The 72,089-nt window shown below is 38.5% G+C and overlaps 1 protein-coding gene across 1 annotated transcript; it reads right to left on the reverse strand.

The window, feature by feature from the left end:
• Window positions 1–23,105: 23,105 nt before the first annotated feature.
• Window positions 23,106–32,982, reverse strand: FAM9B (family with sequence similarity 9 member B). The gene is made up of 9 exons (XM_012500901.2): window positions 32,707–32,982; window positions 31,845–31,961; window positions 31,232–31,352; window positions 31,021–31,052; window positions 29,167–29,266; window positions 28,216–28,324; window positions 26,739–26,837; window positions 24,366–24,465; window positions 23,106–24,260 (listed from the first exon to the last, which is right to left on the reverse strand). The coding sequence occupies exons 2-8, from the start codon at window positions 31,870–31,872 to the stop codon at window positions 24,397–24,399; spliced, it is 558 nt and encodes a 185-aa protein (XP_012356355.2). The 5' UTR covers window positions 31,873–31,961; window positions 32,707–32,982; the 3' UTR covers window positions 23,106–24,260; window positions 24,366–24,396.
• Between the last annotated feature and the right edge of the window lie 39,107 nt (window positions 32,983–72,089).

The following is a 72,089-nucleotide window of genomic DNA, read 5'->3' on the forward strand; positions in this document are numbered from 1 at the left end:
GAAGCATACAGACAGAAAACTAAGGAAATTTTTAAAAGAGTAACATACGAACAAAATGAGAACATCAACGAAGACATAGAAATAATAATAATGCATAAATAAAAATTCCAGAGAAGAAAAATATAACTCTCTATACATTCACTAGAGAAGATTAACAGCAGACTTGACCAGGCAGCAGAAAGAATCAGCAAACCTGAAGATATTGTTTGTAATTATCTGTTCAGAGGAACAAAGACAAAAAAAAAAAAAAAAAAAAGAAGAAGAGTAGACAAAGCCCAGTGTACTTATAGAACCCCATCAAGTTGAGCAAAATACAAATTACAAGAGTCCTTTATAGAAACAATTTAATTTTTTACAGATTTTCTATTAAAAATGAGAGAAAAGAGAGTAGAGGGAAGAAAGAAGAGAGAAAGCAGCAGTTTATTTGAAAAATTTATGGGTGAAAACCTCTCAAATTGAAGAAAAGAACTGGAGATACAAATCTAATAAGTTCAGCAAATAAAGTAGGATAAACTCGAAAAGGAGCCACACTGAGATATATTAAAATCAAACAGTCGAAAGTCAAAGACAAAGAGAGCATTTATATTTGTCAATGTATTAAGTTTTAGCAGGAAACTATATTTTACATAAGTTTAATTTTCTGACTAGCATCTCAGTCTCAACTTGAAGAAATTCTTCGGCATTTCTTGTATGGTGGGTCTAGTATATGAACTCTGTTAACTTTTAATTATAAGAAATGTATTAATTTCTCACTCATTTTAACAATAGTTTTGATAGATATAGAATTCTCAGTTGACAGGTATTTTTGCTTTGTTTTGTTTTCAGCACAATAAATATATCATCCTCAGGCTTCTGGCCTGCAAGGTTTTTTGCCACTAATCTGCTGATAATTTTATTGAGGATCATTGTATGTGATGACTTGCTTTTCTCTTCTTGTTTCAAGATGCTCTCTTTGTCTTTGACTTTCAACTGTTTGATTTTAATATATCTCAGTGTGGCTCTTTTTCAAGTTTATCCTACTTTATTTGCTGAACTTATTAGATTTGTATCTTCAGTTCTTTTCTTAAATTTGGGAGGTTTTCACCCATGAATTTTTCAAATAAACTGCTTGCTGTTTTTTCTCTTCTTTCTTCCCTCTACTCTCTTTTCTCTCATTTTTAATAGAAAATCTATAAAAAAGTTAAATTGTTTCTATAAAGGACTCTTGTAATTTGTATTTTGCTCAACTTGATGGGGTTTTATAAGTACACTGGGCTCTGTTTACTCTTCTCTTTTTTTTTTTTTGTCTTTGTTCCTCTCAACAGATAATTGCAAATAATGTCTTCAGGTTTGCTGATTCTTTCTGCTGCCTGGTCAAGTCTGCTGTTAATCTCCTCTAGTGAATGTATAGAGCGTTATATTTTTCTTCTCTGGAATTTTTACTTGTGCATTATTATTATTTCCATGTCTTTGTTGATATTCTCATTTTGTTCATGTTATTCTAGTAAAATTTTCCTTAGTTTTCTGTCTGTATGCCTCTTTAGGTATGTGAGCATATTTAAGATTGCGTTTTAGAGGTCTTGTCTAGTAAGGCTAAGCTTTTTTTTAGGAGCACAGTCAGTTCCTGGGAATTTATTAATTTTTTTGAATATACCACGTTTATCTGTTTCTTTGTATTTCTTGTAATCTTTTGTTGAAAATTGGGCATTTTAAAAGCAGCTCCCTCTCCTAGGGTTTGCAAACTGATTGTTTGCAGAAAAATCAGCATTATTGTAATTTTGGTAATTCCACTTTTTACTCTATTAGAAAATTTGAAAGACAAAAGCATAAAAATACCTAGAAGTTAAGTTAATGGGTACACAATAAGTAAAGATATAATTCATGACATTAATAATACAAAGGAGAAGGAGTAAAAGTAGTAATGAAGTAGAGTTTTTCTATGCAAGTGAAGCTAATTTGGTTTCATTTTCAAATAAATTGGATTATTTTTGTATGTAATTTGTAATACTGATGCTAACAAAAAAGAAAAATATATAGAATATACATAAAAGGAAATGAGAAAGGAATCAAAGTATGTTTCTACAAATAATCAACTTAACACAATAAGAGGCAGCGGGGAGAAAATGAGAAACAAAAAGTTACATAAGACATAAGAAAAAAAAGTCAACAGAAAGCCTTTCTTTTGAAGTAATTATTTTAAATATAAATGGACTAAACTCCTCAATGAAAAGGCATAAATTAGCAAAATAGATTAAAAACAGGATCAGCTATATGCTGTTTACAAAAGACACACTTTTGAGCTAAGGACATGCATGTATTGACAGTGAAAGGATAACAGAGTTGGAGGTCTCAAACTGCCTGATTCAAAACACATTATACAGCTACAGTAATCAAAAAATGTAGTACTGGCAAAAAGGCAGATGTGTAGGCCAATTAAATACTAGAGAGCTGAGAAATAAGCCTTCTTGCAGCTGGTCAAACAATCTTTAAGAAGGATGCCAAGACAACACAATGGAAATAAACATTCTCTTCAACAAATGGTGGTGTAAAAATTGGATATTCACATGCAAAAGAATAAAGTTAGACCCTTATTCTACTCCATATGCAAAATTAACTCACTCAAAACAAACAAATTAAAGGCATAAATGTAATATCTAAAACCATAAATCTGCTAGAAGGAAAAATAGGACTTATGCTAAGTCAAATAAATTCATCACAAAATGATACATACTGTATGATTTCACTTTTATGAGACATAAATAGAAATAGAAAGTACAATTGTAGTTGCCAGGGGCTAGGAGGGAGGAGGAAATGGTGAATTGTCCAGTGGATGTAAAGTTACATATATGAAGAAAAAAGTTCTAGAGATCTATAGCACAACAATTAAATATAATTAACAATAGTGAACTCTTCATATAAAATGGCAAAGATAATAAATTAAGATGTATTTTTATCAAAAACGTATAAAAGAGGATAAATTTAGATGCCTTAGTCAATCTATCTAAAAAAAAAAAATTCACCCCAAATGGATTGTAGTCCTAACTATAAGAGCACATGATCATCTGAAGATGCAGAGCTTATTACATTTAGGTTTAATGGCACACTTCTTCATAGTCTGGGCATTCCTTTGCCTGTATTATTCTTTCTGCCCGGGATTATAAATCCTTATCCCACAATAACCCTTTACCTAATTAATTCTTATTTGTTTTTCTGGTCTCACGTTTATTAAGCTTTTTTCCTCAGTCCTCAGACTACATCACATGGCCTCATGATATGCTCTCATATCAACCTGAACTACTTAATTTTACCACTTTTTAAGGCTTCTCATTGATTGTATACTTTTAATGATGTATTTTATGTCTATGGCCAGATAGCCGTTTCCCTACCCAATATTTATTGCCACTTTTACTCTATCAAAAATGGTTCTATTTTATAATAAGTGAAAAATTTCTGGCTAAAACCTAAATATAATAAGCTCCTTTGCACTTTCAGATGACCATGTGGCATAATTCCGACCATTAAGATATACATAAAAAGTATACAGTGATGCTTCTGGGAATAATCTTTAAAATGGCAGCAGACTAAGCTGAGTTGGGTAGCTCTAGCTTATCATCAACTTTTCTCCATTCTTGCCTGGGGTTGTCACCATACTAGAAAAGAAGCAGCCACTTTGCAATCATGAGATGACATCCACACACTCTGCTGAGGCTAAGTAGAAAAATAGATGCAAAATGAACTCCCCAATGGCATCAAAGAGCCACCATACTCCTTGGGACTTCATTTTAACACAAGAAAGATGGCCACTTTCTTATTGTCATTACTATTTTTTTTTTAGAGTTTATCTTACAGCTTCACAAAAAGATAAGCAAAGAAGGAACGATATTAAAACTCTTTACCTAGAGAAGAGGGTTGCATTCCATTAGACTGTATAATGTGGCTTCAGACAGTGATGCAGGGGGAAGTTATATGCCTCCCTGGGAACTCATGATTAGATAAGTCAGTAGAAGAAAACAAAGTTGAGAGTGAGGCCAAGACACCACCAGAGAAAAATGAGAAAGTTGCTCGTTGAATGAGTTAAGTCAAAGGAAATGGAAGGAAAATTATGAGGTCTGTGGGCTATCTAATGCTCCTATTATGAAGTGTGGTTGAGTTGGAGGAGAGAGCTCAGTGCGGTTAGCATACTCATTATGTGCATTAAGCAGACTTGAATGCATTAAATGTGGTGAATTGATTTTATACAATTATCCTCAGCTGTCTTTTTAGAAAAATAATGACTAATGCATCTCTACAAATGTGTTTCTCTAAGATCTACGGGTTGAAGTACAGTGCAGGTTAGGGAGTATCTCTCTCTCTCTCTTCTCTCCCACCCCATTCCTTCCTCTGGAGAGATTTTCCCAAATGACTCCAGCTATGAGCCTCAGCATGTCCACACTGGGGAAAAGCCCACTTTTCCCATGAAGCAAGCCAAAGCCTCTATCGGAAGCAAACCCTGGCCTTCCTTCTCCAGAGCTTGCATCTGACCTGAGCTTTACACTGTTCCTCTCTTTCCCCATTGACTAGGCTGCTGTGTGCCTTAGAATAGACTTGCCCCATATACCGCTAATATTTATATCCTCTTGCTTCGTGCTGATTGACCTAGCTTTGGGCTCTTTGCTTGCCCTGATCTTGGATAGTTTGTGTACGCCTCCTTACTGGCTTGTCTTGTGGATTCTGACCCACTTCCTGCTCTCACTTCTAGTACCTACTGAAGCAATAATTACTAACACTCTGCCTCTGCTTCCTTGGTATTTTGGCTGAGCCCTCGCAACTCATTGAATTATTGTGCAGGGCTGAATGCAGAGAAGCAGAAGGAGACAGGACTGTTAAGCAGGAAATTTATGTGAGCACATAACATGTCCATATCCCAGCCACAAAAAAGAAGCTAGACTTTCTGCCCATAGCTGTGTTTATAGCATCCTCTCTGAGCAAGTCAGGAACTGGTTATTCCCTGGGATCTGATTTTGTGAGCAAGCTCATTTTCAGTTGTCCACATTTCAAATCCTCAACTATCAATTCCTTTTTCTTACCTTTTTTTCTCTTCTTTTTTCAAAATTTAACATTTAAATCACTTGGGCACATCAAGGTTCAGATTTTCATAGAAGAGTTTGTTCAACCCAAATAAATGGTAAAATAAAAAATAAGGAAGAGGTTTATGGTGTGAAACTATTACTTTTTTTGTATGTATTTGTTTGCAATTTGCTCGTAGTGAAAGACAACTAAGCATTATGTGACTATCTGTTGCTAGTTCAAATTCAAATCTTGGGGTCTTTAGTTCATTCAGGCTACTATAACAAAAATGCCATAAACTGGATAGCTTATAAACAACAGCTATTTCTTACAGTTCTGGAGGTCCAAGATCCAGGAGCCAGCAGATTTTATGTCTGTCGAAGGATCACTTGCTGCTTCATAGATGGTGGCTTTTTGCTGTAGCCTCTTATGATGGAAGGGAAGAACTCCAGTCTTTTTAGTTCCTTATACAGGCACTAATCTCATTCAAAAGGGCACTGCTTTTATGATCTAATGATCATAGAAAGTTTTTGTCTTTTAATACTACCATATTGAGGATTAGGTTAAAGTATATGCATTTTGGGGGGATAAAAATATTCAAACTATAGCAGGGTCCCAATCATCTCTCGAAACGTTGGCCAACTGAGACCTCACATGTAGAAGTGTTTGCAGGGGGTGATGGGAGACAGCAACAGATCATCAGGCATTAGATTGTCAAACTGAGCGTGCAATCTAGATCCCATGCATGCTCAGTTCACAATAAGACACATGCTCCTATAAGAATCTAACGTTACCTCTGATCTGACAGGAGGCAGAGCTCAGGCGGTAATGCAAGCTATGGGAAGAGGCTGTAAATACAGATGAAGCTTTGCTTGCTCACCCACGGATCATCTCCTGTTGCACAGCCCAATTTCTAACAGGCTGTGGACCAGTAATGGGGACTGGGGACCCCGGCTCTACACCATTTATTAAGTAACTTTTCCAGGAGGGTGAGGAGCAGCACCACGTATTCAAGCACCAATGTTTTTTGTGACAAATTACGTTCACATTCACACCAAGTGAGACAAAGAACAATAATATGATTTCATTGGCACTGGTTGTGTTTGTTGCCAAGTGAGATATTAATTTTCAGCTTACAGATTTTTTTGAATGCAGTAATTGCAGATAATGAGTATGGATCTGCATCATACTGACTTAGGTACCAATATAGTTTGAATTCTATCCCCTTCCCCTCTCCTCCAAAAAAAAAAAAAGAAAAAAATATGTATATAAATCCTAACCTCCAGTATCTCATAACGTGGCCTTATTTTATTTTTAAAATTATTTTTATTTATTTTTGTACTTTTAGTAGAAATGGGGTTTCACCATGTTGGCCAGGCTGGTCTCAAACTCCTGACCTCGGGTGATTCGCCTGCCTTGGCCTCCCAAAGTGCCGGGATGACAGGCATGAGCCACCGAGGGAGGTGGGAGGCAGATCACCCGAAGTCAGGAGTTCAAGACCAGCCTGGCCATGATGGTGAAACCCTGTCTCTACTAAAAATACAAAAATCAGTCAGGCGTGGTGGTGCATGCCTGTAATCCCAGCTACTCGGGAGGCTGAGGTAGGAGAATTGCTTGAACCCAGGAGGCAGAGGTTTCAGTGAGCCGAGATCCCGCCACTGCACTCCAGCCTGGGTGACAGAGGGAGAATCCGTCTCAAAAATAAAATAAAATAAAATAAAAGGTCTTTACAGAGGTAATCAAATTAAATGACACATTGGGGTGAGCCCTTATCCAAAATGACTGGTGTCATCTGACATAAGACAGATCTGCATAGAAGGAGAAGATCTGAAGACTTTACCAAATGAAGAGAGAGTTTTGGAATGACTCTGCTACAATTCAAAGGATGTCAAAGATAATTTTTCTTTCAAATCTTCATCTCATTTTTTTCTTTCTTCCTCATTCACATTGTTATTACCTTAGTTCTGGCCCTCACTAATTCATGACTGGACTACCATACTAGCTTTGCAATAGTCTCCTGATTTTATATATTCATAACATCCTGTGCAGTCTCTTTGATATCTCTCTTTCTCTCTCTCGCTCTCCCTCCTCTTCAATCCAGCTTGCGCTCTGCAACAGTATTAATCTTCCTGTTACAAAGCACTGACTAAGCTATTCTGATCAAATACCTTCTATCACTCACCATTGTCTAATGAACACATTCCAAACTCCATAAAGCATTTACTGCCTCTATAATTTAATCTCCCTTCTTTACTGCGGGATCCTTGGGTGAGAGCCCAACTGGATGGCTCACTTTTTCTATCACTTTCCCCAAATGTATGTGTGCTTTTTCTTTGTTTAAAAGACAAAGCCTCTAGGTCATGACTAAATATTCTAAGTATACACATCCTTCAGAACCAAGTTCCAGCAGTATTTCTAGAATTTTTGTTTGTTTTTTCAGTAGAATAAAATCTCATTTCTTCTCTTGTAGCATAAATAAAAGATTCTTAGCACTGATTATGAGCCAGACACTATTCAGAATTATTTGCATTTATCAGGTAAATTAACTTCACAATAATCTGTGAGATAAATTCTATTTGCACCCCAGTTTTACATATTTAGTAACTATGGCTCAGAAAAACTGAGTATCAAAGCCACATGGTTTCTTTAAATTTTATTTTATATTTATTCATTTTAATGTTTGTGGGTACATAGTAGGTGTATATATTTATGAAGTATGTGAGATAGTTTGATAGAGGCATGCAAAGGGTAACAGTAGTCACATCAGAGTAAATGGGGCATCCATCATCTCACATGTTTATTCTTTGGGTCACAACCTATCCAATTATACTTTTAAATACTTTAAAATGTACAATTATTTTTTACTATAGCACCCATGTTGTGCTATCAAACACTAGGTCTTACACATTCTTTCTAGCTATTGTTTTGCACCCATTAACCATCCCCACTTCCCTCCATCCCACCTCTACCCTTCCAAGCCTCTGGTAATCATCCTTCTACTCTTTGTCTCTGTGAGTTTAATTATTTTAATTTTTAGCTCCCCAAAATAAGTGAGAATGTGTGAAGCTTGTCCTTCTGTGTCTGGCTTATTTCATTTAACATAATGACCTCCAGTTCCATCCATGTTATTGCAAATGACAGGATCTCATTCATTTTTATAGCTGAATAGTACTCCATCGTGGATGTGTACCACATTTTCCTTATCCGTTCATCTGCTGATGGACACTTAGGTTGCTTCTAAATCTTGGCTATTGTGAATGCTGCTGCAACAAACATAGGAGTGCAGATATCTCTTCAATACATTGATCTCCATTCTTTGGAGTATATACTCAGCAGTGGGATTGCTGGATCATATGGTAGCTCAATTTTTAATTTTTTGAGGAACCTCCAAACTGTTCTCCATAGTGGTTATAGTACTTTACATTCCCACTAGCAGTGTCTGAGGGTTCCCTTTTCTCCACATCCTCACCAGCATTTGTTGTTGCCTGTCTTTTGGATGTAAGGTATTTTAACTGGGGTGAGATGATGTCTCATTGTAGTTTTAATCGGCATTTCTCTGATGATCAGTGATGTTGAGCACATTTTCATATGTGTGTTTGCCACTTGTATGTCTTCTTTTGAGAAATGTCTAGACAAATCTTTTGCCCATTTCTCATCACATTATTAGATTTTGTCCTATAGAGTTGTTTGAGCTCCTTATATATTCTGGTTATTAATCCTTTGTCTGATGGGTAGTTTTCAAATATTTTCTCCCACTGTGTAGGTTAGCTCTTCACTTTGTTGATTGTAGCCTTTGCTGTGCAGAAGCTTTTTAACTTGATGTGATCTCATTTGCCCATTTTTATTCTGGTTGCTTGTGATTGTGGGGTACTGCTTAAGAAAATTTTGCCCAGACCAATGCCCTGGAGATTTGCCTCAGTGTTTTACTGTAGTAGTTTCATAGTTTGAGATCTTAGATTTAAGTCTTTAATCCATTTTGATTTGATTTTTGTATATGGCAAGAGATGGAAGTCTAATTTCATTATACTGCATAGGGATATCCAGTTTTTAAGATTATGCAATCTTCCTAGCACATACACCAAGTACCAAGAACTGGATTCTACCTACTTAGGTTTCATTGTTAAAATACCTTTTCATTTATAGAAACCGATGGAAGAACCGTTTCCATCCTCTTTCCTTTCATCGTCCCCTCCCTACAACCTAATATAATTAAGAAGAAAAATTCAAAGTAGAGCAAAATCTATCTACTTGAAAAAAGCCTTTTTATTTTTGCAACTGAGGAGACAAAAAGTACATTTCATATTTCCATACATTAGAAATACACAGGTCCTTTCTAGATATACTAGAACCTACTATATATTTATATATTAACATGTCTATTTTTATATTTTTATATAGAAATATTTATATTCTATATATATTATATAGAATATATAAACATATATTTATCTTTATATATTATATAGAATATATAAACATATATTTATCTTTATATATTATATATAATCATTTATTTTAGAAAGTAAGGTTTTATGCTTGTTGAAGCATGGTTCACAGGCAAACAGAAAGGAAATTATCACTTTCAGAAGAATAAAGTACAAAATTATCACGATTCAATACCCACCTCTCAATAATTGCAGTGAGAGAATAATATAGCAGAACTTGCTATGTGTAGAAAATACCTGTGTATTTCTCATGTGTATATATGTAATCTACATTTATATATAATTATATAAATGCACAGGTCTTTTCTATATATAGTAGAATTTACTACTGTATTCCTAATGTGTATATATATAAAATCTATATTTACAAATATTTATATAAATATGCAGATTTTTATATGAACACACAGGTCTTTACTATATACAGAAAAGATCAGTGTATTTCTAATGTGTATACATATAAAATTTATATTTATCTCTAGATATTTATATACATATAATCTCTATATATTTGTATATTTATGTATTTATATATCTATTTTATATATTTATATAAATAGATTTCATATATAGATTTTATATATAAATATTTAAAGACATCTATAAAATATATAAACATATTTATATTTATATATAATACATAAATATATAACATATAAGTATAAATATATATTATATATAAAATATCTATTCTATATGTGATCATTTATATTAGAAGGTAAGCTGTTGGTATTGTTGAAGCATGCTTCTCAGGCAAAAGGAGAAAGGAAATTATCATTTTAAGAAGAATAAAGTACAAAATTATCACGATTTAATTTCCAGTTGTTAACAATTACACAGACAGAATAACTCATGCCATTTAATATTATAGTGAATAGCACGTTAAACTTTTATGTGATTCTGAAAATATGAATTTCCATATAATAAGGGTTTGAGATGTAAAGCACTGATTTTATAGGCAGTTTTCACTTGTTACATAGATTGTTCTTATAGCTTTAAAGATGCTAAAATTAATGGTGGCTTTGAAGAGATGGTAGCATCATTTGAGAAACAACAGATGAGTTCTGTTTCATCCTTTCCTTGGTGTGGTCAGGGCTTCACTTCATTAGCTTAGGAAGGGATTTCAGAGCTTTGCATGTTGAACTTGTAGCTGCCTCCTATGGAATCTGACGAAACCTAGGATGCTATACCACAGAAACAGGGCGTTGCCCATGTCCTGAACACCATCATTTTGTGGTATATTTCTTTTGTATTTCTTATATGGAAATACCATATAAGGATGAGCATGCTTGGTATAACTCAAAACCTGTTTATTTGCAAGGCTCTATTGACCCTGGACAATAAATATTTGTATGTTATGGATGGGAAACAAGTCAGAACGAAAAGCTCCTGCTGTCTTTTAGGAAAGCCTATTGGCTGTGGTTGTATATCTCTTTCTAAAGGGAAATTGGTGAATTTTCTGCTACAGTTTTTTCCATAATGACAGCATAAAACTGAAATAAACTGAATCTTGTCAGTGGCCACTTTTGGGGTTGGTGTATATTAGGGAGCACTTTTGCAACGTGTTTCAAAATTACATTCAAGAATTAATTTCGTGCATCTTATTTTAATGCCTTATTTCCCTCAAGCTCTGCAAGCCAAAAGAGTCTGTGATGATTCTTTTGGCATTGAAAAAATTATCCATGGCTCTTACATCGTGTTTCTTTCATGATTTCATGGCAGTTGGAGCTTCAATTGTTATTTGTTGGGAGCTATTTCACTGGGGCTTCATGTTTTATTGTGATGATTGGCAGACTTGTGTTTCAGGAATTTTTGGCTTTGGAAAGTTACTATGATTTTGAAATTATAGATGCAAAAATGTCAGTGAATTTATTCTTGCAAACTTTTAATTCATTATAGACAGTAAGTGGTTTAATCAGAAATCAATAATTTAAATAATCTTTAAATTTGTTGGAGCATTCACAAATACATCTTCCTTTAAGTCTTTCTTTATTCTACATGTTATATACACAGTTAAATTAATAAATAAGAGTTTTAAATATTTTCCCTCCTTTTCCAACTACCCACAAGCTCAGGCTTAAAATAAACAGTGGAATGAGTAAAGACCCGAAGTAATACAGCAGCAAAGCTTTAGTTGGCTTTTATAATAAAATAATAGATATCAAAGCTTCCTGACGTTTTTAGGCAAATCTTCCTGTGTCCCTAAAGGGAAGATCCCCTTGACAGCAGTCACGAACAACAGGTGATCTTGAGATTCTCAGCTGTCAAAGACAGTTGGTGGGAGAATTTGAAAACACCTTGTACACATTAAAGAGCTAAGCATGAGATGATGTATACATACATATGTCTCTGTCTCATTAGACTACAGGAAATAGGACACATGGCAGGAAGGCTCATGTGGATTCCCCTTGACCATGCAGCTTCCTCTGCTCCTGACTCCTAAGAACTTTCTGACCTATTGGTCATTTCCAGCTTCAGATCCCCACGCGTACGGATTGTTTTTGGCCCCATGTCAGTGATACACAGGACACAGAATTGCTCTCAAAAAACACTCTGGAATTGAAAAATGACAGGAGAAGCTCAACGCCATGGCTGGGTACCAGAGGGAAGGCCTTCCGCTGTTTCGAACACTGATGCTAAGCTCTAGAATAACTGCAGCTGCAGCCTATTGGACCAGAGCATGTGTCAGGCAGGGTGTGAAATGCTCCCCATGCACGACCTCCTTTCTCCCTCACATTACCCCTGTGGATTAATCGGGGCTCCCGAGAGACACCACCAACAGCCTATCAGCAAAGATAGATGAGAGGGGATTTATTAGCGGAATTAGAGGCTGAAAAGTCTCAGGGCAAGCTGTTTGCAAGCTGGAGCCCCTGGAGGGCCAGGAGTGTGACTCGGGTCACAACCAAAAACCTCAGAACCAGGGAAGTGGATAGTATAACTCTTAGTATAAAAAGAGCCTGAAGTTGGCCGGGCGCGGTGGCTCACGCTTGTAATCCCAGCACTTTGGGAGGCCGAGGCGGGCGGATCACGAGGTCAGGGGATCGAGACCACGGTGAAACCCCGTCTCTACTAAAAAAAAATACAAAAAATTAGCTGGGCGCGGTGGCGGGCGCCTGTAGTCCCAGCTACTCGGAGAGGCTGAGGCAGGAGAATGGCGTGAACCCGGGAGGCGGAGCTTGCAGTGAGCCGAGATTGCGCCACTGCACTCCAGCCTGGGCGACAGAGCGAGACTCCGTCTCAAAAAAAAAAAAAAAAAAAAAAAAAGAGCCTGAAGTTCTGATGTCCATGGGCAGGAAAAGAAGAGTCTGAGCTCCAGGAGAGAAAGGGAGGAAAGTGCCTTTCCTCTGCCCTGTTTCTTCTATCTGGGCCCTCAGAGAATTGGATGGGGCCTGTCTCTATTGAAGGCATCTTCCCCACTGTCCAGCACCCCACGCCAATCTTCATGGGAGTATCTGCACAGGCTCACCTAGAAACAATGCTTTACCAATTCCTGACGTATTCCTTAAGGCAGTCACGTTGACACCTGAAATTAACCATCACACCCTGTAGAATGAGTAGTGTCCCCACTGGACAAATGAAACAGACAGTTTGGGTACGTTTCTTGTACTGCTTATAGGTTATAGGGTCAGGATTAAAACTCAGGTCTGCAAAGATCAAATTCTAAACTCCACCCTCCTAAGGACTGCTGCTCAACGCTGTGGAAGCAGCACCGTATTAGACACTGTAAGAGGATTGAAGAGGCATTCGAGACACATCCCCTGCTTTAGGGACCACATCCTAGCCTGCATTCATGACAGGAGTCATGTTTCTGTGACTGTTCTATAGACCCCGGAACCAAGTGTGAATTGGCACGCTTTAGGTGTGCATAAGCTCTGCAGAAATCCTAAGGAAGAGCAAGATAATTACAGGCTCAATTCATATAGGGAAGTTTTTATGAAAACAGCTTTTAGCCAATTCCTGAAAGAAAACATTTTTACTGGCAGAAAAATGTTCTGCTGGAGAATAACTAGTTGAAGGGCTTTGGGGGAAGGGGCCCTGGACACATGTCCACGGAAGTGGGGAAAAAGGACGCACAGAATAGAAACAGAATTGAGGACCCTTCAGGGAGAGAAGTAAGGAAAAGCGCTAGCCCAGCAAGCTGATAAAAATATATCTGCCATGTATTTAAAGTTAATTCCATCTCTTGATTTTTTTCATATTATTCATTTTAATATATTTGTTAGTATAGTATTATCCATCTTATTGTCCCATATATTATGGCATTTCCCCCTATATGTGAATATATTACCACATAGAAGGAAATGACCTCATTTTCCTAATACATAATTAGACACATGAATTTATTCCTTTACAAGCAAAAATGTGTCTCCTCCATTAAATATTAAAATGAATGAAACCATATAATATTCCAGAGTTGAATCCCGTAGCTCAATACTTGGACAGAAATGTTGCTAATTTGCACATTTTATGTGGTACTGAAGACTCCCACATTAAGGAGTGTTTTTATTGTCTGCTTGGTCAGAGACCTCAGTGTTTTGATGAAAGTTCATTCTTAGGAGGCCACTGTCATCAAATCAACTTTGCATAAGAAAACTTATGAAAACACAAACCATTCTGTCCTCACAACTTCAGTTCACAACATTGGCGAATGGAGTCACACCTGCATGCTCATAGTTTATCACCAGAAACTATGAAACTACTAAAAGAAAACTGTGGGGAAATGCTTGAGGACACTAGTCGGGGCAAAGATTTTTTTGAGTAAGATGTCCAAAGCACAGGCAGTAAAAGCAAAGTCAACAAATGGAATAACATGAAGCTCAACATGGTAAACAAACAAACAAAAAAATCAAGGAAGAGACAACCTAAAGAATGGAAGAAAATATTTGCAAACTATACATCTGACAAGAGATTAAGAACCAGAATATATATATATATGTATCTCATATATATATATAATGAGCTCAAACAACTCAGTAGCATCAGCATCATCATCATCATCATCATCATCATCATCATCATCATCATCTGTGTGTAGACAACTGAATCAGGCTCCGTGGCTCCTGGAAACTGGAAATCTTCACATAAAGGCAGAGAAAACCCTTCCAGAATATTTCTACACTATTTCCTACACAAATCACTCGAGAACCATTTCCAAAAGCAATGAAGTATATCTGGCCAACCCATGCTCAGCACCAAACTCTTGCAGAATTTTGACTTTGCCTTTTTGATACTGACCTTTGATTTTTTAAAATAATTGTTTTGTCCTTTTGCTTCAGAAATTTACAAAGCAAACAGAAAACATTTAGGAATGACTGACTCTGTATTACTGAATCAATTATTAAATTTTGCTGAATGATTGATCTTGGAAAATAGAGATGTAACTACTTCTTGATGTCAACTGTAACTCAAATCTCTTCTCACTAAAGAATTAATGAAATGCTTAGCCGGGCATGGCCAATGGAATTAGAACTAGCCCAGTCTTGCCATAACTTTCTGCTTCCTTACCGTCCTGAGTTTCAGTGGGCAACAGATTCATTTTTGGAGATTAGTACGGAAATCTCTGCAACAGTTTTTCCATTCATAACTTAAGGTGTTCATAATTATTGCAGAAGTTTCTCAGTCTCTCCATGTGAAATTTCTCTTAGCTATTGGATTTTAGGTATTTCACAGTTCCTTTTGTGCTTTTAAACACACAAGCCCAATTCTGCTTCTTTAAGTGGTTTTGTGTTCCAGTCGCCTGCTCAGAATATGCCTGTTTAATCCCCCTACTATGATGATTGATCTGTTTACACTATACTATACTAGACTGGGGAAGTTTTAAAGTTGAATCCAGCTTTTTAGAATGCAGACAGCTGCTAAATTGGTGACAAAAATGAGATGCTACCTTAAAAAGTCTATCCAAATGTACCAAAGATATTTGCTGTATGAGTCATGTTCTTTGCATCATAACTTCCTGTGAAAATGAAAGCTATGCACTTTTTGAATTAAAAACAATGGTGCACATAGATACGCATATACTCCTGAGCATGCATCAGGTGTGCACGTGCACTTTCACACACACGCCCCCTCCCTCCCACACACACATTATCTTAGAGTGTGCCTTGGCATCCTTCTTCACACAGACATACGTCATTGTTGAAGAGACCCAGCTCTGTGTGGTCAGTCTGTGTGCCACAGCATCACCTTTGTCCCTCCACAGCTATGTGCCCACTTTGTGTGGTCTTTATATTTTTCTGAAGAAGAGTCAGGTTACTCATTCACTTTATTTGTGTACACACTTCAAAAAATATATGTTTTAACATTTCTGTAATATCCAATAAAAGGATAAAATTAGAGGATGTAACTTCTGACCAAATAAAGGAGAAAATAAAATGGTAATAATCAAGCTAAAATAAAACAAACACAAACAACATAGAATAAAAGTGATATGAACAGCAAGTATACTAACAGAAAGTACAATATGATAGAAATGAGTCCATAAACACAATGGATACAAACAGATTAAACTCTATAATGAAAAGATGAAGACACAAAAGGTTTGAAAAGAAAAAGATGGAAAACAAAATACCAAATATGTATTAATCCAAGGAAAAAGCCTTAATTGTATCAACGTCAGATAAATTAACTATTAATGCAAAAGTCATTCTTATGGGTAAAACCGTTATCCCTATGGGAAAATCTGTTAAGTTCTCAGATAGCTATAACAATTTAAATCTATATGCATCTAATTAAATGGCATTTATATATAATATGCATAAAAGAAAAATTAACAGAATGAAAATAGAAATGAACAAATCCACCATTATACTAGGATAATTCAGCATATTCTCACCAGCTGTGAGAATGGTCTATGATTGGCATAGAGACCAAACTAATATAAATATAAAAGATTTAATAGTTTAATAAGCTCCTTGTAATGGACATATATAGAAAACTACATGAAATAATTGGAGAACACGTTCTTTTCAAGCGTTCCAGAAAATTTTCTAAAACTTGGTTACCCACTTGACATAAGGTATGTCTTCTCAAATTTCAAAGAATCTGAAATTTTCTAACTATAATACAAAAATTAAAAAGTTAATGCCAAAAGAAAGCCTTCAAAGGCCCTGTATATTTAAAAATGTAAAAAAACACACAAAGATCACTATGCGTTAAAAGAAAAATCATAATAAAAATAAAATTGTATCTAGGAGAGTTTGATAATAATGACAAACTTCCTTTACTCCACACATAATCTGCCACGTCATCCATGTGCAAGTGTCTCCGCAGGAAACATTCTCAAAAATGGAACAGCTGGGAGAGCTGGGTCGCATATCTGATCATTAATACATTTTATTACTGGTAGATATTACCAAATATTTCTCCTCAGGGATTGTACCAATTTATACTTGTACCAAAAGTGTGCAGCAGTTATTTGCAATACTTTAATAACCCAGTGCCTTTGCCTCCTTTGCCTGGAATATGCGTCCTACCTCATCAGATGCCATCCTCTGGGAGATGATTTAAGAGGAATGCCTTCCATGACAATACCTCTTGGGCTGCACTAGGAGACAGACACGTGCCCCTAGGGGTCCCACAAATGCATGTCTCATAACACTTCTCACACTACATTGTGATTGCCAGGGTTCTTCATTTTCTCAAGCTCCAGAATACCAGTTCTGTCTTATTTGTCTTCTTTCACCTGTACTTCCTACCATGCTGAACTCACAGGAAGCTATTGGAGTGTTTGCAACATGAATCTTTAAAAACGGGCTGAAGTCTCTATGGATTATATATACTTTTTAAATCAATTTCAAAATACAAAAAAAAAAAATTCAAGCAAGAAATAAAAAGCACATTATTTTAAAAGAGCATTACAGTTGTGGAGATTCCTTGAAGAACTAAAAGTAGAACTACCATTTGATCGAGCAATCCCACTACTGGGTATCTACCCAGAGGAAAAGAAATCATTGTGCGAAAAAGATACTTGAACACCCATGTTTATAGCAGCACAATTCGCAATTGCAAAAACATGGAACCAACCCTAATGCCCATCAATCAACTAGTGGATAAAGAAACTGTGGTATATATACACAATGGAATACTACTCAGCCATAAAAAGGAATGAATTAATGGCATTTGCAGTGACCTGGATGAGACTGCAGACTATTATTCTAAGTGAAGTAACTCAGGAATTGAAAACCAAACATCACATGTTCTCACTTGTAAGTGGGAGCTAAGCTATGAGGATACAAAGGCATAAGAGTGATACAGTGGACTTTGGGGACTTAGGGGGAAAGGGTGAAAAGAGGGTGAGGGATAAAAGACTACAAATAGGGTTCAGTGTATACTGCTCGGGTGATGGGTGCACCAAAATCTCACAAATCACCAGTAAAGAACTTTCTTGTGCTACCAAATACCATGTGACCAAACACTACCTGCTCCCCAATAACCTATAGAAATAAAAAAATTAAAATAAATTTAACAAAAAAGCATTACAAAGTCAAATTCAGAAAAAGAGATATGAACATAAAAATGACCCCAAAATAGCAACTTGCAAATTTTGAACACAAATAAGGATGGAGCTATTTTGTTTGTTTAAGTGCCTATAGAAATTGTATTATAACCAAACAGGCTTTTGTAGTCATTTGTAGAAAAAAAAAGTACAACATAAAGTGAATACAGTAATAAAGAAAGTTGTGTATCTGTTATAAATAAACATATACATTTTTCATATATGTCTACAGGGCAATGTCCATCATTCTGGAGAAGTCGCATGGAGCTGTTTAGTACATTTTAACTACTGTTCCTCAAAAAAGAAAAAAAAAAAAGAGGCCGGGTGCGGTGGCTCACGCCTGTAATCCCAGCACTTTGGGAGGCCGAGGTGGGTGGATCACGAGGTCAGGAGATCGAGACCATCCTGGCTAACACGGTGAAACTCCGTCTCTACTAAAAATACAAAAAATTAGCCGGGCGTGGTGTTGGGAGCCTGTAATCCCAGCTACTCGGGAGGCTGAGGCAGGAGAATGGCGTGAACCCGGGAGGCAGAGCTTGCAGTGAGTCGAGATTGCACCACTGCACTCCAGCCTGGGCGACAGAGGGAGACCCCGCCTCAAAAAAAAAAAAAAAAAAAAAAATCTCTTAAATTCAGACACTGCTTCATTGATTAATTCATTTGTTAATCCATCTACTCAGTATCTCCGCAAATATTTATAGTGGCCTTTTTTTTGTTTTGTTTTGTTTCGTTTTTTGTTTTTGTTTTTTTTTTGTAAAGGACTATGCTGGGCCAACACGGTGGCTCATTCCTTGTAGTCCCAGCAATTTGGGAGGCCGAAGTGGGAGAATCACTGGAGCCAGGAGTTGGAAACTAGCCTGGGCAACATAGTGAGATCCTGTCTCTACTAAAAATAATAGCTAAATTTCAAAAACATATTTTAAAAAAGGACTATGTTAGTGCTATAAGGTATCCAAAATTTATTTGATAAAAATCCCAGGCTCTGTAAATTTATAGAAGAGGAGAAGATAATTTTCTTTTATCAGTAAATTATATCATTGTACTGAAAATGTTTTTCATTGGCTTTGATTTTAAGAAATGTAAGGAAAATAAAATGGTTTACATTAATCATATATCGTATATATTCATATGCAAATATTTACAATATGTATTTAAACGTATATGTGACACATTATTCAATCTTGTTTGTGGATTTAGAAAAAAAAGAGATTTATACATTTTAAGAAAACTTCCCTGTATGAAAAAAATTTCTGGAAACTGTAAGTGTGAGCTATCTACATTAGTGTTTCTGTGTTTGGCAAAACAGTATTGCAGCCCAAACGGGAATGGTTGAGGACAGATAACTTGGCCAAATCACCCCGGCTAGAAAAGTGAGGAGATTGCATCAAACTCGCTCCGAAAGCCAATCAAAGAATAACTTGAAACCGCTTTCAGTCACTTAGACTTTGCTTCCTGGTCCTTAGTGGCAACTAATGAGGTTTAGAAGTAAGCACATGTATCTGTCTATACTGAAGGGAAGAAAATAAATCTACTATGGCACCAGTTCAAAACACTGCATGAGCAGTCGAGAGAAACAATTTACCAGATCATGCTTAATGGTAAATCAGAAATGACATGTATGAAAACATGGGGCTGCAACTTGAAAATACTGGAAAATGAGTCATCTAAATTTGCAGAACCAATCAGATCTCGGACTGATACACTTTGTAACTTGCAACTGCTGGATACCATGTACCTATGTGACCAAGGGCATCTGTAATGATGAATGGTTCATGTTCACACAGCTTTAAATGCCTGATTTCTGAAATGATCAATCATTTATTAGCTGTAAGGTAAGGGCAATGACGTATATGATCTTCTCCTGTGCTTAGAGATGTTAAAATTCATTTATGGCACTACAAAGATAAGAACATGCAATAAAAGTTCTAAACTATGTAATAAAATCCAAGGTAGGATTTTGTAGATTATGCGTTAGTAATGACATTTTAAGAGAATATTAACATTTTGTTAAGCAAATATATTAATATATTAAGTATTCAATAATTTTAATTTTAATTATAATTAATTTTATCATAAGCATTTTCTTTTCTATTTACACATAAGACTCTTACAAATTCAAATAATAAAAAAATGATGTTTTTAAACTGTACTCAGGAATAGACAGACTATGTTTTCAATAAAGAGAGTCTATTTCAACATGGCAAAACCCCTTCTCTACTAAAAACACAGACATTAGCTGGTCATGGTGACACGTGCCTGTGGTCCTAGCTACTCATGAGGCAGAGACGGGAGGATCACTTGAGGCCAGGGGGCAGAGGTTGCAGTGAGCTATGATTGTGCCACTGCCCTCCAGCCTGGGTGACAGAGCAAGACCCTGCCTCAAAAAATAAAATAAAAATAAAATGAAATAATAAAATAAAAAACAAAGCACATAGGTCAGCTGGATGCAGTGGCTCATGCCTGTAATCCCAGCATTTTGGGAGGCTGAGGCAGGAGGATCACTTGAGGCCAGGAGTTTAAGACCAGCCTGGGCAACACACTGAGACCATGTCTTTACAAAACACACAAAAAAATTAGCCAGCATGGTGGCACACGCCTGTATTCCCAGGTATTCAGGAGGCCTGAAGTGAGAGGATCCTTTGAACTACTGTATACAATTTGCAGCCAGGTGGAAGGCAGTACAGAATTCAAAGCCTCCATTAACTCAACAAACCTGTTCCCCAGCCCACGGACACATACACAAAGACTTACAGTCACATCATTTGCTTATGGGAGCCAGCGTTTCTCCTTAGGAGTAGCAAGGGATGAGCTTTTTATTGTTACTGTGGCTTTTCAGTTTATGCAAGTCAACACCTTTGAACAAGTGCTGAGATCAGGATGGAATCCATCCTACCTCTCTCTTTATAATGGTGCCATTTAAAAAATTATTTTGTAGAGATGGGATCTTGCTGTGCTGGCCAGGGTGGTCTCAAACTCCTGGCCTCAAGTGATTCTCCCACCTTGGCCTCCCAAAGTGCTGGGATTATAGGCATGAGCTACTGTGCCTGCCTAAAACAATGCCATTTTTAAGATGAGGTGCATTTAAAGAAAGGGTGTATTTGGTAGGCAAAATAAGGACCCTCCAAAGATGTCCAGGAACTCATCCCTGGAACCTGTGAACATGTGAGATGACAAGGCAAGGGAGGAAATGAGTTGGAAGGTGCTAATGACAGGTACCAATCAGCTGACCTGAAACATGGATATTATCTTGGGTTATCTCTGGGGTAGTCCAGTGGAATCCCAAGGGTCTTTCTAAGTGTGAGAGAGGCAGGAGAAAGGAACCAGAAAGACAGCCACATGAGAAGGATCTGACCCCAAAAATGCTGGCTTTTAAGACGAAGAAAGAGGCCATGAGATAAGGAATGGAGGGAGCTTTCAGAATCTGAAAAACGCAAGAAAACACCTCCTCCCCTACAACCCTCAGAAAGGACACTGCCCCCACTGCCATCTGGAATGTTAACCCAAAGGCACTCAGTCCAGTCCAGACTTTACATGAAACTACAGAACTGCAGGGCAATAAGTGTATGTTTTTATTTTTAATTATAAACATTTCACTAACTTATTTTAATTGACAAACTTAAATGGTATATACTGTCTACAATAGGTTGCTTTAAAGTATGTATATATTGTGAAATAGCTACATCAAGCTAGTTGACGTTTGCATTACTTCACCTAAGTATAATTTTCTCTGTGGTGAGAACTCTTAAAATCTACCCTCTTAGCAATCCTTAAAAATACAATATTATCATTAGCTGTTGTCACAGTGTTTTACAATAGAGCTCTTGAACTTACTCCTCCTGTCGAACTGAAATCTTGTACCCTTTGGCCAACATCTCCCCAACCTTCCACCTCCCCCAGCTCCTGGAAACCACTATTCTATTCTCTGATTCTGCGAGTTCAACTGTTTTAGATGCCACATAGGAGTGAGATAACGCAGCCAGGATCAGTGGCTCATGCCTACAATCCCAGCAATTTGGGAGGCCAAGGCAGGAGGATCACTGGAGGGCAGGAATTTGAGACTGGCCTGGACAATGCAGGGAGGCTTCATCTCTAGAAAGAAAAAATGTGTGTGTGTGTGTATATATATATAATTTGTATTATTATGTATTATATAATTATGCTATAGATATCTATAATCTATATTATAGATTATAGATATATACAAGTTGGGTGTGGTGCACACACCTATGGTACCAGCCACTCTGAAGGCTGAGATGAGAGGATCACTTGAGCCCAGAAGGTCAAGGTTGCAATGAGCTATGATCATACCACTGCATTCTGGCTGTGCCAGAGCGACACCTGGTCTCTAAAAATAATATGACTTCAAGTACACAGTTACTCATTTGAGGTAGTAAGGGGTGGCATAAATATCAACTGTTCCATCATTAAGTACATTGTGGCCTCTTTCTTGTCCTTCCACTATAGAGTAAATAGTAGTCAGATAACCCAGGATGTACAACAGAACTCACACATGGACCTCTGCGGTGCTTATTTTGGCTCTGTAACTACTGAAAGAGATCTCAAATAAGGATCTTTTTAGAAACTTGAAGTAGTACTTACTAGTACTTAGTAGTACCAACACACGCTTTGGGTAAAAGGAAAATCCTTTATGAAAATGCAAACTTTAGGAATTAAATGCTCCCCACAGGGACTCACTTATTGCTGTATACGTGACTGCAGGCAGAAAAACACAATCTGAATGAACTTGTTTTTTTTCTTAAACTTGGAAAACCTAGAAAAGATGAGTGGTATATAGGGGCCAATTAACATAAATAGCACAAGGAAAAATGAGAGGAAGTCACTCCTCTCCTTCCAATGGGAGTATTGTGTTTTGAAGGATTCATGAATGGAATTTCAGAAACTTGGCAAAAGAATACATTTACTTCACTTACTCCATATATATTCTGAATTTCATATTTACTAAATAGTGTTTCCAAATGAACATTTCTTTTTTTACATGTTGTTACATGTAAAATTGTTTTACATGTAAAAACATGTACATCTTTTTAACATGTTGTTACATGCAAAAAATCTTTTTACGTGTTGTTATACGTTGTTACATGTGAAAACTGCACATTAAAAAAAGGAAAGGCAGGCGAATTCATCATTTAAGTTTTTAGATGCACATATACTTAAACTTCTACATAATCCATGAATATTAAACTGGATAAACAAAGCACTCTACATAATTTACCTTGCCACAGATGTGAAATAATTGTAAGCATACATAAATGTTAACAAAATGCTTTCATTCAATGCTAAGGGGAGGTATCATTGAATGATGGACCAAAACAAACTAAATGGCATTTTGATGTCTGTGGAAATGACATACCCACAAACCAGCCAGTGGCTCAGCACTGACATCAATATATCTTGCTCAGTTGCCTTAATCATTTACAGTAGTATAGTTTTTTTTCAAGAACACAGACAGTAAGGTGCTTTTAATAATTTTGATACGGCCATAGAGTATATCTATTTTTTGAAGTCCTACTTTCACTGGAATTGCCTCTTTATCCTAATGAGTAAATACAAAAGAATGCACAGATAAGATAGCTTTTGTCTTCTTCTTCTTGTTTTCTGAGGCAGAGTCTTGTTCTGTCCCCCAGGCTGGAGTGCAGTGGCACAATCTTGGCTCACTGCAACCTCCAACTCCCAGGTTCAAGAGATCCTCCTGCCTCAGCCTCCTGAGTAGCTGGAACTACAGGTGCGCGCCACCACGCCCGGGTAATTTTGGTATTTTTAGTAGAGATGGGGTTTCATCATGTTGTTCAGGCTGGTCTCAAACTCCTGACCTCAAGTGATCCACCCGCCTCGGCCTCCCAAAGTGCTGGAATTACAGGCATGAGCCACCACACCCGGCAGGCTTGGTGTCTTCTTTTATTAGAGAAAAATGTACTTTTCTATGCCCGTGCTTTCTACATTTTTGGAACTGATACAGATCCACAGAGGTGAACCAAAATCTAAATTATCTTTAATGTTAAAATTTAATTGACCATAAACATAACTGTGCAATTGATGCCTTCTCCCAGAAGTGTCTAGGATTCATTCAACAGATCATAGAAACGAGGTCTGGCATTTAACAGAGAAATGACAGAGGAGCTATACCGATTTATACAAGGATTATCAAAACACTGTCATGTAGTTTGCTGTACTCAAGCTGTGTTTGTATCATATAACATAGGTTCAAGTTCTTTCTTCAGTCATCAGAATAACAGAGGTTGAAGAGACAACTGGGTAAGTGTCAACTCTTCCAAAAGCTGTTTCAAAAAAAATTTAAGTAACTGTGATACACATTTCTGCAAATAAAATATTCCAGTGCTACATCAATCCTGAGTTTTTAATATTAAATATGCACTACTTACAGTTCTGACATGATTTTATTTAAAAACATGTCTAGTTATCAAGTTCACTGTCTTCATCGGAAAAAACTCTGTCCCACTGGTCTTCAAAGTCCTCAAGAGCCTACAAGAAAAAGTCTAGTTTACTGACAAACCACCACTTTACATCTCGCATTTTAAACAGGGTTAATTAAATGTCAAAAGGAAACAGCTTTTAATATTCAAAAGATGCTGGTTATTCATTTCAAATAGAAAAAACTATAATCAATACATGGAGCTCCAAATACTCACTTACATTTTTTAATGCCAGATTTCAGTGACATATTATTTTAGCAGGTCCAACAGTTATGTACAAATAAAATGGGTTGAAGAACATCTTAAGGTCAAGATGCAGCAAAGACAGAAAAAGACGGGCAGGCTTATATCATGAAATACTATATTTTTTTTCAGCAGGTAGTGATCCATGTATTATCAGCAATAGCCTACATAACATGGTTTCCATTGAAGGGATAAAATGGTCAGTGATATGACCTCATCAAGTTAGAGAAAACGTAACTGTGTTTTAAATATATACTCTTTACTCAACAAATAGTTCAACAGTTCCTACTCCCTAAAATGTTGTATGTTAATGCTGAGGAAGATGTAAAAAATGAATACACAATCTTCCGTATTTCTGTGACATGAGCAAATGCACAAATAAAAAAAAAGTAATACAAAACTTGTGTAACTGCTATGGAAGGGCAACTCACTCGGACATGTAGCCAAAAATGGAGACTGATGTTGATTTAGTTGGCAAAAGGTTTCAATCAGTCAAAAAAAGATTGTAAAAGCATTGTGAGGGAAGAGCATGAGCAAAGCATGGGAGTAACGGTGAGTTCCTTCAGGGAAGGCGGTCAACCTGGAGAAGTGGGAGGAAAGACAGAGGGCGGCAAAACAAGCCTAAGAGGGGGTCATGTAAAGGGGAGAGTCTCTGAATATCTAAGAACTGAGACGGGGCGTCACTGACAGGCTGGGAAGACGGATGGGCTGGGAAGCATTTTAGGAAGAGAAGGGTTTTAGAAAGATAATATTGCCAATCAATGAAGGATGGCTCAGAAGAGAAGAGAGAACTCAGAAAAGAGTTTAATAGTACAAGCAAGGAAGAATGAGGTCTTGGACTAGGGTAGCCACAGTGGGAATTTAAAGAAAGAAATTAAAGGACCATTGCAGAGGTAAAACTTGTCTCGTGATAACTATATGGGAAGGATAGTGGACTCAGAATTCTGAGTCCAAGATGATAGCAAAGTTCCTACCCTAAGTGGTAACATGAAACATTAATACTGACGGGAAAACTTCTAGTCTCAAGTTCATACCAATTAATAAATGGTATCTGGGGAACATTATAGCAACGTGTTCTCTACTTGTAACTTCTATTTAAATAACTGTTTGTGTATAGATAATCCTCAAGCTGCTTGAAAATTTTATTTTCAAACTCTTTTCCCAGTTTATTTAACACATCTCAGTTAGTGTAGAGGAGTGATATATGAACACGTCTTTTCCAAGGTTATTAAAAAGAATACCAGATCTCCCAAAAAAGGATTCCATTGCTTCCTAAATTATCTACATCTACATGAAGAAGAGGTCATTGTCTAATGATAATTTGCTAATGTGCTGTACGACAGCAGATAATTCGCAATTCACGTGTTAATAATCTGCTGGCTTTCCCATTCTGTTATACATCCGAACCATCTCTTATGATTACAAATTGTCATCTAAAACCATTACTAATAATTTTGTAAGTGAATATGCCATAAAACACTCCTGTATTTCAGCAAGAAATAAAAGAGACACACAGTAGTTACGCTTGCCTACTTCCTATTTAACTAAAACTCTTGAAACAACACAAGTAAAAAAGTCATCCAGAAAGGATTTATGGACTTCTTGCCTTTCACCATAGATTTGTCATTGATGTCCTGAAAACTGAAAATAAAATCTTCATTAAAACCCATTTATGCTTAGTGTTCCATTATTGGAACGCTAAGCTTGTGGGAATCATATATATCCTACTGCTCAAGGTCATGGCCAAGGTCCGATTTTTCCCACACAAAGAAAATTTGCAACCTCCAGCATAAATAGGTTAATGTGTTAATAAAGTGTCAATTTTATACATAAGATGTGTATTTCTAGGCAAAATTTCCAATTTACCTTTTTCTGTTCTAAATAACTCCCACAAACTATTCATGAATCCTAAAAATACATTTACCAATTATAACTGGAACAATACATTCAAAGTGAAAATGCTAAGTAATTTAAAATGTATAATCAAATGTCTTTCCATACATTCAGAAACAAGCAGACTGTCTTCTATTATGCACATGTTGTATTTTATAATGTATTATGTTACCAAACAGAACAGACCTTTAAGAAGTGGTCACGTAGCAGCTTCATCTCTTTCAGCCTCTCTCTCCTAATACTTCTATATTGTTGCCACCTCTTCTGTTGTTCTTGAAATATTTTCTAGAATCCCAAAACAAAATAGTGATAAAAATTGGGTAAATTTTAATACTTACAAAACATAATTCTGCATTAGCTTTAAAGGAATACTCTTTAAATCGATACTTCTGAACACTTTCTTTTAGACAACATTTAGGACCAATTTTAAACAATTGTGTTCACCAATCACATGCTAAAATGATGTATTAACCTTTTTTATCAGTCATTAAGTAAAGAATTTCCTTACTTTTACATGTTCAACACGTATGTCCTAATTCTTGATTTCCAATGTATTTGATGAACCTTCCTATAATTTGTTGACCACAGATAGGTAAGATCTATACAGAAATTAACTAAGAAACATTCTTTCTAAGATTTTAAGCACGTATTAAATCTTGGTCATTTCAATATGCACATAGATGAATCTTCCAATAATGATTGCCTTTCTGCACCTCGACCTAATCTCCAACAACAGTGTTCTCCTCTCCTCTACGTGGCACTCACTCACACAGTCATCCCCTAGATTTTGTCATTCCCAATGACTTCAACACCTATGTAATATTAATAATAGCAATGATAAAGAGCAACCATGGGTCAGATCACATCCTGAAAGACTTAAATAAATCCGTTACACAGAAACCCTTTGATCCTCCAAACAACTCTGACGTAGGTACTCTTACCATGTCTCCTTTCGTAAATAAGATAATTTGCCCATGGTTTCCGAGCTAGCAATGGTCAAGCTGAGATAAATAATTTGCTCACGGTTTCTGAGCTAGCACAGAGATAAATAATTTTTCCGTGGTTTCTGAGCTAGCAATGGTCAAGCTGGAGTTGGATCCCAAGCAGTGTGGATGCATAGTCCCAGCCCTTGACCACTGTACTCAGCTGTTTCTCCATCTTCCCAACATACAGCCACTACCTCCCTGCCATTGTAGGTCACTCACTTCAGTACTACAGCTCAGGAGTCTGTTGGGACCTGACACCCACTGAATGGAGCACTTTTTACTGCCCATTGCCCACCCCCATGTGCTCAGGTAACTCAGTCCCAGCTGAAATTCCACAGCCAGTCATCATATCCCCATCCCTGCATCTATTCCCTGCCCAACTCTCCCTCTATCAATCTGCTCGGCTACACTCCGACCCAGGGAATTCCAACACTACAGCTGCGCTTGCACAAATATGCCAACTGGGCTCACTTTAACTTCTTCATCGTTATGATGCTGACTTCAGTTGGACCCCTAATGCTGCGTGGCAATTATATTCCCCTAGTCTATTAGTTCACTAACGGGCCCCCCTCTCTGGGCTCATGTGCTCTTCCTTCTTTGCTGGATTTCTGCATGAACTATTACCACCTGAGACACTGATACAACAGGTTATACACAAAGCTAAGCCTGATACCAACAATTAGTTCTTCTTCTCCCTCTTCTTCGTCTTCCTCTTTCTGCTCGTCTCTGATGTATTCTTCAAGGACATTTAGCAACTTCAGAGAATGTATATAATCACGTTTCTGCCTGTAACACATAATAAGTAACACGGTCATACGTCATAGAGAGATGAAAAATTAATCCTATTCAAACCCAAACTGACTTGACGTAATTTATACTATAAAGTAGCAAGGGAGTAACAGCAGCTGAAATCTTCTTTTTGGAAAAAGGTGAAATGAGTTACTCTCATTTTGAAAGGATTCCTTCCTTCCTGACTACTAGAGCAGCTATCTTACATTCTTTACCTGCTGAAGACAAAGGAGGGTTTACTGCACTATAACTTTCCCAGAAACATTCATTTTCTCCAAGAGCAGTTTACTTTCCATTTCCTCTTACTGAATAACATATGGGCTCTCATAAGTAGGTTCAAGAATATCATAGCCATTCATCCTGTAAGATTTCCCAAAAGAAATACTTAACTATTTCTCCACTTTGGCACACCAATGATTTTGTAAAAGAAATAGTGAAAACAATTTAACTAAAACAGATAACCTATTTATAACATAAGGTTGTCCCTTTCTACATAATTGAGCATCATTAAGGATCTGCAGACTTAAACATTGAGAACATTTATCTTATATGCAGCTACCACATTTCTAGAAATGGATAAACATTAATTTCACAGGAAGACTATTTTTATCTGGAAGGCAAAAAGAGGTCATCTTCATTGGCTTCTAGGTAATATCTCTTAATTCTGTTAAACTGAGGTTATAAAACTAAAGAAACTTACCTGCTTAGAGAACAATCAAGTAAAATATGTTGTTCACTAGAGACGCCAATATGTACAGGATAGTTTTTGAAATTATTTGCACCAACAAATACAAAGAAATGATATAAATATCATTATGCAAAAAAGCCAACAGTCATACCTTTTAAGTTGTTTTTTTCTCAAAGCATGTTTACTTTTGTTCTTTGTTTTGCTGCAAGCTTTATCCATTTTCATCCTTTTTCTTTTTGCAGTAAGATCCTCTTAATGTCAGTTAGATAGTAAATGAAAATGGATTAAAAGTTAATGTTGAAAAGTGGTTTCTTTGCATATACTGACATCAATATGGGACATTATGGTTCAGCAATATCCGAAGGATATTTAAAATATAAAATTCAAAGATCATTTCAAAAAGCAAGATTTACTCACTTATTTTCTGTAAAACCTTTCAGGTATTAACATTCGTATTTCAATTCCAATTGGTATAACTGAAAATCACTTAATTGACAGATGATGAAAAAAAGCAAATAATTAAAAGTCTCTATTTTTTAAATGTGCAGAAAGAGTTATAAGCACAGACTTTAATTTCTACATTTATAAAATGTCCTACAATTCAAAGGAGATGTTTCCATGAAATACTGCACGATTCATTATGTAAAGCACACAAAAAAGTATCTTATATAATAAAACCATCAAAAGGGTAGAAATAATACACAGTAAGAAAAGCATTTTTAAGCAATCTAGTGATTGATGCTATTAACTGTATTTTAATAAAAGAAGCAATGGCCATGAGTATAAAAACTTAGGTTTAGGTAAAGAAATACATTCAAAAACACTTTTGAAATATTTTCTTGGAGCTTTTTATGGGACATTTGTACCCATAGTGCTGTGTTTCAGAAAACTGTAATACTGCAAGGAATGCTTTCCTAAACATGGTTTCACATCAGAGATCTACCATCAATTGCTAAGAATAATTTTCAGCAATCATAAAAGATTTGTACCACAATGCAAATATTTTTTACATACAGTCTCCATCTATAACGCCCAATGTATTAGGCAGCTCACAAAACCAGCACTTTGTCACCAAGCTTTCCAAATATACTGCTTGTATGAATCATCGCTGGAGAACAGCTGAAAACTGAATTGAGCTTTTTAAAAATAAGAGTATTGTCTCCATCATCTCTACAGAAATTTTCTCAAACTTTTTTGAAAATATGGTCCTATAACAGTGTAACTAATATTTCACACAACAATATAAAGTTTATGAGTTTTTGGATCCAATTACATGTTTCTCACTAGGTAGAAAAGTCGTCCTTTTCTACTACACAGTTTATTACTGGAATAATAATAGAAAGTGATTTTAGAAAATTCAATTTTCTCTTGTACTTTAAAGAAAACAAAATCAGAAAGCTGTGACAATAGAACAGCTAAATTAGGAACATGAAAAACTCATATTAAAAACTCTGAGTACATACGGACAGTAAGACGTGAACAACAGACACCTGGGCCTACTTGAGGGTGGAGGGTAGGAGGAGGGTGAGGATCAAAAACCACCCATCAGGTACTATGCTTATAAACTGGGTGACAAAATAATCTGTATACCAAAACCCTGTGACATGCAATTTATCTATATAACAAACCTGCACATGTACCCCCAAACTTAAAGTAAAAGCTAAAAAAAACCACTGATATATGACTTAATGTGTGTACACTAAAAGGAACGAATAGAGCTGTTTCTCCTCCAATGTCCTCTAATTTTCTCCAAACAATTAAATTTCCACATGTATGAAAGAAAAGCCATCCATCTCTCTTCACCATTATTAGAAGCATTCTCACATTCCACATCAACAATCAAAAAGGTAAGAAAAACTTATCAAATAGATTACATTAAATATGTATGTTAAATGCTACATATGAGAAGCCATTTAAGACAGTCTTGTCGTCCACTAATTCATATAACTTACTGCAAGAGTTGTATGACTGAAAACAATTTTCATAAACTACTCCTAAAACATACCTGCAGTATCTTCTGGCTTCTTGGTATTAGCCCTGTAAAAAAAGTCACATCAAAATTTTCACAAAATACTACACAAAATGCCATGTTTGTTGGGAAAAGAAATGTCTTATGTGAAATGTTCTGCATAGAATAGAACAGTGATGACATGGTCCAAAGCTGACTTTTCCTAAAAGACCCTATCCGACAGGCAAAAGTGACTTAAACAATTTACCCTGTGTGCTCATCTGTTTCAGCAAAAGGTTCTCCTTCCCCATGCTCATCAGTTACATCTTCCTCCCTTGTTTCTGTAAAACGGTTTCTTTCCTCACATTCATCACTGACTGGATCCTTTCCTGCATTAAAATTTAAAAGACAAACCTTTTTTAGAGGAAGATGCTGCTGTGGACATTTTTTGTGGAGAAATGTACTAGTTGTAGACTTTTTTTTTTTTTTGCTCTCTGCCAATTAAAGCTTTAAAGCAGAGGTATACATGTTATCACCGGCTCCTGACCATTTTATCGAGGGACTTTGGAAGCCCTTCGGGTTCAAATTCTAGTAAACAACGTACTACAGGTCAGACCCCTTGGATGTCAGGACTGCACCCATGGAGAAGAGCTGCTCTGAGAGCATCTGTAACGCTGCTATGAGGGGGAGCCTTCCACCGGAAGCCTAAGGCCCTTGAGCCTGCTTTGAAAACCTGGTGCATCTTAGCACGTGCACAACGGACTCCAGAGCCACAAAGGGGCCTGGGGCCTCGGGCTGCCCCTGGGCCCCTAGCACAGAAAGCAGCCAGACCGTCCTCTTGGGCGTGCACCTTCCTCCGGGTCCCCTTGGGCTGTATTTACCTGCATGCTTCTTCCCCCGGGCCGCCATAAATTGAGCCTTCAGCTGGGCCTTGGCAGCCCTCCTGCCCACAGGATCCGTGGCTGGCTGTCCTGGGAAGCTAGAGGCGATCCATGAACCTGGTGAGCGCAAAGACACACTAAGGAAGCTAAGGAAACCTGACATCGGAAAGGAAAGCCATTGGGATCACAGGTTCAAGACGGGTGGGACTGGTCCGCCCTGGAGCAGGAGGGGACGGAAAAGATGCCAGTGTCCCCTCCTGTCCTGGCCCGTCCAGCCCGTCCCTGGGGCTGGCTGCAAAGCTCACAGCTGCCCCTCACACCTGAACTCCACGGCCTCTGCGGGATCCTCGCCACGACTTTGGGACAGAACTCAGCCCTACCTCTGAGTCACCCAGGGACCCCATGTGGCTGGGAAGGCCGCTGGGTGACACAGGATCTCCCCAGCCACCTCCAGGGGAATGTCAGGGGCTGCACTGCCACTCGCCTGCCTGGACGCACAGGGGACCCCCGGTGACCCCAAGTGTCCTGTCCTGACAGGCGGCCGGGCAGGAGGGCCCCACTCAGACTGTCGCCCACAACACCCCCGCCCCACCCCCACTTCTCCCCACCTTCGGCCCCTCCCCTCAACACACGCACAAGCCCCCAGGACCCTCCCGGGCCCTAGGGATCACCCAGGCAGCTCCAGCTCCCTCCCTGCCCTGGCTCACCCCAGCCCACCCTCAGGGCCTTGCCCTGACCCAGGCCCCAGGCGACGACGCCAGGGCCATTTCCTCACAGGTCAGCGGGCTGCCCAGCGCTTCACACCCTGGTTCCCAGAGGGCCTCGTGCCTGCGTTCCCGCCTCCCCACCGTGAGTGCTTCACCTGAGGGACCCCTGATGTGGTGCCCTCAAAGAACCTAAAGACAACGACACCACTACGATCTCTTAGAAAACGGGTCCTCTCAGGAGGCTGAGGCAGGAGAATTGCTTGAACCCGGGAGGTGGAGGTTGCAGCGAGCCCAGATCTCGCCACTGCACTGCAGCCTAGGCGGCAAGAGCCAGACTTCGTCTCAAAAAACAAACAAACAAAAAAAAAAAGAAAAGAAAAGAAAAGAAAACGGGTCCTCAGTTCTCGTGAGAGCTGCAGGTAGGACTTCCTGCGCTCCTCGCTGATTGGTCGGCTCAGTGCACATGCGTGTGACGGGCTGTGTGGGGCCAGGCCCCCTGCTGGCACGCCCTCCCCCTTCCCCTAAGTGACAGCCCGTGGTTGCTGTGGACTGGGGTGGGGGTGGCCCTTTGAGGCCTCTGTCCCCACAATCTTTCAGCTTCTCCTCCTGGGGAGGGACACAAGGACTTGGGATGGAGGCCAAGTGGACAGGACCTAGAACCTCGCCCTGGGGCTTGTTCCAGCCACCCCTGCCCCTTTGGCTAGAATGTCCATCACCCTGTGGGTGGAGCCCAGGCTCCCTCCCATGCCCTGTGTGCTTCCAGCATGCCCAGCTTCGTCCTTTTTAATCAATGGATTGTGCTTTTATCGTTTTTGTTTGTTTTTGAGACTGAGTCTCGCTCTATCGCCCAGGCTGGAGTGCAGTGGCAAGATCTCAGCTCACTGCAATCTCCGCTTCCCAGGTTCAAGCGATTCTCCTGCCTCAGCCTCCCGAGGAGCTGGGATTACAGGAGCCCGACACCACGCCCTGTTATTATTATTATTATTATTATTGCATATTTGGTAGAGACAGGGTTTCACCATGTTGTCCAGGCTAGTCTCGAACTCCTGACCTCAGTTGATCCGCATGCCTTGGCCTCCCAAAGTGCTGGGATTACAGGCGTGAGCCACCATGCCCAGCCCATAACCTTTTTTGTTTCCTCACTACTTTTCTTTCTCATCCCCATGCCCCAGACTTGCCCACAAACCTTCATACTCCAGACTTATCCAGACATATGCCACAACCTTCACCCACAAATTAATGCCTTAATACTTATCATTAACTCAGCTTTTTCCCACCTCCAGTCCCCTGTAATAGGGAGAGAGTTGTTTTGGAGTTGGGAGTGAATAAATATTGCCTAAAGTTTGTAAATCAACATATAGAGTTTCATTATATTATTGAAATTATAAAGGCAGTCATCAGGAAAACTAATCCACAGCCTTAAATACCTATATAACCAAAAAGAGCACACACAAAGCATACAAATCCTGTAGTAAAAGTTGGAAAATAAAGAAAATACTACAGAGACTATAACATAACATAAAGGAACAGAATTAAGACCAAGTGAATCTGTTGAGCAAGAAATATGAATGAGATAAACTCGCATTCTAAAGGAAATGACTTCCAACTTGGATCAAAATAAAAACCTAAGTATATGCTGTATGTAAGAATGGAATTAAACAAAATGATACAAAAAGTACATATCAGAAAAATATGAAGAAACGGAAAATATGGATCTGAGAATTGATATCTCACAAATGTAAAATAATGCAAAAAATAAATGAATAAACTAAAGGCAGAGTACACTGAACAAGAGAAGGGCACAATCTACTCTGACAATCTCACACAAATCATTTTGTGCTTAACACAGCATCAACACACCTAAACCCAGAACCGTAGAAAATAAAAGTAAAACAATCAATGAAAATGAACAGTGATATGAGAGTTTAAGCTCTGTCTGTCCAGGAGAGACCAAATACAAATGTCTTGTCTGGGACACAGGCATAGTATCTGAAATTGCTCTCTTGGCAGTAGAGTGAGCATTTTCTTTCACTTTCAACCAATGAACCCTCACCACATCCTATAGTACTTCCTTGGCCGTTACTATCTTCTATTCTACCTACAGTTTCCCAAAAGATTAAAAAATTAGAAAGACTTACATTAGCAAATAGGAGAAAAGTTTTCTTGTTGTTGTTGTGTCTGTACATACCTGCATGTAAATGTGTGTGTGTGTGTGTGATGTTTGTTGTTTTTTTGAAATGGAGTTTTGCTCTTGTTGCCCAGGCTGGAGTGCAGTGGCGGGATCTCGGCTCACTGCAGCCTCCGCTTCCTGAGTTCAAGAGATTCTCCTGCCTCTGCCTCCAGAGTAGCTGGGATTACAGGCGCCCGCCACCAAGCCAGGCTAATTTTGTATTTTCAGTAGAGACGGGGCTTCACTATGTTGGCCAGGCTGGTCTCGAACTCCTGACCTCAAGTGATCTGTCTGCCTCGGCCTGCCAAAGTGCTGGGATTACAGGCATGAACCACTGTGCCTGGCCTGGTTTTTTGTTTGTTTGTTTGTTTAATATGAAAGCCAGCACTAAATGATCTTCAAAGTATCTTCATAACTTAAAATAAATGTTCACATGATATATTTTTCACATTCAGTATGAGTAAAGCATGGAAGGTAATGTTCCATTCTGGTGCATTAAAGCATAATAGTGTCGTATTTGAGAGGAGAGAAAGGGAGCTGTGGTCTGGAAACTGTTGCCCAGAGCACTGGAAAAACCACCTTAGAGCTGTTTCAGGCTGTTTTAAGTTCTAGATCATTTTGAATTCCTGCCCTAGAAGCTATGCACACTCAGAGAATGAGTTGAGTCTTGGCCCATGATATTGTACTGAATACCTCAGCTACTTTTCTACAGATTAAATAACATAAACTCCTTTTACTTTTCTTCACAGTTCTTGAAATGAAACTTTAACAATGTCTCCTTGAAGGCTGAGTGCTTCAAAATTCTATCTTTCTTTCGTATTGTCTTTTCTTGTTAGTTTGTTTGGTTTTGGTATAAAGGGAGCCTAAATCTGGTTGCAGTTAGTAGGAATCTGAGAAGGCTAAATTCAAAATCTCAGAAAGATTTTCTTTATATTTTCTATGTTTTATATTCCTTTGATATGAATACTTTCCCAATAAGAATATTTGTATCATGCTTTAACATTTCATGTATCTTTGTGTGCAAACTAGCATTTGTTTTATTAAAACAATCTAAATGTATTAAGGAATTAGATTATAGGGAAATTAAATTAAAATATAATTTAAAAGAAATTATTATATCCAGATACAGAAAAACAGAGGCATAAAGATGTTGTGACCTGGTCCAGGAGGAAGGGGGTCAGGGAAAATGATGTACCAGACTAATGAGTGGCTTGGACACTGTATTAGTCCATTCTCAAATGGCTATAAAGAACCAAGACTGGGTAATTTATGAAGACAAGAGGTTTAACTGACTCACAGTTCCACAGGCTGTACAGCAAGCTTGGCTGGGGAGGCCCCAGGAAACTTACAATTATGGTGGAAGGTGAAGGGGAAGCAGGTAACATCTTCACATGGCGGAGCAGGAGTAAGAGAGTGAAGGGGAAGGTGCTACACACTTTTTTTTTTTTTTTTTTTTTTTTTTATTTGAGACGGAGTCTCGCTCTGTCGCCCAGGCTGGAGTGTAGTGGCGCAATCTCGGCTCACTGCAAGCTCTGCCTCCCGGGTTCACGCCATTCTCCTGCCTCAGCCTCTCCGAGTAGCTGGGACTACAGGTGCCCGCCACCACGCCCGGCTAATTTTTTGTATTTTTAGTAGAGACGGGGTTTCACCATGGCCTCGATCTCCTGACCTCGTGATCCGCCCGCCTCGGCCTCCCAAAGTGCTGGGATTACAAGCGTGAGCCACCGCGCCCGGCCTGGTGCTACACACTTTTAAACAACCAGATCTCGTGAGAACTCACTATCACAAAAACAGCAAGGGGGAAGTCTGACCCCAGGATCCAATCACCTCCCACCAGGCCCCTCCTCCAACATGAGGATTACAATTTGACATGAGACTTAGGTGGGGAAGCAGAGCCAAACCGTATCAGACACAAAGTCGAGCTCTTCACAAAGCACAAATGTTGCAAACCGGAACAAAGGTAGGTTAGCATTTTCCAAATGCCAACCTCCAAAGACCTCTAGATTAGGACTTCAAACACGTTTCAGTTTTGTCACATGGTTCTCCTTTTATTTGACTGCTCTCCAGGAAAACCAAACTTTACCCCACATACCTCTGATATTATTAATGTTCCTTCCTAGGCAGACAAATCCTATCAGAATTTCAAACCTATCCTAAATGTTTCCTCTTTAATGTAGCCGTTCACCAAGTGCTTTTAAATATGTGAGACACTCTTTCTCTTTGCAACCCATTTAGAGCTTTTATCTGTCATGGGAAATTTGCCTTATATTGCAGTTATCTGGGAAGTCATATTCCCCATTAAACTACATCTGAAGGTCCAGAACAGTTTAGCAGGTATCTGTATAATATGGAGCAATCAGTGTACACTGACCATATTGGATCCAACAAAATGGAAATTAATGTAGCTTTTTATCTTTAAAACAGAAAAATAATAACGAAAAAGCCACAACTCACAGAGTACTTGAACTTGCATCATTCTGCTAAGTGGTATTTTTATGAGTCCTAAATGCTCTGCACTATGCTAATGAAAGACAAGGTTGCAAATAATTGCCTGGGCCTCCCAGAGAGACGTTGGTACAGCATTCTGGCCTGCTAGTTTAAAAAAAAAAAAAACTTTTTTCTCGGCCTGGAAAAACAGGTTCCTGATTTGTATAGTAGAGGCTAGCTCCTTTCTAAATTATGTGCAGACAACACTGGTCTGTATATTTTAAGTGAATTAGTGTCTTTATGTAATCCCTGAAGGTCTCCATAATTCCTTGTTAACACGATGGAGTTTCTGATGTGCTGTCTCCCTGCACAATCACAGGTTACTACAGAGAATGGAACTCAGAAGTCAACAAAAACTCTTTATCAAGTATGACTACAAAGTAATAGAACTTAGATGGCATAATGTAAATGAACACTTCTTTGTCCTCCAAGTTATATGAGATGCTATACATATAGTACATCCACGCTATCATTGATCAAAATGCTTATGAAAGTACTTTCAGCAGCTAGGGCACATTCTTCTAAACATTCTTAAAGGTGGCAAATCTCTAAAATATGAGGGGCATGTAGGTTTTCTGAAGACCCAACGTTGTTAAAAATCAATTACGGGGCCAGGATCCTAACTTTGGTACGTGTGTATGAATGCTTACACACTTGCAAGAGTGCATGCTTGTGTGTGGGCATGTGCACATGTGCGTGCATTCGTGTGCATGGATATGAATGTGCATGGGTGAAAACATGCAGATGTATGCATGGCATGTCTTTTATCTCTATATCAGCACAGGAAGAAACATGGAACAATAAACACTAGAATGATACATCTCGGCATCCCTGGGTGTAGGAATTTCAGATACATTTTATAATATATTCTTGTTTATTTATATTTTCTAATTTTTCTATATGCATTTCTTGCTTATGTAAGAAACAAAGAGAAAAAAAGGAAAAAGAGAGACAAAGAAAAAGTATTTCTAAAACCTTCAGAAGTTAATTCTGATGAATGCAGTAGTCTATTAGTTTCCCAGTGCTGCTGTAACAAATTACAACAAAGTGAGTGTCATAAGCAATAAAGATGGATTATCTTACTGTTCTGGCTCTTAGCAATCCCAAATTTATCTCACTTAGCGAAATCCAAGGTATCAGTAGGGCCAGTTCCTTCTGAAGTCTCCAGAGGAGAATCAGTTCCTTGCCTTTTCCAGCTTTTAGAGGCTTCCTACACTCCTTGGCTTATGGCCCCAATTTCCATCGTTAAAGCCAGCAACATCATGCCGATTCGTTCTCATGCTGCCAGCTCACTGATTCCCTCTTCTGGTTCTCATTGTTTCCTTTAAGGACCCTTGTGATCACATTAGACCCACCCAGGTAATCCAGAATAATTTCCCCCATTTAAGATTAGCTAATTTGCAACCTTGGTTCCATGTCCAATACTGATTCTCCTTTGCCATGTAAACTAATATTGTCACAGATTCTGGGAATTAGGATCTAGACATCTTTGAGAGGCCATTACTCTACCTACTACAGGGGGGTAACTGGAAAAAGTTGTGTTCCCATCACAATTTGGCTAAACTATATCATTTTTCAACACCTACCTTATTGATCAGCATATGGTAGTATTATGCTGAAGAAAGAATGTCAGTTCAACAGTTTTAATGACTCCCCAGACAGCCATTGTCTGGCTGAGACCTCTTGAAAACAGTAACTATGGGTACATTTTGGGCTAAGTCACAGATACTATGGAGAAGCTGCTGTATTAGAAGTAGGAGCCTGAGACTGGACCACACTCAGACACTAATCAGCCAAATGATATCAACCAAGACGTCACCATCCATAAACTTAGCAATAAATGAGGGGGTTGGGTCATACACTAACTCAATCCCCTCTACTCCATGATTATTTGACAATCATGCAAGAAAAAGCTATACCCATCAGTGTCATCTAAAAACATCATTCCCATTCCCACTTCCAATCTATAATACAGGCTTCCCATTCAGGCAAGGAGATCTCAGACTTCATCCCACACACATTAAGCTCACACACAATTGTTTGACTTACGAAACCCCCATCAGCAGTAATACCCTCCTCTTTCATCTCTACTGTATTCCATATTTTCTAGACCATTTGATTTGCAAACATTTTTTATTGTATTTGTGATTTCTTCACACAGCAGAAGTTTTCAATTTTGGTGAAGTTCAATTTATTACTTTTTTCTTTTTAGATCATACTTTTGGTGTCATATCAAAGACATCTTTGCCTAATCTCATGTCATGAAGATTTTCCATTATAATTTTACATGTTACATTTAGATCTGTGATCCATTTTGAGTTTTGTATATGGTGTGAGGTTTAGGTGAAGTAACTTTTTTTGGTAAATAAGTGCTCAATTGTTTCAGCATCATTTGTTGAAAAGGCAGTCTTTTCCCCATTTTTTCTTTTCATCTTTGTCTAAAACCCAACTGATGACATTTGTATGACAACATTTGTGTACTCGGTTTCTTCTGTCTGTCCGTGTGTCCATCTTTTGTCCAATACAACACTGTCTTGACATTTGAAGTATGTTGTGTGGAGTTCATAGTTATCTATTGGAAAGTTGGCTACTTTTCCATTTCCTAAAATGCATTGCTCACATTTTACAGGAAACTGAGAAATAATATAAATTTGTAAATATAACTTTCAACAACATTAAGAACATGGTCTAACAAAAGTGAAATTTAAAAGGACACTAATATGTACTTCAATGTAAAATTCTCTGACATGTCTATATTAAAAACGTGTTGTAAATATCTGATTCTTGCATATATACACAGAGTCATCATGAATACAGCAGTTACCAATTCAGGCTGACTTCAGATACTTTTTATGGGCAACTCAATCACCATGAATGGCATATGGTGGACTTGATCTTTCAAAATGGAGAAATACTCTTGGTAAACTCATGAACAAAACAGTGTACAGTCTACCCTCAAATTATATGAGTTACAATCTTGGAAAAATCCAATGTATATTAAAATTGTGGGGAAAATATTTTTGCTTTACATAAAAGTATTTATTTGTAGCTTCTGATAATTATGAACAGTTTTTCACTTACTTGGATGTCAAATGCCACCTGGATTGTCATGCTGCATTGTTCAATGTATTTGTTGGACACTACCTCACTCTGCATAAGATGCAGTGCAATCCTCTAATAATCAAGACAATTTAAAAATTACCCTATAAATACCCAAAAGTTCCCTAGCAGGGAACCACCAAGCTTCATTATAACTCATTGCCTTATAATGTATTAAATATTTGGGTCTTACGACAAAAATTCTTTTTGTCTTGAATGATCTCTTCAACAACATGAGTCATGTATAAAGGTTAAATAGTAGTAGCAACGTGGTTTTTATTTCCACAGCATTAAACACGCTGGGCTCTGATAAACACGCTTCATGTGTCACAATCAGTTAGAAAGCCATCCAGTGTGAATGAGTTTCTGACATTGAGAAATACTGCTGGCATCTGTTAAACAGGCCACAGAGATTGGGCTCCTCATACATACCACTGCCTTTGAGCTACATTCTCCTTCTAATAGCAAAGGTAAGGCCAAGTGCTTGCAAAGACAACCGTCCAATAGGAGCTACCTATGCTTTGGGACTAAATGTATATTCTATTCTCTTAATGTAGCAGGATTTTTGTGACCTTGGAACAATCTTATGTAGTTCAAAGATACAAGAATGGTCCACAACATTTCACAAGTTGCAAAATGAACTCTCTTGTATGGACGGCACATTGGCACATAAAACATAAAAACGGACAGATCTCATGAAAACCTTCCTCTTTGGCATCGTATCAAATTTTAGTTTAGTTTGACTCATGCTTAGGCAAAGAATCCCTGAGATAAACAGTCTACTTGCTACTGCAACAGGAAAGTAGTGTTTGAAAGGGGAGGATGCCAAATTCTATGTAGTGCAGCTATATAATAAAGAGTTATGAATTCCAAACAATTTGGACATTTCTAAGGTTCTATCAGAGGATGGTAACTCTGTGCAATTGAACAAGAAGGAAGGTGCATTTTTTGTCATTTCATAAAAGTTTATTGACTGTAGCAATTCATGATATTAGAAATAACTGCACATTTAGAAGGGGGCTTTTAAGTAAAAGTATTTAAAATTAAAAAAAAACAATTTCCTGACCACAATTACTCAAGTGTAAAAATTGAACTTATTTCTACATGTGTTTCTTCTTTCCAAAAGACAATTTTTTAAATTTTTTCTTTAAAAAAATGGGGATATATGTGCAGAACGTGCAGGTTTCTTACATAGGTATATGTGTGCCATGGTGGTTTGCTGCACCTATGGACCCATTCTCTAAGTTCCCTCCCCTTATTCCCCTACCCCCAAACGGGCCTTGGTGTGTGTTGTTCCCCTCTCTGTGTCCATGTGTTCTCATTGTTTAACTCCCACTTATGAGTGAGAACATGCCATGTTTGGTTTTCTGTTCCTGTGTTAGTTTGCTGAGAATGATGGCTTCCAGCTTAATCCATATCCCTGCAAAGGACATGATCTCATTCCTTTTTGTGGCTGCATAGTATTCTATGGTGTATATGTACACCATGTTTTCTTTTTTTTTTTTTGAGATGGAGTCTCACTCTGTCACCCAGGCTGGAGTGCAGTGGCACGATCTCGGCTGACCGCAAGCTCCGCCTCCCGGGTTCATGCCATTCTCCTGCCTCAGCCTCCCGAGTAGCTGGGACTACAGGTGCCCGCCACCATGCCCAGCTAATTTTTTTGCATTTTTAGTAGAGACGGGGTTTCACCGTGTTAGCCAGGATGGTCTCGATCTCCTGACATCGTGATCTGCCTGCCTCGGCCTCCCAAAGTGCTGGGATTACAGGCATGAGCCACCGCGCCCAGCCACCATGTTTTCTTTATCCAGTCTATCATTGATGAGCATTTGAGTTGGTTCCATGTGTTTGCTATGTCAAACTACCATTGACATTCTTCACAGAATTAGAAAAAACTATTTTAAATTTAATATGGAATCAAAGAAGACCCCATATAACCAAGAAAATCCTAAGCATAAAGAACAAAGCTGGAGGCATCACACTACCTGATTTCAAACTATACTACAAGGCTAAAGTAACCAAAACAACATGGTACTGGTACCAAAACAGACATATAGACCAACGGAGCAGAACAGAGGCCTCAGAAATAACACCACACATCAATAACTATCTGATCTTTGACAAACCTGCCAAAAACAAGCAATGGGGAAAGGACCTCCTATTCAGCGAATGGTGCTGGGAAGGTGCATTTTTAAAAAATATCTCGTGAAGCATAAAATTCAACAAAAACACTGTTTTTTTTTAAATTATTATTATACTTTAAGTTCTAGGGTACATGTGCACAACGTGCAGGTTTGTTACATATGTATACATGTGCCATGTTGATGTGCTGCATCCATTAACTCGTCATTTACATTAGATATATCTCCTAATGCTTTCCCTCCCCCCTCCCCCAACCCCATGACAGGCCCTGGTGTGTGATGTTCCCCATCCTGTGTCCATGAGTTCTCATTGTTCAATTCCTACCTATGAGTGAGAACATGCGGTGTTTGGCTTTTTGTCCTTGCGATAGTTTGCTCAGAATGATGGTTTCCATCTTCATCCATGTCCCTACAAAGGACATGAACTCATCCTTTTTTATGGCTGCATAGTATTCCATGGTGTATATGTGCCACATTTTCTTAAACCAGTCTATCATTGATGGACATTTGGGTTGGTTCCAAGTCTTTGCTATTGTGAATAGTGCTGCAGTAAACATACATGTGCATGTGTCTTTATAGCAGCATGATTTATAATCCTTTGGGTATATACCCAGTAATGGGATGGCTGGGTCAAATGGTATTTCTAGTTCTAGATCCTTGAGGAATCACCACACTGACTTCCACAATGGTTGAACTAGTTTACAGTCCCACCAACAGTGTAAAAGTGTTCCTGTTTCTCCGCATCCTCTCCAGCACCTGTAGTTTCCTGACTTTTTTTTTTTTTTTTTTTTTTTTGTTGAGACGGAGTCTTGCTCTGTCGCCCAGGCTGGAGTGCAGTGGCGCAATCTCGGCTCACTGCAAGCTCCGCCTCCCGGGTTCACGCCATTCTCCTGCCTCAGCCTCTCCGAGTAGCTGGGATTACAGGCGCCCACCACCACGCCCAGCTAATTTTTTTTTTGTATTTTTAGTAGAGACGGGGTTTCATCGTGGTCTCGATCTCCCGACCTCGTGATCCGCCCGCCTCGGCCTCCCAAAGTGCTGGGATTACAAGCGTGAGCCACCGCGCCCGGCCTGGAGTCTGAATTTTTAATGATTGCCATTGTAACTGGTGTGAGATGGTATCTCATTGTGGTTTTGATCTGCATTTCTCTGACGGCTGGAAAAACACTTTGTTAAGTTGACGAGATGGAGGCAAAATTAGGGACAACATATAACAAATATATGTTGTTATAATATATATTTCAACGGTATTAGACCAGCATTAACAATATAGGTCTAGTTAATGTACTTATGCTAACTACTTTATACAACAGAGAACAAGAAAAATTTGTCATGTAAGAGTTTTGAAAATTGTGTCATATTTTATATGGTCCAGGAGCAGCTTGGTAATAGAATTATAAGATGTCTCTCTGTTATAAGTGTAAAATATATTTTTATGCAAATGGTTTCCTGTTTTTTTCAGTTTGGCATAATACAGATACTTATGTACCAGTATTTGATGTCCTTAGAATAGATATTTTGAACTATAAAGTACAGAATAATGATCTCACCATAACTTAACAGAAAAAATAAATTGGAAATTTAATCGGTAGTCAATTTACATAATCTAAATCAAATATCCTTATTTCTTATCTCAATAACAAAAATATGGGTTTAGTTTGGCATTGTTGAAAAAGCAGGTGTTTTTGTTTGTCTGAAAAATTATCCAGTTATCCTCATTCATCATTTGACTGTATCTTTGAAGACTGCCTGAACATTCTACATTCTTCTAAGACAAAAAATTTGAACACTATTAACCAGGTTGCTCGAATTAACATTTGTAGAAGACATATATACAAAATACAACTATATAATACACATTTTTTCCAAGGGCGTTTGGGAAATTCATGAGGATAGATCATATGCTTGACCAGAAAGCAAGTCGCAAGCTATGAGAGTCCTACAGATTATGTTCTCAGAACAGAAAGGAATTAAAATAGAAATCAATTACAAAATAAGATTAATATCATACCTCCAATTATTTTCAAATTAGGCAACATACTTCTAAAACAACAAAAGCCCAAAGAGGAAATAACAGCTGAAGTTAGACAATATTCTGAGGTGAATAACGAAAATAAAACATTGGATATTGTGGGGTACAGCTAAAATTGTGCTTAGAGGAACAAACCTGCAGTGTCACTGAATGGATGTGCCCTGTTGATGTTTTCCACTTTTGTCCCAGGTCATCCTCATTCTTTGTCTTTTAGGGAAGTCCTTTTGTCTCCTGAATCCAATTACATGAAAGTACATATTTTTTTTCTGCCTTAAGCATAATTTTATGCCCTTCACTACAGACTTGCAATGTACAGCTTGAGGCTAAAGAATTGTCTAGCTATGTTTTGCTATTGTTTGTGTATTTCTAGATATTTAGTATCATTTTATTTGTCTTCGATCTACCAAAAACTGGTTTTTGTTTTGCTTTCTTTCTTCTTCCACTTGACTGATCTCTTAAGGAACAAAATCTGACATATCATCTGATTAAAATGCCAAACACTCCTGTATCCTATCTTCTTCAGATATGCTTCAAAAACATCCCTTATATTAGCGAAAGTCATTCATTCTGCATCAATGTTTATAACTCACTCCCTAGCACAGAAAATAAGGCTCTTAGGAAGAACAAAGGGAAGATAATTGTTGACTTCCCACCCCATCGGGGCCTCAGATAATAGGTGGAATTTATGCAATCCTTCTTTTGATGAATTATACACAGGACAATAAGACCCACACCATGCTTCACATTTTTGGTAACGATTGTCCCCCAGTGTTTGAGGTGGATGGATATATTAGTCTGTTTTCATACCCCTATAAAGAACTACCTGAGGCCAGACATGGTGGCTCATGCCTGTAATCCCAGCACTTTGGGAGACCAAGGGAGGCGGATCACCTGAGGTCAGGAGTTTGAGACCAGCCTGGCCAACATGGCAAAACCCTGCCTCTACAAAAAACACAAAAATTAGCCAAGCATGGTGGCAGGCACCTGTAATCCCAGCTACTCGGGAGGCTGAGGCAGGAGAATCACTTGAACCTGGGAGGAGGAGGAGCTGAGATAGTGCCACTGTACTCCAGCCTGGGCCACAAAGAGAGACACCCTAAAGGAAAGAGTTTGAATTGACTCACAGTTCTGCATGGCTGGGGAGAGAGGCCTCAGGAACCTTACAATCATGGCAGAAGGCAAAGGGGAAGCAGGTACCTTCTTACATGGCAGCAGGAGACAGAGAGAGCTAAGGGGAAACTGCCACTTTTAAACTATCAGACTTCACGGGAACTCACTCACTGTCACGAGAACAGCATGGGGGAAACCACCTCCATGATCTAATCACTTCCCACCAGGTCCCTCCCTTGACATGTGGGAATTACAGTTCGAGATGAGACTTGGGTGGGGACACAGAGCCAAACCATATCACTGGAGATAATCAACTTTCACCTATCCAGCATAAAATAAAACTCACTAGTTCCTATCCCAGGGGACTCTAATCTAACCTAGGTAGGTGCTATGCAGGTAGATCAAGCACCCACGGATGGAGTAACAATCCGTCCTGGACTGTTAATGCTTGATGAGACCTTGGAGATCCACTAGTTCAGAGAGCTTCACTTCATGCTCTGAAAGCCCCAGTAGTTCTAGGGAGTTTCTCGAGGGCCCCTGCAGGAGACTGGTGCACGAAGAACAAACACCACCAACACCCTCTGCCCAATCATCTGGTTTCACACAATGCTAACGAGTCAGACCCTATCTGAAAAGAAGGTACATTCTCCATCTTGCTAGACATCAACGTGCAGAGATTCCATTGACTTGCTCTTTCAGTTCATTAGAGGCCTATCCAAGCCAAGCATACACATTTCCCAACATGGCAAGTTGTCTTTTGTATCCGTATAGAGTTTAAGAAATACTTTGAGATTTCTTTCTCCACAAACTACCTCCCCAGCACCACTCACATCCCACCAAGTGGTTGAAATTTTGGGGATGGCATTAGAAGTACGTATAGTCTTTTTTTTTTTTTTTTTTTTTTTTTTGAGATGGAGTTTCGCTCTTGTCGCCCAGGCCAGAGTGCAGTGGCGTGATCTCAGCTCACTGCAACCTCTGCCTCCCAGGTTCAAGCGGTTCTCCCGCCTCAGCCTCCCAGGTAGCTGGGATTAAGGCGCTTGCCACCACACCCAGCTAATTTTTGTATTTTTAGTAGAGACAGGGTTTCACTATGTTGGCCAGGCTGGTCTTGAACTCTTGACCTCAGGTGATCCACCCGCCTTGGCCTCACAAAGTGCTGGGATTACAGGCATGAGCCACCGCCCCTGGCAAATATAGTCTTAAGAAAGCATCTATTACAATGTAAATATATTACCTGCAATGGATCATGAATCCAGTGGCCCCATGATTTAGATCACTCCCTGCTCCCCTACATTTCGAAATATGGGATGTGTCTGTGGCTGAGTGTGGACAGGAGTGAGTGTATGGTGACATGCATATGTGGGTGGATGTGTTTAAAATTCCGGTTGTATAAACCTATGTATATCATGTGTCACTGTTTTCCTTGATATCCAGATAAGTAAATGTGCACCTCATTTCTGTGGGGACCTCAGGTTCCTACAAAATATCTCTTCAGATTCTGGAGTTGGGGCTGAGAATCTCTGGACCATTGTCCATCACCTCTTGCCCTGAGTCCCTGCTCCTTGCTTGTTTTCACAGTAGGTGGGGTACTTCTGCTACCTGTTATCTATCTGTTACCTGCTTGGCTCAATTCTACCTCCTGCAGGCACATGGGCCCTGTCCCTATTCCTATGGCACCACTAATGCAACCCTATCACATCTAACAGACCTCGCTAAAGATTCAGGGATTTTTAAAAAGGGAAGGGTAGCAGAGAATAAAAAATCTATAATACTTCAAACTGAGTATCAGGTACCACCATCCTGAAAGCCCATCAGCCATTCTCACTCGGAAAATTCCTTATTAGAATCTTTACATATTTCCGGGGCCTGCCCTTACTCTATAAAGAACCTTTCATTCATCAAAAAAAATATTTATTGGAAGCTTGTTTGCCAGACATGGTTCTAGGTGCTAGAGGTTCAGCAGTAACTACACAAAACAAACTCCACCATCATGAAATGACATTTTCTATAGCCCTTCTTTTTTGAGCCTTTGAACTTCTGAAGCCCCCCTGGGCCAAAAAGAAACCATGGAAAATTCGTGTAGCTCTAGTACACCAAGAATTTTTATCTCCCATTGTTTTAAACTCCTTCTTTCAATCCAGGCAAGGAGCTTTACTTTTCATTAACAAGAGTCATTTTCTTAGGTGTTTTCCTAAATGAAAGAGAAGCTTCCACCTTGATATGGATTCTACCTCCTCTAAAATGTTGAAACGGTTCTAGTGAAAATTTTAAATCAATGTTCCTTTCTCTACATTTGCCTTTTCAAAATCTTCCTCAATTCAAATCATTCCTCAGTTATAATGTTAATAGTCACTATGAAATGTGCTTCTTTATGTAATGAAATATGGATGCCCCACAAAATATTTACATGTAAGCACTAAATAATATTTCTTGAAAAAGCCAGCCGGAGGTTTGTAAGTGTATGAATTTAGATTATATAAGTTCAGAACTCTAATTTATGAACTATTGACATGAGAATATATTTAAATGGTGATCTCATACCTATTAACCAATAAAAATCATTACAATAAACAAGCAAAAGGAATAGAGATAATGTGTTTTACTCTGATATTCTCGTATTGAATACTTGCTACTTGTATGACACCATGTTACACGTTTTAGGGAAACAAGATGGAAAAGTGTCCTTGACCCTTTATTTATATCCCCATATCACCCCTCTGCAGAGAGAAGCTTCTTGAAAGAATAGGCATTGCTCAGTCATCATTTCCTCACCTCCCATTTCTTCTGATCTTTGCCATCTGGCTTTCACCCCAACCACATCATTAAAATTGCTTTTGTCAAAGCCACTGCTTTGCTTTTTAACCCTTATCTTCCTTGACCTTTCCACAATACTTGCCATTGTTAGCCATTCCCATCTTTTGGGAACTTTTTACTGCCTTGATTGTCAAGGCAACATGCCATTTTGCTTCTGTCTCTTTCATGAGCTCCCATTCCACTGCCTGCCATTTCAATGTTGGTGCTTCCCAGGGTTCGACCTTCCATTCTCATTTCTTGCTCTCATCCTTTCTAAGGGATCTCATTCTATGTGTCATTTCCAACACCCATGGAATGTCTACAATTTCCAGTGACGTGCCCCTAGTCCATTTCTCCTCCTAAGCTCGTATTTTAAACTGCGTGTACTGGACTTCCCCACTTGAATGTTTTATTCCTATCTCAACCCCACAATAGCCAAAACTCGAGGCATTATCTTTTCTTCCTCCCTTACTTTCATCACCCGCCAGATGCAATCCGTGTTCATGGCACCACCACCCTCTTAATACCACCCCCCAAAATTTTAGAATCATCGTACCATCTTCCCTCTTCATCACCTTTCCAGTCACTAACATTTTTCAATTCCATCATCTTAACACCACATGTCCTCCTTCTCCTTGTGATATCCACTGCCATAGTTTTTGCTAAGATTTTCAAAATGTATCATCTAGAATATTGTAATTGTTTCTTAGTTGGTGTCCTTGAGAACAGTTTTGCCATTCTAATCTATTTTTCGTTTTCTTGTGATGTTGATCTTTCTAAAATGCAAGCACAATCAAGTCCTCCTACTATTTAAAGCATTACTAGTTATCTGCATTTTGTAATCACAAAAGTCCAAACTGATTGTCATTACATAGAACCTCCTGCACAATCTGTTGCCCTTCTATCTTTCCAATCCCGTCTCCCATCTTTCCCCAGACCTCAGTCACACTGAAAACCAGATGGTACCCTCGAGCACACCATATCATTGTTTTCCTCTGCACACTTACACATGCTGTTCTCTTTTCCAAATATGCCTTTATGAGACCCTTGCCTACCTCATAACCCTACATGTCCTTTGAAGAATAACTTCAAAGGGTCTCTTCTCTTTGAAGCATTTCTTGAATCCCCAGGAAAGGTCAACTTATGCGCCTGTGGTCTGTGAGAGATGCATTGGAAATAGAATCAATAAGATTTCACTTGATTTAGATAAAAAGAGATAATGTGAGATGAGTAAGACACCTCAAGGAAGCTGAGCCTAGAAGCCAAGAATGGTGTTGAGTCATTACTAGAGAAAAAGAGAGCAAAAGAAGGATAAAGTTTTACAAGAAAGGTGAAGATCTAGGAGTTTATTTTTTTTAAACAAATTCTTTATTGAAATGTAACATATATGAGAAAGTATACAAATTCAAACTGTGCAGAATGTCTAAATTTCAAGATAGACAATACCAACTGTTGGCAAAGTTATGCAACTATACTTATACATTCCTGGAGTATAAATTGGTGCAGCATTTTGGAAAACTGTTAGGCGGTATCTAATTAAACTGAACACGTGCATATCTCATAACCCAACAATCCCATTCCTAGGAATATACTCAACAGATATGCTGACATATGTTCCCCAAAAGACATGTACAGTATGTTCACAGCAGATGTATTTATTATGACAAAAAAGTAGAAACAATCCAAATGTCCATCAAACCTTGAATGGATGAATATATTGCATTATATTTATACCATGGAATGCTATTCGTCAGTAGGCGTGAGCAATATATCACATGCACAAGCATGCATGAATTTCAAAAGTAATGCTGTGTGAAAGAAGTCAGATACAAAAGAGAACATACCCTATCATATATAAAGTACAAAAAGGAACACAATTAATTTATGCTTTTTGAAGGCAGGATGGAAGTTAGTGACTGGAAAGGCATAGAAGAGGTGCTCTAAGGTGTTAGGAAGGTTCTATTTCTTCATTCAGTTGCTGTTTACATGACTGTGTTCTATTTGTGAAAATTCGTCAAACTTTACACATGAAGTATGTGCATTTTCTGTACATTAAACTACAATGAAAAAATTTTAAGTTTACAGCTAATTGAATTTTCACAAAGGGAACAGTGCCATTTAAATAACACCCAGTCGAAAAACAAATGCTACTTGCACTTCAGAAGCACCTACTGATTACCTGCATCCCCCAAAAGTAAGTTCTAATTTGATTTCTATCACCACAGATGAGCTTTGCCCAATTTGAACTTTGTATAAATGAAACCGTACAGTATAGACTCTTTTGTGGCTTTTTCTCAACGTTGGAAAGTCTTCTTTTGGGCAGGTTGAATTTGACATGTCTTATGGATATCCAGATGGAGATGTTCTGGAAGAGTGTAGAAATACCCACATAGAAAGCAGAAAGTCCACTCCCTGGACTTAAATAGTTTTTCTCTCTTTCTCTTGTGCCTCATTATCCTAAAGCACATTTATGGCAGGTAGAGATGCAGAGAAGGAGGGAATACTAATTTACACAGTTTCTCATATTCTCCAGATAGCCCTGCTAGAATGTAAGCTTCACAATGGCAAGGACTTTGTCCTGCTCACTGCTGTTTCCTCTATACCTAGAAAATATCTTGGCTCATTACAGATACTCAATACATAGATGTTGAGCTAATTAGTTATAGGCAAAAATTGGGGAATCAACTAAGATATTCGAAACCTTGGGTTTGACCACACCCATTAAAGGGTAAACTGAGGAAAAGGAAGCTACAACAAAAAAGGCAGTTCCTTGAGGAATCTCTATACTCAGGAATAGAAAGAAGCTATACTGAAGGGGAGACTAAAACATCAATCAAATTATATTTTTAGTACATAAACCCATTTTAGTAGTTTCTTGCCAGCCTTATAGACATAGATCTAGTTGCCATGACTAAGCAGTTATTGGTCAATTACAAGCATCGTTGCATTCACAATAGAAGGCTTTGCAATGTGTGACTTAGGAGCTACATTATGTATTTTTTAATCAACTTGAAGACAGAATTTCATTTTCCTTGAATCTTTAGGCTTTGAGCTGTCAGTAATTATGCAAAGATCATCAAGTCCATAAAAAGTGCATATCATTTGAAATGCTCATTAGCCACAAAACTGATTTTTCTTTTAGTTTCTGATTCATTAAATCCGATCATATTCATAGTGTGGAAAGTGTCAGGAGCCCTGGTGGGAGGCTGCCTAGCCCATCCATTCAAACCTGCACAAAAATTCCCTCTCCTGCCTGAGCCCCAGGACAGGGACAGCTGATGCCCAAGCAACAAACTTTGTCTGCACAGTATTACAAAATAAAAGCAAACACACAGGTGTGGACTTCCGCTAGGTTTCTCTGGATGTGTATCTAGAGTTTCCCAGATGACTGCAGTGTCCACATTCCAATGATTCGCTTTCTCTTCTTTAACTCAATTTAGATTATATTTGAATTTCACTTTTAGCACTATCACATTTCTTTCTCTGGATTTGCATAATGCCTAGAGTTTAGAATAATCTGTAAGGTTCAACTACATGTTCATTTGTATGACTGACGCTATGCTATGTAATTTACATTGGTCTGTCATCCCAATTAGATTAAGTTCCTTGACTTGAGGGCAAGGCTTCGTCATACTATTTGGATTAAAAACACATGTGGTATGGGACAAAGAAAGTGTGTAAATACTCAAACAGTTGTTAATTAATTAAGATTCTTTTTACATTTAGAAATATTGCAAAATATCCCAGAGTGTTGTCTTTCTATAATGATAACTGAACTTAGAATAGTTTAGGAAAAGATCACGGTGTAACTAATTTATTCATATATATGGGTAATGATACACTATTCCTGGGCAGTGCTCACATGACAAAGAAAGTAAAGAAAGATGGCAGCATCTCATTAATCAGCAGAGACAAAACAAGGAGGACTCATGTTCGTCAAAGCCCCGATGCACGTCTCTTTGCCAAGGAGACCCTATCACCTTTATCCCCTCCAGGTGCACAGAGAAAGCCAGGCCTCCCCTAACAAGCCATGTGGCCAGAAATCCAGGTCTGCTCCTCAACTGGGCATTTTCAGGTATCACCTGGGTAGCCATTTCCCTTCTTCAGCTATCTTGTTTTTTGAGTAACAAATTTATTTTGGAAATTGGGAAAATACCAAAAAGTACAAAAATCGTGGTAATAAACACTCACACTGTTAGTGCTTGAATATAGTTGATTTTTGCTATGAATATTTTATGTGTGATAATCACATGGCATATTCAAAATTGCACATATTTCTAAAAATTAGCACCTATAATTTTATAAATAACATATGTTTACTGTTACTTTTTTTAATTCCTCCCCAAAAAAGCTTTTAAAAATGGCCAAAATCAGGCCAGGAGCAGTGCCTCACGCCTATAATCCCAGCACTTGGGAAGGCTGAGACGGGCAGATCACTTGAGGCCAGGAGTTCAACACCAGCCTGGCCAACATGTCAAAACCCCATCTCTACTAAAAATTAAAAAAAAACATTAGCTGGGTGTGGTGGTGCATGCCTGTAATCCTAGCAACTCGGGAAGCTGATGTGGGAGGATTGCTTGAACCCGGGAGGCGGAGGTTGCAGTGAGCCGAGATTGTGCCACTGCACTCCAGCCTGGGTGACAGTGCAAGACTCCATCTCAAAAAAGAAAAAAAAAGGCCAAAATCAGTACATACAGAATAATCTCAAATATGTAGAAATAGTCCATAGGAATTCACCGGCCCTGCATGGAAGGTGATGTAACAAAGACTTGAATATTGATCACATCCATTATGGGTATTCCAGAGTACTTCCCTATTCAAAGAAAAGAACACTGAATAAAACTTGTCACTAAATATAATTTTCAAGATACAGCTGAGATACTGTCAGGGTGACCACAGTTGGCTGGGCTTATTGCAATGATACATGGGGAAGTCAAAAAGACAAAAGCCAAGAGGCAGTTAAAAAACAGTCACAAACCCCAGTTATTCTGCTTGTAGATAGAAAGCAGTGGTCCTCAACCTGGAACAATTTTTGCCCCCCAGAAGACATTTGGCAATGTCCAGAGACATTTTTTGCTGTCACCACTGGGAAAGGTGTGCCACTGGCCTCTAGTAGGTGAAAGCCCAAGGATACTGCTCGACACTGTACAGTGCATAGGACAGCCCTGTACAGCAAAGAATGATCCTGCCCCAAACGTCTGTAGTGCTGAGGTGGAGAAATCCTGGTATTGACTACCATGAAATGCCATCTTCCCAGTCAACCAGCTTAAATCAACATGTGCTCAAAAGTATGCAATTCTTTCACTTGTAAAACTTACATTAATGATTCAGACACACTCTCTCTTTATCTGCTTCTAATATTCCTATCAACACCTTTCCACCCTTCATCTCTCTTCTTCTATAAGCCCAAGACCCTATGTCTTAGGCTTATGGAAGGGGTCCAGAAGTTCATTAGTGTTTGCCTGTTGGATAACCATTCCTCATCTTGTAGGAGCAGCTCCCTCCCAGGCCATGGGGAAGGATGAGCTTCAGCTGGGATACTCCATCCCAATCTGTTTATGCAGAGTGCAACTTCCCAAGAAATCACAGTCGGTCCAAGGATGGGTGTGTCTGAGGCAGCACAGCATTCTGCAGGGACTTTTGCTGAAACTCTTAGTAAAGAGAAGCTATCTGTTTCTTGCTGACTTAGAATTTAGAGAATGAAGGCTGAGGGAAACATACCTGGGAACGACACCAACACACAAGGCAGAACAGAGAGTGACAAAGATGGCATTATTGGTACCCTGGATGCATTGTGCCTTAAACCAGAATCCTCCTGAACTTCTCAGTTGTGAAAGAATAAATTCCCTTTTCAGCTTCAAGCATTTCAAGATAGGTTTCTGTGCCCTTCCATCAAGTGTGCTGGTGGCTTCCTGTCTTCTATGACTCCGTGGCTTCTGCTTTCTCTGTTTCTGTCTACTCTTTCTGAGTATATCAGACTTAAATTTCTCAACGATATCTCATCAGTAAGCCTGTTAACACCCAGTTGAGAGCTGGTTATGGGCAGAGATGTAAATCAAGCACAGAATGTTTCTCTTGTGTTAATGCCCCTTCCTTGGTTTTAAAGACATTGACTGGTGTCATGGGCTCACATTATAACAAGTATAACCTCCTCTGACCATCTCAGAGGGGGTTGTGGACACAGCAGATAATCTAAACCTTCTCAAAGTAGACGGAAAGCAACAGGTCAACCAGATCAAGTTCTGCAGTTTCAATCAATGCACATAAACTGAACTAAGACCTCAAGCATTTGGTTCAGGAAGGATTTGTGGGAGCCATATTTTCTGGGTCTCTGCATATCTAAGAATGCCCTTCCTATAACACTTTTCTTGAAAATCTGTAAATTCCTCTCCATTATATTGGGATATTCACGTTTTCAGATGAGAGGCTGAGATTATGTGAGTTTATTTCAGTTACAAGCAACAAAACCCAATTCACTTAATATAAAACCCAAAAAGAAGAAGAAATATTGACTCAATGTCACTGGTCTGGCTTGAGTCACGTGCTCAACTCTGTTCAGAGAAAGGACTTCCTAACTGATGAGCCTGAATCCCATGGTCAATCTTGCACTGGGTGACAGTTTCATTTGATTGATAACACCAGGCAGAAGAGCTCCTAAAATAAATGAAGGGCCATGTCACCTAAAGAAGGAAAGGGAGAACTGAGCAGCAAGTAGAGACGGAAATCCCACTGAATTTTTAATACCTTGTAGATAAATTGTTTTTTTCTCCTTAAGTGCATAAAATGTCAATCCCTTTTCTTAGAAGTACTTTTCATAAACTAAAGAAATTTTTCAGTTTTGTCTTTTTTTTCCATTTTTCCCCTCAAAACAATCTTAACTACCTCTGATGCCAATTTTAATACCGCTATTGCATTTTTAGTTTCCTTGTATTCCTTCTTGTATCACCCATCTTGTTTCCTCATGTTATCCTTTGTTTTTGTTTCTTGTTGTTGTTGTTTTTTATCTTACCCTGTTTTCCTCTTATTACTTTATTATCTGGCCTATTGCCTTACATCGTTTTTGGGGATTCTAAACAGTTTTCCAGAATTCTTTTATATTTCTTGATTTGATTCATATTAGAGGTTCACTCTCCCTCTGAGGTTTCAGAATGATATTGTTTTTTAATTCTGCAGGTTTTCCCACAGCATCTACATTTGTTTTGTTCTGTTTTGTTCTTGTTTCCTGGTCATATGTAAAAAAGGACTTACCCATTTGTGGCTTCTGCCACAAACAGGCTGCATAGATTGCACTCATCTTTATATCCATTGGGAATGTTTTTCCTATTCCATCCTTCTATTAAAGACCAACTGACTGATATACATAGCTCCTGGTTTGAACCCCAGTGTATAGCAAGTTTTCATTTATCATTTACCATTTACCTGCTATACTGAAATGAGATCTTCCTGGTTTTCCAATGCCAGAGTATCCATACTCCATTCCAAAGGAGTCCGTGAAAAGCTGCAGTTCTCTAGATGCATTTCAGTTTGGTTTATGCCGACTATCCACCCCAGGATATTGCATGCAGCCACCAGCTCCACCCAATCCTCTTCCTGCCAAGTATTTCCAAGATGCTGTTTTCAGACAAAAATGTGGGGGCTTACAATAGCTACCTTAAGAAGGTATGGTTCCGTCTTCGCTTTGTAGACCCTGCCTTTATCATTTTCTTTATTGAGGAAAAATTAATAAATAAAAATTGTATACATTTAGAGACCCTCTATTTCTGACCTAAGAGAAAGGAAGCGGCAGAAGAGAGAACTTTGCATCTACATTCGTGTTGACAAAGAGATCTATAATGTTCTAGCTAGTTCTATCAAATGAAATTAGTGGAATTTCCTCACAATTTATGGCAATAAGTTATCTACTGGTTTTCATAGGTAATAGGGTGAGAAGTGAAACCTAAGGAAAGTAAGAACTGATGACCTTAAGAGAAACTGGAAAATTTCTCTGATGTTTCATCAATTTTTAAAAATTCCTATAGTTACAAGCATACAAACCTGAAACAAACAAACAAAAAAGTTTCTGTGTGTGTCTAGGGCAGTTTGGCATAGCAAGGGAAAAGGCATTATGAGCTTCTTTGTCCTACTGTATAGTAAAGCTGGGGGAAGAAGAATCCCCAGATTTAAGGAATGACAGAATCTGCAAAAACAAACAAGAGGAAGAAAACTTGATCTTCTGCAAGGAGAAAGAAGATCTATGGCTTTGGAACTAGCAACCTGAGACTGTTCTAGCAGCTATAGGCATATATTACAGGTTGCCTCCAGAGCGTGCATGTGTGTTGTGTGCTTGTGTATGAACCAATGTGTGTGTGTGCACTTGTAACTGGGGCTTCCTCGCATGCTTCTCTGATGGCAACAGCATAACATAGCGAGCAAAATCATTAGCCAAAGAGTCTTGGTGTTATAACTACTCTATTATTTCTGCTTTGAAAAACTTGACAGATCTCTTCAACAAATGGTGTTGGGAAAACTGAATATCCACATACAAAAGAATTAAATTGGACCCTCATCTTACAGCATACACAAAAATCAACTCAAAACATATTAGAAATTTAAACGTAAGACCTAAAACTTTAAAACTCCTAGAAGAATGCATGGGGGGAAGCTTCATGACAGTGATCTAGGCAATAATTTTTTGGATATGACACCAATAGCACAAGCAACAAAAACAGAAATAGGCCGGACTCTATCAAACTAAAAAATCCTCCTCACAGCAAAGGAAACAATCAGTGGAGTGAAAAGGCAACCTATGGAATGGAAAAAAAAATCTGCAAACCACATATCTGATAAGTTAATATCTAAAACATATAAGAAACTTCTACAACTCAATAGCAAAAATGAAAAATAATAACCTGATTTTAAAATGGGCAAAGGACCTAAGTAGACATTTCTCTAAAAAAGACATACAAATGGACAACGGTTATATGAAAAGGAGCTCAACATCACTAGTCATCAGAGAAATGCAGATTGAAACCACAATGAGATATCACCTCACACCTGTTAGGATGGCTATTATCAAAAAACTAACAATAGGCCAGGTGCAGTGTCTCACACCTGTAATCCCAGCACTTTGGGAGGCTGAGGAGGGCAGATCACTAGAGGCCAGGAGTTTGAGACCAGCCTGGCCAACATGGTGAAACCCCATCTGTACTAAAAACACAAAAATTAGCTGGAATGGTGGCACACACCTGTAGTCCCAGCTACTTGGGAGGCTGAGGCAGGAGAATCGCTTGAACTCAGGAGGTGGAGGTTGCAGTGAGCCGAGATCATGCCACTGCAGTCCCGCCTCGGCGACAAAGCGAGACTCCATCTAAAACAAAACAAAACAAAACAAAAATAAACAATAACAAGCGTTATCAAAATATGGAGAAATTGGAACTCTCGTGCATGTAAATGGGAATGCAAAATGATGTAGCCATTAAGGAAAACAGTATGGAGGTTCCTCAAAAATTTGAAAATGTGCTCCAGCAATCCCGCCTCTGGGTACATATCCAAAAGAATTGAAGTCAAGATCCCAAAGAGATATCTGCACTCCCATATTTATTGCATTATTCACAATAGCCAAGATATGGAAACAACTTGAACGTCCATCAACAGATGAATGATAACAAAAATGTGGTATATTTTGTCACTTTGTCGCCCAGGCAGGACTGCAGTGGCACGATCTCTGCTCACTGCAACCTCCACCTCCTGAATTCAAGCGATTCTCCTGCCTCAGCCTCCCAAGTAGCTGGGACTACAGGTGTGCATACAATGAAATATTACACAACCTTAGAAATGAAGAAATTTCTGCCATCTGTGACAACATGGATGAACCTGGAGGACATTATGCTAAATGAAATGGGTCACAGAAGGACAAAGTCTGCACGATGCACTTATATGAGCTCTCTAAAGTAGTCAAACTCACAGAAACAGAAAGTTGAGTGGTGGTTCCTAATAATTGGGCGGAGAAGAAATGGAGAATTGCTATTCAATAAGCATAAAGTTTTAGTTATACAAGATAAATAAATTCTATACATCTCCTGCACAACATTATGCCATACTTAACTTGACAGGGTTTTCTATTGTCAATAACCAAAAAACACCCCACAATTGTGCATTTGAAAAACCAAAACAGAAATCCACTCAGCAAAAAATGTTTCAGATTTATAAACTAATAAACTGTATACATTTGAGCAGGATTCATTATCCAGATCTTCTTGAAGGATGGATTGCTGAGAGATCAGAATCATGACCTGCCATCCCTCCACTGACTTCCTAGCCTTCTGGTTGACTGGCAGCGCCAGTGACCACAGCAGGGAATGTCAGCTTCTGTCTCAGTTTAGTTTCTTCACAACCAAAAGTTTTTGACTGCACTTTCCAATGTTGCTACTGAGAGTCTCAATTTTCCACTGACAGTGTTTTTCTATCTGGGTACTTTTACCCATCTGTGATCCACTCCTATCGTTCAACAGAGTTTACTTTCCTTGCATTGACTATTAAAGTGAACTTTTCCTAGATGCTCTCTGTAGGCCACTTTTATCAGTGTATAATTTCCTGCTATAGTCCCATTCCAAAATAATATATATATGCAAATAAGTCCACCAATACACATTTCAACAATTGCTTTTTCCCAAAGGTTATCTGATTCCTCAATTTCTATCCTCTTAAGGGAGTCAGCAAATATGGGAGGGTGAAGCATAGATTTTTCTTTGCTGCTAAACTTCATCACCAATTACCTTTTTGCTTGCTTGTTGATAGAAAAGGCAACTAGAATCACGAATCAGCAAGTTAACATTTGCATCCAAGGAATGGTTTAAAGTAATGAGCAATAAAAACATACATGAATATTTCATTTCTAAGTCAGTTTCCCCCTTAAGTTTTCTAAATTGTTTATTTCCAGAGTCAAATGCCAGGCTGTCTTTCCCACTCTTTAGAAATGACAATTGGTAGATAGGAAAAGAATCGTCATGCATTGCAAATGACTAACATGCACTATAAGACAATGCCGAAGGGATTCAAATCAATATTAGAGGTTTCAGGGCGGTTTTTACTATGTAAACCCTAGTTCTATAATTTCAGAGCTGGTAACTCTCATTTCGAACATATTTTTATGGATTCCATCTCAAATGCGCTTCTACCAAAAAATACTTTGTTTAAATTGCCTTAACATTGTGAATTGTGCTCACTTGATGAGAACACACGAGGAGTTGGAAGTATAATGATATTCTAAAAATACCAATGATTTGCACATTCTTTTCCATCTCAGAGCAACTGGATTTATTACACATTTTTATCTACTTGTCAGGCATGGAGAAAGTGGTTAGCACGGACTCTCCAAGTACTACTGTGCTTTTAAAATAAAATGATCAAACCACAATCTAAATTTGTAAATTGAACCATACTGAGTGTGTTCTCAATGAGACAATGAAGTCCATTCTTCCTTTAAATCAAAAGATAATTTTATATTCTCTAACTCTACTCATCAACTTGCATTTCAGCCTTTCAGCAAATGGAGCTGTAGCAAATATTTTTGCCCAATATCTTTGCCCAGACTCACTCATTCTGTGAGTCTGAAATATATTGATTATCCATCTGTCACTATTATAAACCGTCCCTCACCTGGACATTTGATCAATAGCACACAGTCTTTCTTCCTTATCACAAATCTTCTTAAATTCTTCTAAATGTAACCACACAATCAACAAGGAGAAAAGGGGAATATATATATATATATATATATATATATAGTAATTTCCAGTAGAGAGTCTGAGGGTTGCATTCATATAAAAATACAAAAAGCATCCTCATCCTTAAAAGTTGAGGAAAGACGTAAAAGTTACATAAGTTTTTTTAATGCAATATGGTTCTCAAAATGTATAACTGAAGCATTACTGCTAACTGAATCCAAAAAGTGAATCTATACAGTTTAGTCATTATAAGAAGGTAACTTTCTACAAGAGCCCTTTTCTGTAAGTTTAGGTTTTTCTTTAGATTCTATGAAAGGGGGATAATAACACCTCTTTCTAGGTATGATATTCAAAATATTTAACCATCATATGGCACAGGTACCAACAAAGGAAAAGGGGCACTAAACAATCACGTGGGCCATATAGACCACTGTGGAGGCAGCCACACACCAAGAGGCATTAGTTGACAAACAACTCTCCCTAGTTCACAGGGCCGGTGGGGTCAAAGGATCAAGAGGCAGTGCCTTTAGGGGAGCCTGAAACACAGGATGCAACTGAAAATGTCAGCATGATCCAAATCAGGTCCCTGGCCATGGTAGGGTTATAATGCAATTGTATGCATAATTCTGGAGAGCCTCCTCCTATTAAATAAGGTCTAATTGACACTAAATTATCTGAAAAACGGATGTGAAAATCTCATTATGTTGACTCCTCACTTATAATCCAAAAGAGGAATGGATAGAAACTTCCATACCAGACACAAACTACAGTCAGAGATTCAGGGAGTAGCAAAAACATTGATAGACACGAAGGCTTCGATAGCCATATGCCATTCGCAACAATCAGAAAGAAGTCAGTGGAAAATCCTTTTTCTTCCACAATTACAGGGTCTATCTTTAACCATTAGGACTTAGCAGAATGGAACTGGATAAGATCTCCACAGGTGTACTGTGCTCATATTCAGTGTAGTGTATACTAAAAGAAATTGTTGGGAGAATGGAGGTGTCCGATTTATTAAGGGATTCTTCAGTGAGTGCCTCTCATATGTCTCATATGTCATGTGTCTCCTGATATGCAGACATTTTACTTGGTTTTTCAGGAATTTAGAGGAACTGGTTTAAGCAACACGTATCTATTAAACAACTTATCTGTCCACAATCCCACTTGCCAAAAGGAAATGCCAGGACGTGTAGCTGCTCTTTTGTCTTGATGGTAACCTGTTCAAGATTGCCCCAGTTGCTATGGAGACAATGAATAGCTTGGGTTGAGTTCACAGTGCAGAGCTTCGGGGACAGCACAGCCAGCAAGTGCAGGAGTCAGAACCTTGCTGCCATATGGGTTCTGCAGCTGTCACAGTAGAGATCTTAAAGGAGGCATGGTGGGGGTGGGGGGTGGACAGAGGATGCTTTGTTTTTTATTGAAAATAAGGTAAAAGACAAACAAGCAATGGAGGAATGACCAATTTAAATGCAATTCGAGTGCTAAATGAGTCCACCATAGCCAATGGTATTTTAAACGATCTCCAATGATTAGAAAATAATTTCCTAGCATAACTTTAGTCAAAGAACACGATGTGATGAATTCTCACTCTCTGAATAATTGCAGCTATCAAGCCGAACTAACAGCAGGAAGATGGGGAAATGGGTGAATAATCTAGGAGATAAATGTGTGTCCCCTGATGTTTCCTGCATAACTTTTGTAAAAAGCAGGTGATAGCATTTTTCTAATTGTTTTTAAACTTTTCTGCAGAGGTTATATGTCTGAAATTCAAGTGTTGGCTGACAACAATCTTCCATGACCAATTACTTTCCACTGCAAAGGGAGTTAATACATTGCAGAGATTTTTTTCTTAATTATTATTTAACAGGTGCATAAATATAAATTGACTTTTAATACAGCTTTATGATAATAGAAGACTTTGGTTCTTCACATGCTAATAGAAAATTTTGAAGATGAACTGTGAAATGACTTATCAAACAACCCTTCTATTGTTTGGTATTAGCACTGAGAACCCAAATGTTGAAATTGTAGGGTGTCTATCAAAATACTTTGCTTTGTTTTTTTTTTTTTTTTTTTTTTTTTGACTGGAAAGGATACGAACTGTTAGGGAGACATGTAGTCATATGCTAGGTTTTAAAATTGTTTTTAATTGAAGAAATGAAGGCCAAACAAATGTCCTTCCAAGCATGAGGTCATAGAGGAGTAAGTACTGGTTTGGTAATGGTCACATCATTAAATCATGCCTGGAAACCATGCAGCTTCAAGTCATTGTTTGTGGGTAGAACGGACAATACAGTAAGGCCTCTAAAATTCATTCTGCCTCAAGATATATAAGGGCTATTTCCATGCAAGGCAGTAAAATTCCAATACTAGGGTCCTATTTCAATTTCTTTTCTTCTAGTCAATACTGAGGTACAGTTGAACCTTGAACAACATGGGCTTGAACTGCATGGGTCCACTTATAAGCGGATTTCCTTCCACCTCTGCTACCCCAAGACAGCAAGACCAACCCTTCCTCTTCTTCCTCCTGCTCAGCCTACACAACATGAAGACAATGAGGATGAAGACCTTTATAATGATTCACTTCCACTTAATGAATACTAATATTTTTTATTATGATTTTCTTAATAACATTTTCTTTTCCCTAACTTTCTTTATTGCTAGAAACATTATATAATACATAAAACACAAAATATATGTCTTCACTGACTGCTTATGTTATTGGTAAGGATTCCAGTCAACAGCAGGGTATTAGTAGTTAAGTTCTGGGGGAGTCAAAAGATGCATGCAGATTTTTTACCACACCGGTGGGGTGGTCCATGCCTCTAACCCCTGCATCAACTCTATATTATTTGGTTCAACTCTATATTATTTGGTTCCTTTGACACCTTCTCCTTATTACTAAGCACCTATAAATTTCTAGCACTGAAATAGATACTAGGAAAGAGAGAATAAAGAACAAACCAGTTCCCTTGCCTCAGAGAGCCAAGAATAAAATTTTGTTTGAGTCATGAAAATGGGTGTTCGGAAATAAAATCTAACCTTCCCGAATTCAGCAATGGAAATGGCTGGGAACCACAGAATATTGGAACTAAGAAAAGGCCTCAGAGGCTAAAAGCACCAAGCCTTCTTGTTGTACCAATGACAAAATTAAAACTGAGAACTGAAGTCATTTTCTCCAAAACTGCTGTTGTCTAGTCACCTGAAAGTAATGTATGTTGTCCTTGCATGGTAGAAGGAGGATTGGTTTTTCATGTGCTCAAAGGGTAATCGTCTATTCACGACTGCTAGGTAGTTCAGTGGGAAACCCCTTCTCCCTGCTTTGGGGCCAGGGCTGTGCTCCTCAGGATATAGCAAAAGTTGAGCACAGAGTAAGAATCTAAGCAGCAATGTTTTGCTACTGTTTTTAGTAAGCAAAAACCTACTTAAAAGACTGCTGATTACTGGTTAATGTGAATTTAAAACAGTGAACAATTAGTGTTGTTTATGCTCTCCTACCTTATGCTCCATGCTACCTCACTAGCATGAATTAAAAAGTTACTTTTACAATCTGAGCAAAAAGAACAAAGCTGGAGCCATGAAACTATCAGACCTCAAAATATTAATATACTACAAAGCTATAGTAAGCAAAACAACATGGTACTGGCATAAAAACAGACACATAGACCAATGTAACAGAATAGAGAGCCCCAAAATTAATCCACACATCTACAGTCAACTGACTTTTGACAAAAGTGCCGAGAACACTCCTTGGGGAAAAGACAATCTCTTCAATAAATAGTGCTGGGAAAACTGGATATCCATATGCAGAAGAATGAAACTAGACCCTTACTTCTTACCCTATACAAAATCAACTCAAAATCAATCAAAGATCTAAGTGTATGACCTGAAATAATAAAACTACTAGAAAAAAAAAAAACAGAGGGGAAATACTTCAGGGCATTGGTCTGGTAAAAGACTTTATGAATAAGACTTCAAAAGCACGGGCAACACAAGCAAAAATAAACAAATGGGATTATATCAAACTAAAAAGCTTCTGCACAGCAAAGGCAATAATCAACAGAGTGAAAAGACAACCTATAGAATGGGAGAAAATATTTGCATACTACTCATCCAACAGGGGATTTATATCCAGAATATCCAAGGAACTGAAACATCTCAGCAGCAAGAAAACAAACAATCCAATTTTGATATGAGCCAAAGATCATAACAGACATTTCTCAAAAGAAGACACAGAAATGACCAACAAATATATGAAAAAGTGCTCAACATCACTAATTATCAAGGAAATGCAAATCAAAACCACAATGAAGTACATCATACTCCAGTTAGAATGGTTATTATCAAAAAGACAAAAAATAAGAAATGATAGCTAGATTGCAGAGAAAGAGAAACTCTTACACAATGTTAGTAGAAATACAAACTAGTATAGCCACTATGAAGAACAGTATGATAGTCCCTCAAAAAACAAAAAATAGAACTACCATATGATCCAGCAATCCCACTACCAGGAATTTATTCAAAGAAAAAAAATCATTATATCAAAGAGACAGCTGCACCCTCATGTTGACAGCGGCACTATTCACAATAGCCAAAATATGGAATCAACCTAGGTGTCCAACAGTCTAGATGAATAGAATAGTATTTATCCATTAAAAAAATGAAATTATGTTATTCATGGCAACTTGAATGAAACTGAAGGACATTAAGTGAAATAAGCCAGGAACAGAAAGTTGAACACTGAATGTTCTCACTCATGTGCAGAAGCTAAACTAAATTGATCTCATAGAAGTAAAAAGTAGATTAGAGGATATTAAAGGCTGACAAGGGAAGGAGAAATGGATAGGGAGAGATTCATTAAAGGATACAAAATTATAGCTAGACAGGAGGAGTAAGTTCTAGCACGCTATAGCACTATAGGATGAGTACAGTTAACAATAATGTATTATACAGTTTTAAATAGCTAGAAGGAGAATATTGAATGTTCCCAAAACAAAGAAATGATACGTGTTTGAGATGATGGATACGCCAATTACCCTGATCTGATCACCACACATTTGTGTATTGGGATAAACAAATGGGATATCCCATGAATATGTACGATTATAATTTGTCAATTTTAAAAATAAATTTTTTAATTGCTTTCAATGTACTTTCTTAATTTAACGGGCTTACTCCACCACTTTAGTTTAATAAAATCAAGAATTTTCATCACCCACCAAATAGTACAATGTATATCGCATTTCACTCACATTCACATTTTCTTATTATAATACTACTTGCCATTTATTGAGCAAGTATTCTGTGCAATACACTATGTGAGTAGCTTTATTTACATTACTTCTTACTCTTATAGCTATTTTTAAAGGTAGGAATTATTATTCCCATTTTTTAGATGAATCATTTATCTTCAAAAAGATGTAGCAATTTGGCCAAGATCACAGTGTGAAGACAGAGCTACAAATTCAAACCCAGAACCTTCTAGCTTCAAAGCTAGATTCTCTGCCGTACATCACAGCCTCCATACTTTGTTAGTCCTTCTACAATCAGAGAAAATTAATCATCCATTTATCTGAAAAAGATTATCCAGATTTTCAAAAGAAATCATGCCCAACATGTCATCACTGCTATAATGATACTACCCAAGACTGGGTAATTTACAAACAAGGGAGGTTTAATTGACTCACAGTTCTGCATGGCTAGGGGGCCGCAGGAAACTTCCAATCACGACAGAAGGGAAAGGGGAAGCAGACACCTTCTTCACAGGTGGCAGGAGAGAGAAGTGCAAGCAGAGGAAATGCCAGACACTTATAAAACCATCAGATCTTGTGAGAACTTACTCACTGTTAGGAGAACAGCATGAGGGAAATTGCCCTCATGATCGGATCACCTCCCGCCAGGCTCCTCCCTCAACAGCTGGGGATTACAATTCAAGATGAGATTTGGGTGGGGACACAAAGCCAAACCATGTCAGCCATCTATGATAGGCAATGTTATCACCAAAGTGTGCACACTGATAGATTAATAAACACATCTAGGGTCATACGGCTAAAAAGCCACAGGGCACGATTTGATCCATGATGGGTCAACATTTTACATTTTCCTTTTTTTTTTTTTTTTTTTTGAGATGGAGTCTCGCTCTGTCGCCCAGTGGCACAATCTTAGCTCACTGCAAGCTCCGCCTCCCGGGTTCACGCCATTCTCCTGCCTCAGCCTCTCCGAGTAGCTGGGACTACAGGCGCCCGCCACCATGCCCGGCTAATTTTTTGTATTTTTAGTAGAGATGGGGTTTCACCGTGGTCTCGATCTCCTGACCTTGTGATCCGCCCGCCTCGGCCTCCCAAAGTGCTGGGATTACAAGTGTGAGCCACCGCACCCGGCCAACATTTTACATTTTCTCAGTCATCTCCCTGGTAAGTTATCACAGCTAAAAAGAAATAACTATAATACTTTCTTATCCAAACCCTTCCCCCTGGGTTGGGCTGGACAGGGGGCTAACCAGAGCAGAGAGGATGCCACGGGTTTAGGCAGGGATCTGTAAACGGTGGCCCAAGGGACAAAGCCAGCCTGCTACCTGCTTTTGTAAATGAAGTTTGACTGGAATGCAGCCACATCCATTCATTTACATATTACCTATGCCCATCTTCACATTAAAGTGGCCCACAAAGTTGAAAATATGTACTATCGGGCTTTTCACAGAAAAACTGCCAACCCTCGTATAGGACATGGAGAGGGAAGACCTTTATCCAGAGAGGATGCTAAAATCAAGTGTGAATAGTCAGTGGAAAGTAAGAAATTTAAGCTCATACAGACAGAAAAGGAAAAAGCATTCAGATCACTAAAATGAGAGGGGTTAGATAGGCATACTGAAATCTGAAACCCAGAACTAGAGATCTGAAGGCACAAGAAGGGGCAGCAGCAGGAAACAAGAGCTGAGAAGGGACAGTAGCTGAGACAGAGGCGGTAGCCACAGCAAATTACCACCTGTGGTTACATTGAATGTCACCATGGATAGAGGGCCAAATTTGATCCAACAGGCTAGGAATGGAAGCTTTCAAGTTGCTCCATGTTTTATGATCACTGCTAGAAAGGAGAAATGTTAACATTGCTATTTGAGTAAATTATCCCTGATTGGATTTGTGGTGTGTATTTGTGTGTCTGTGAATAATTCCTCTAAATGCATTGCCTGACAGCTAGAACAGTCAGTAAGCCACAAGACTCTAGGGACATTTGTTTAATAAATATTTGTTCTCCAAGCAATTCATTACTAATCTAGATTTTGAATGGGTTAATCTGATGAAAAGGAGAAACAAAAGGCAACCTTTGTAGTAAAATATCTGCAATAAGCCTGACATGAAGTAGTGAACTTTCTTTAAAAAGGCTGGTAGAAATTTTTTTATTTTAATGAAAGAAACATAGAAAGAAAAGAAAGAAGAAAGCCAAAGAAGAACAGGACTTGGCAGCTTCCAAGAGCTGATGTGCTCATCTCTTGCCAACTCTGCATTTTGTGATGCATTATAGATAGCTTGAAAATAGCCATGATGGCAGAGATAACATCTGTCATAGATACTATCTAAATTCAACGTATCAAGAAATAGAAGAATAAAAATGGTTTTTAAAGTCACAGAGGTATAAGAGAATTAAAAACCAAAGCAATTAAAAAGAAGTTGCGTCTGAGGAATGGCCGTAAGGGTTAGGAGAGAGACAGAGGACAGAAAACTGTTACCTTTCATTATGATGAGCTCTTTTGCATACTGAAGTTTCATTTCTAACCAGGTGCATGTGTGTCTTTGATTTAAAAAACAAAGGAAAGTGAACGTTGGAGTCAGAGTAACACTGATGTGAATCTGGTATATGCCACTTATTAAATGTGTCACTGGGAGCCACTCACCTAACTCTCAATATCTCAGTTACCACCTTTATGGAATAGGGTAAAAATGGCACTGACCCCCAAGGGCTGTTGAGAGGATGAGATGGAATGCAGCATGTAAAACAGAGAGGCTGGCACAGCGTCAACGCTGGATGGCTGCTCTTACTACCATCCAGTCCCCAGTTCATTATTCCCTTATCTCTGCAAATGTATGCCTTGTTGGGCATTGAAGGCTTTTGCATTTTTCAGAGTCCTGGGTGCAAAAGCTCACATTGTCCATGAGAGTGATTTTTTTGAGCATTCACCAGCTATGACTGAGCATTCACTGGCCAGTACAAAGCAAAAGGGCAGTGTTAAAAAGACATAGTGTGGGAGGAGGAGTTTGAGGAAAGAGTGGGAACAGAGGAGGCCAGCCAGAGAACACTGGAAATCCAACTTCTCTGTGGAGCCTCAGAGGCCTTGCACTCTAGGCAAACATGAGCCTTCACTGCTATGATCGGTGGGGATGGGAAACAGCAGTGTCAGGGTATTGGAGTCACTGTCTGTATTTGCAGGGTTGCACACGGTGACTCCACTACTCCTTAAGGTATTCTGTGACTAGAAGGAAAAAGCCACCTTCAAATGAGTGATGCAATTTAGATGCCTACTCCTTCCAAGCATCATTTCCATCTCTGTAAACTATTTTGGAAAGAGACCAGGGTGTGGAAAGTCATTTGCCAATGTAAACTTTGCTTTCTCATTTGCCACAATCCACGTCTGACACTCCCGATAGCCAGCCAGCTCTGGACAGCCAATTTCTACAAGCTGCGATGGGAATGCACCCCTGCCCCACCTCATGAGAAACAAGGAGAACATGGCGCATGGGATGATGCTGTTACTTACATCTGCATTACAATGAGCTCTGCTCCCTCCACAGAGAAGCCCTCATTAGATCAACTCAATTTCTCTCTCACCCTTCGCCCACATGGCCCTGCCAGCCCCAGACCCTGCTACCGAAGCCTTGGCCCCATGACACCCCCATGGTGGCGACTTCCATTTCATACCTATCAGGCTTTTAAATGCCAAGGACAGCTTGGATTTTGAAGGCGTTGCCTTCCAAAGTAAAGCAGCTTTCCATATCCACTAATTGGTTTTGCACTGGCACAGCTATGCTCTGGAAATTGAGAGAAAAATAATGTGAAACAGAATTGTGGAGCAGAAATACCAACTGAGTTCCTGAATAACCCCTTTGTTGCAATTGTTTCCTCAGATGCAAAGGGAAATGGTTTGTATCTATATCCAACTTATAGATATATATTTGTAATATATGTGTATGTATATGTCTATATACTTATAATATTTAAGTTTTTGAATGAGCTTCATATGTAATATACATTCAAAGAAAGATGAGATTTATTTGTATATAAAAGTTCTTAGCTTATCTGGAAAGAATTTGGTTTAATTGTACCATTCTTACAAACGTGTTGATTCATTCAACCAGTACGTTAAACAAATACTGTGGGGCAAGCATGATGATAGGAGCTGTGAATTCATTGGTTAAAAAAACAGACAAAAAAAATCCATCTCTTTTTACTAGTTTACATTGTAGTATAAATGGGGGAAGCTGGCAATAAATAAAATTAAGAAGTCAAATAAATAGAATATTACATAGTGATAAATAATATGGAGGAAAATAATTTTTTCAGGAAAGAGAAATAATTTTAATAAGAATATATGATAAGAATGGGAAGTAATTATAATAAGGAGGATCCGAATGACTTCACTGATCATGTGACCTTTTGGGAGGAAGTGATGGAATAAGTAAGGGCCTTACTGTGGCTGCAATGGATAGAACCAAGAAGACAGAAATTGGAGTCGTCAGACAGGTATGGGATTATATTAGTTATCTATAGCTGCGTAGCAACTTACCAGAAGCTTAGTGGCATAAAACAATACTTGTTTATAGTCTCACATTTTCTATGGGTCAGGAATCTGGGCAAGACTTAATTGCATCCTCTGATTCAGGGTCTCTGACAGGGCTGTGATCTCATCTGAGCATCTAATCTGAAGGCTTGACCATGGAATAATCTGCTCATGTGGTTGTTGGTAGGATTCAGTTCCCTGAGGGATGTTGGACTCAGGGCCTCACTGGCTCTTGTTTGAAAGCCACCCTCAGTCCCTTGTCATATGAGTATCTCCAGCACAGCAGCTTGCTTTAGCAAAGCCAGCAAGGAAGGAACTTCTAACAAGACAATCAGGCTTTTGTAAGCCATTCATGGAAGTGACGCCCCATCACTTTTATTGTATTCTGTATTTTAGAAGTGAGTCACAGACCACATTCAAAGGGAGGGGAACACATGAGGTTATGAATATCAGGATGCAGGAATCATTAGAGGCCATCTTAAAGGTCTGCTTGGCACAGTGTGGCAGAGCATGGAGGGCTTTGTGGGTCATTGGAAGGAATTTGGCTTTTACAAGGATGTAGAAATTGATGTGATGACAGTTTATATGATGCAGCTGAGAAACTAAGTTGCAGTGTCCATTGGCCAAGTATTGACTTCACAGCCACCCTCTTTGTCCCCCATGAGACCCCTTAATTTCCTTGTCTCATGGAGGACAGTGGCACTGACTTTTCAGCATTCTGTGCTGTTCTCACCCCCACTGCAACCTGTCCCAATGCTCCAAGTGTTTCCCCAATCACTCATCATCTCTCCTTGTTTCTTCCATTCATACAAATATTCTCCCATTTTCCTCTCAACCTATCCCTTTCCTGCTAAAAGTCACCACTTCCATTAATCGCAGTCTTCTCTTCCTCTTTTGACCAGCAGCACCACTACCAGACTACCAACATCATTAAATTATTTAGCATCTTGGTAAGGGAATCTTCTCATCCAATTCAGAATAGGAGAGAGAGCATTGCCACAACTAAGTTAAACTGCAAGGTTTTGATGCATGTGCTATTAACAGCTGGAGCAGAAAGTCAATAACCACGAATGTCAGGAAAACCTGGCCAAATTGCTGTTTTCTTGGGAGCCCACCCAGTTCTTTACAGAGCTCAGACAACACCTTTCTACCTTGCTTCTCTCATCCCATCCCTTTTATATCTATACGTATGCCTTAGTTTCTCTATTATTGATCTACCTGATCTCCCCAGAAAGCTGCATCCACTGGGCTAATAATGCCATCCTAATCAGTTTTCTCCATGAACCAATAGTCTTCCCATCCAATCTTGTTTTCAAATGCCTTTCCAGTGATGCTTTGCTCCCCCACATCCATTTCTGGAGGCTTCTTCTTTCTTGGCATATGAATAAACTAATAACGGCAAGGTTTTGGCAGAGTCCACTTTTGTACTTAGACCTTATGACAGTAATCAAGAATAGCATCATAATAACAGACATTTTAAAATATGGCCAGGTCGTAAAGTGCCATCTTTAAATACTTAAACGAAAGATTGGTGAGATCTTAGTTTCTTAAAATACTTTCAAGCCATTAGACCACAGGGGCCTTATGGGAACATTTTTTAAGGCAGAAAAAGAAAGTTTTTTTGTCCTGATGTTCTTTAACAGGAGTTTTGTTATTTATGTTTTTGGGGGAATTACATTCTCAGAAATGATCAAAATGAGTGTGGCAATGTCTACATTTGCCAGAAAATGTATTTCCCCTCAGGTTTTGAAACCCCTTGAAAACATCTGTAACCTGCTGTCTTGTTTTTATAGTAATTGAAGCTAAATCAGGGCTTAGAGAAAAATGAAACATGCGACACAATGGAAGGAATTCCATCGTCGGCTGAAGTTTTTCCAAATACTCAAATTTTCCCCCTTGTGTAAACATGGCCTTTATCATGAAACCGAACAAACGTTTTTCTAAATTCGTCTCTCAGGAGCATACCCACGCTGCACATCACGGAACATTTTATCCTCCAAAGATAGGCTGAAAGCCCTAAATTACTCATTATATGGCTTACTGAGAGAAGCTCATTGTTAGTTAATTGGAGATAATGTGACCTTGTTCCTTGATGCAGATATGTTGAAATTGCCAGTTATTTCTGTAGTTAATCTCTTCTGGAAAAAAAAATTGTCAGTCGTAAAATGTATCTTCTTATGATAAAATGTATCTTCTTATGATAAAAAAATGAGACAACAATAAATACTCGGT

Source organism: Nomascus leucogenys, chromosome X (genome assembly GCF_006542625.1).
Source record: "Nomascus leucogenys isolate Asia chromosome X, Asia_NLE_v1, whole genome shotgun sequence".
Taxonomy (NCBI): Eukaryota; Metazoa; Chordata; class Mammalia; order Primates; family Hylobatidae; genus Nomascus; species Nomascus leucogenys.

Bases quoted from the DNA above. Each gene is read 5' to 3' on its own strand.
- FAM9B (XM_012500901.2), bottom strand. From the start codon at position 31,872: ATGGCGGCCCGGGGGAAGAAGCATGCAG. The intron at 31,353-31,844 runs GTAAATACAGCC...ATTTTAATGCAG, and splicing joins CCGGGGGAAGAAGCATGCAG to GAAAGGATCCAGTCAGTGAT. The intron at 28,325-29,166 runs GTATGACTGTTG...TATGTGTTACAG, and splicing joins AGAAAAAAACAACTTAAAAG to GCAGAAACGTGATTATATAC.